We start from the raw sequence: 72089 nt of genomic DNA, 5'->3' as shown, positions 1-72089 counted from the left end.
GTTCCAGCCAAGCGGCGTCTGCCCCCAGTTCCAGCCGAGCGGTGTCAGCCCCTAGTTCTTGCCAAGTGGCATTGGCCCCCAGTTCCTGCTTGAGAGGTCTCGTCTGGTTCCAATCCTGTTCTGGTCCAGCCAGAGGTCTAGTGTGGTCCAGATCCTGTTCATCCATTTGGTGGCCGACTTGGTCGCCCTCCTGAGAGGCTCCATTCATCTTGTGGCCATCCTGGTTGCCCTCCTGAAAGGCTTCATCACTCTGGTGACCATCCTGGCTGCCCTCCTGAGAGGCTTCGTCGGTCTGGTGACCATCCTGTCTGCCCTCCTGAGCGTTCCTGCTGAGCGGCGTCGGCCCCCAGTTCCTGCTCGAGGGGTCTCGTCTGGTCCCAATCCTGTTCCGGCCCAGCCAGAGGTCTAGTCAGGTCCAGATCCTGTTCTGGCCCAGCCAGAGGTCTCATCGGGCCCAGATCCTGTTCAGGATCATCTGGAGGATTTCTCCCCTGCTTCTCTGTCAGCGTCCCGACCGACACCTCCTATGGCCCAACCTGTTTCCCATCGGCGATCCGGCTGACACCTGCTTCTGGTTCTCCGTCGGCGTTCTCGCTGACACCTGCTCCCATAGGTCTAGTTGGGTCCAGATCCAGTTCCGGCCCAGCCAGAGGTCTTGTCGGGTCCAGATCCTGTTCATCCATTTGGTAGCCAACCTGGTCGCCCTCCTGAGAGGCTTCGTCGGTCTGGTGACCATCCTGGCTGCCCTCCTGAGAGGCTCCGCCGGTCAGGTTGACCTCCTGCTTGTCCTGCAGAGGTTTTTTGCTCCGCCTCTGCCCCGCCTCCAGGCTGTCCACCTGAAGGCGTTTGATCAGTCTTTGCCTCGCCTCCAGGCTGTCTCCCTGAAGGTCCTGGGACTGTGTTCCAGCCGCAGGTCCTGCTAGTTCCAGTCAGCTTCCCTAATTGTTAAGCAAGAAGATTAAGCAATTATCAAACTAAATCAAATACTAAGAACCATTACAACTAAGGCATTTATCAAGGCAAATCAAATATTTATGTGGCAGGCAGAAGTGATAGGGATAGCAGAGCTCGGCAACGCCACCCAGGGGAATTTCACCCCCCGGAATATACTTGTTCTTCTTAACAGTTATTATGATCATTTTAAGGTACGCAGGTTCGATAAACACAGGGCTGGAGACGTGATTCCCATAAAACATATAAACACTTTATTTTCTATTTTAAAAGACAATTATCTCCTTTAAAAAAAGGGCTGGAACAGGCAATTCAAAATGTGCACAAGTGGGGGCAACAGAAATAAGTCAGGGCTGGCGCTTACCACGGCGGCAGGGCAACCAGGGAGAAAATATCCAAATCAAACACCACCCGTGAATCAAACAACCAAGTGATTTGTGAAAAACACCACCAGGGAAGGGGACTGTCGTTCGTGTCGGCCCACAGCACCTGCGAAACACAAAGGAAAGAAAGGTATGAGTTGTCTCCCTCCTTGTGCTAATGATAGAAATTAAACATGAAACACATCTAAATTATTAAAAGAAAAATAAACCAAATCCAAATATATGAATCAAATAAATGCTCAAAATTAATGCAGTAATGCTCAACTTAGAAAAGAACAAAACTCAAGCTTAAACAATACTCAAAAGTGTGTAATGTACCAAATAAAGAAAAGAAAATAATAAACATCTAACTAAAGTGAAACAATAAGGGTGTCTTTCCAGCTTAATAAAAGCAAGATGGGCAGGTGGGCGACCTGCCTTACCTGACCTCTAAAACCCCTTTCCTGGCCTGTCTAATGTAAATAATTCAACACAAAATAAAGACAAACAAAGAGAAAATAATAAATGTAACTGTCATATAACTAACAATTAAACAAAACGAACGAAGAACTGAGTTAAACTAAAGTATAACAAAAACCATATAACAGAACAAAAAGAAACAGCTGTGTCCTTCTATGAGCGGCCGATTAAAGCCGCCGTCCTCCCACAGCTGCTGCCAGGGAGAATAGTTGTATCGGGAGTAAGCTGCGATGCGTGATGCAGGATGGAAGCCCGTATCTGTACACCAGAGAAGAGTGTGTCACAACCTAACATCCATACATTTAACACAAGCCGGACAAGTGAGGCGGCTTACCCCAAAGTTGTGCTGCGTTGAGCACACACCCACGGCCAAGCAGAGCGCAAATCCTACCTGTGCCAGCACCACCCCGCGGGCCTGGCCAACCACACTGTTGAGGTTTGCTTGCCTCTTCCGCAGCACAGCAGTTTCCCCCTGCAGCCACACCAGCTGTAAGAGATCAAACAGCAACATGTAACGATTATGCCCCATAAGGTACGTCAAGCAGGTGAAAATGTACAGCTTACCTCTATTATCCTCAAGCACGCATTAAGGCAACGCCAAACTGCGCACAACTCTGTGTCTGCCCATGCCAAACAATTCACCTGTCTCCGTCACACACGGACGCTGACTGTCAGGGCCGTGAAAAAGGGGGCCGGGTTGGTGACGACACCTTTTTAAAGGCGCGCCTCGACCAACACCTTAAGTCCTGGGAGGACTGGCGCAGCGCCACACAGAGGCAAGGAGTGCCCCAAAGGGCACCCGGTCACATTAAGATTAATTACGCATAAATAAACTGCAAATAACTCAAACTCTTCTTTAACAGTCAATTTCTTCACATTTCTTAACATGCGGTCCTCTTATGGTCACATTGCTTCTTGCGACAAACAAAGTTTATTTATAGGTCTCTCAAGGATGCTGGTTTTGGTCTGCAGCTTCACTCTGCAAACTGTTCCACTGGAGTCAGGTATGGTTTGGATTATTCTTCCCATGATCCATGTGTTTCCTGGGGTTGAACTGTCGACTACTAGCACCACATCTCCATTCTCAAAGTTTCTTTTTAATCTTGACCACTTCTGGCGCTCCTTGAGGAGAGGCAAATACTCACAAGTCCATCTGATCCAGAATAAATCCGCAAGATATTGCACTTGTCTCCAATGTCTCCTTGAATACTGATCATCCTTGTCCCGGTATCATGTTGGGCTGCACTTTCATCAGCAGCAAATGGTTGGGTTTCAAAGGCTCTATATCCTGTGGATCATCTGATGTACTTGTTATCGGTCAGTCATTGATTATGCTCTCTACCTCACACATGAGAGTAAGAAGTCCGTCGTTCAGGGCACCAAGGATCCTGCGTACAGTATGGATTTGCAACTCCCAAACCCCTACTTGATTGGAGGCAGCTGGGCTGTTGGAAATCCTTTTAATGCCCTTTTGCATAGCCCTTTCAATTTGTGACTGATTCAGGATTTCAATCACCTTTCGCAACTCCTTTTCTGCCCAACAAAATTTGTGCCATTATCGGAGCGCATGATGGTGACCTGGCCTCTTCTGCTCATGAAACGACGCAGGGCGTTGATGCAGGAGCTGGTGTCGAGACTGTCTGCAACCTCTATATGCACTGCCCTGATGGTGAGGCAGATAAACAGTACACCATACCTTTTGACAGTGCCCCGGCCCTATTTTACATCAGATGGTCCGAAATAATCAATGTCAACATTGCTGAAAGGTGGCTTATCTGGTAAAAGGCGGTCTTCTGGCAAATTTGCCATTTTCTGCTCTGCAAATCGGCCCCGGAGTCTCTTGCAGACTGTGCATTCTGATATAAGCTTCCTGATGGCTGTGGTGGCTTGTGGAATCCAGATGTACATGAACATGTAGTTCCGCTTGCAGTGTCCAATTCTTTCATGAACATCGCACAAGATGAGAGTGGCAACTCTGGAGTCTTTTGACACAATCGCTGGGTGTTGCACTCTCTGGCATGGCGGATCTTTGCAGCCGTCCTCCAACCCTCAGGATGCCATGTTGTAAAGTAGGGTCAAGTGTGGAGAGCCTTCACTTCTTCAGTAAAGTATTGCTGTTGACTGTATTGAATGATTTCTATTTCTGCAGATATAAGGTGTTTCAAGTTAAGTGTTTTCTTTTCCATTGCAGATTTGTACATTTCCATATGCTGCTGCATGAGGACCCTCTGTCTCTTGGGATCTTTTTCAGACTCATTAATGGAGAGTTGTAGCTCTTTTCTTTTCTCTTTCAGGTGCAGCAATGTTTCCTTGGCTTTCAAATTCCATGCAACCGCTATCTTTACTCTTTCCCAACTTGAGAAGTACTGAAGCAGTTTGTTCACAGGGTCACACTTCTCTTCAGCTGTGATGTTCTTGATCTCTGGATCTTTTTGCAGAGTTTGAGCCTCGTTATCTGGTCTCTGTGGCCATTCATTTTCTGGCTGTAATAGAAACTGTGGTATGTTCTTCCACATTTCACCTTGTTTCCAACTTTTGACTTTCATGTCTCTTGTGGCTTGGTCAGCAGGATTGTGCGATGTTCTTACGTACCTCATCTGTGATGGTTTTGTAGCCTCTGGTATGAAAGTAACCCTGTTTGCCACAAAGGGTTTGAATCGAGCTGTCTCACTATCAATGCATTTGAGAACTGTGGTAATGTCGGTCCAAAAAATAGACTGTGGGACTTGCATTTCTTCTTGCAGCATCTTGTCCACTTTTACTGCAACAACTGCAGAAGTGAACTCGAGTCTTGGAATAGTGACCAGCTTAAGTGGGGCCACTCTAGACTTCCCCATCACGAAGGAACCATGGACTGTGCCTTGATCATTCACCAACACAAGATAAGATGCTGTGCCATAGGCGTTCTCACTTGCATCATAGAAATGATGCAACCATGCTTCAACTGCACGTCCAAATCTTGGCGACTTAACACATCTGTTTATACTGAAATCTGACAGGTGGGTGAGGTCTTCCAGCCACTTACATCATTGATCAGCTCACTGTCCAGTGATTTCTTCATCCCATCCATGGTTTTCTTTGCACATGTCCCTCAAAAGAAGCTTGGCAGGTAGTACAAGTGGAGCCAGGAAGCCGAGAGGGTCATAGATGGAATTAATGACAGAGAGAATGCCTCTTCTGGTCATTGGCTTATCCTGCAGCTTGATACAGAATGCAAATGTATCATCTTCTGTGCACCACTGTACACCAAGGTTCATTCAATGGGCAGAGCATCATTAGTTAGGTTAAAATCTTTAAACTCACTGGCTCGGTGATCTGCAGGGATAGATGTCAAGACCGTCCTGCTATTGCTCACCCATTTTGTGAGGTCCCATTAACATTACTAACCACATATCTTCCCGGGAGTTCTTGTGCTCCCTTGTCTTGAAGGTTCCTGGGGATCGTTGCTGCAGACCACCTGCTGCTGTGGACCTGCTCGACTGCAACAACTACTAACATCAGCCTTCCCCATAGTATCATTATTGTTGCTGCTAATGCTAATAGTAGACCTGTTGACTTCAACTGTTACAATTACGATTACCTCAGCCTTTATCATTACTCTGCTTCTCTCGCTAATTTATTTATTTATTTATTTATTTATTTAGCCAATCTTCACCCTAGTCTACCACTATTATTGGCATTGTAACCATAAGTATGTGTCTGTTGTTGTTCATGTAACAAGGACATATGTTGTTGTGGTAACAAGAACATATGTTGTTGTTGCTCTCTTTGCCTGTCTCTATCCTGCATCTCCTTCTATCCCATATTCGGCCCATCCAGTCGAGGCAGATGGCTGTTCAACATGAGTCTGGTTCTGCTCGAGGTTTCTGCCTGTTAAAAGGAAGTTTTTCCTTGCCAATGTGCCGAATATTGCTAAGTGCTACTCATGGTGGATTCATGTTGGGCCTCTCTTTAAATAACTTAACAAAGAGTCGGTCTAGACCTGCTCTTTCTGTAAAGTGTCTCGAGATAACCCTGGTTATGATTTGGCGCTATACAAATAAAATTTGATTGATTGATTGATTGAAAACCTCCCTCAGCACACAAATCTCATAGGTTTTGCACCAAGGCGACTGCCTATTTTTCTGTCGACACAGATTTTAAACAGTCATCTACGTAGAAGTTGCGCAGAATTGTTTCAACAGCCTTTGGTGCTGCAGTGTCCCTTCTATCCTCTGCCATTCTCTGTAAAGCATAAGAAGCAACACTAGGAGATGAAGTCGCTCCAAAAATGTGCACTGCCATTCGATGCTCTTTCAATCTCGTGCAATCAAAGACCACTCGAACTTTCTGTTTCTTTGGGTGGTATGTGGTGTGGGACGTACCATACCCTGTTGTCGTTTAAGCTGTTCTTGAGGAACTTCTACAGCCTAGCCTTTGTCAAGTATGCTTTTCATAAGGCCTTTGTAGTCCTCAAGAAACATTATCTTTATCGTTATCTTTTCTCAGTTTTCTTCTGAGACTAGCAGCTCGCTGTTCTGCCAAACAGCGGTTGTTTGGCATCTTAACTGCTTCAAATTTGAGAGGAAGCCCTATGCAGTAATGCCCTTCCACAAACCTTGTTGTCTTTTGCATTGACAGCATGAACTGTTTGTCTTCCTGAGACATCTCTTGCTTGTCATCGTAATGACGCTCTGGAAAGTCTGTGTTGTATTGCTGGAACAGAAGCTGTTCTATTTCCACAAGATTATAAGATTCTGTTGATGCTGTAATGATCTGCGTTATCCCTGAAGTTAATGTTGTCGTTCTTTACAGGTCCGCACACCATCCAGCCCAAGACAGTCTTCACTGCGTAGGGCCCGTCGTCTTGACAATTAATTATGTCCCATAGTTCCATTGCCTTTGGGTTGTTGGCTCCTATGAGAAGGCCAACCTCAGCGTCAATGTGTGGTAAAGTCACTTCACTCAGATATGGCCACTTTAGCAGATTGTGTTGACTGGGGATGTTGTCTCTTTGAACAGGGATGTTTCTGTGTGTGAAGACCTGTGGTAACTGAACATACTTTGTTTCTTCCAAACTACACACTTCCAGGCCAGAGAGCTTGTAACTGGTTATCAGTTTCCCTCCACCATGTTCATCTTGGCCCAGCGCTCTCAATAAAATCTGAGTTTGCCTTCCTTTCACATTCAGTTTCTTTCGGAGCTCCTACGTACAGAACGTGGCTGTGCTCTCAGGGTCCATAAAAGCATACATCTCTACAGACTTTCCACCCTTACCGGATCTCACTCTCACTGGAACAACCGCTAACATACACTCTGTCTCTCTGGGCCCAGTGTAGCCAACTATTTCCTGCTTTACAGGCTTCTGAGCTCTTGAGACCTCTTCTTTTAAAGTGCTGTCATCATTCGTTGGCTCAGATAATTTTACTTCTTTCTCAATATGAAGAATGTCTGGGTGTCTCTCTGCGCACTGTTTACATACCATTTTCCTCTTGCAGGTCTTGCTTAGATGACCTAGTCTTTAAGAAGTCAACACGGTCTTTGTATGGTAGCTCTCTTATCTTGATGCAAGACTTCAACGTGTGGTTCTTATGACAGAAATGACACGGTGTTTCGAAGGCATTTGCCGTTTTAAGTGGGCTAGCTAGTGGGCCTTTACTTCTCCACAAACACATTGGTTGCGAAGCTGCTTCTTTTGACTCCGCTTTTGAAAGGTTTCTCTTTGTCTTTCATTTTGAATGATGTAGTTCTTCGACTGTCTTGAAGGTCTCCATCGAGTGGATCCATAGCTACCTTTGCTTGACAATCAATGAAGTTAACAAGATCAGCAAATCTTGCTCTGTGTCCTCTCCTTTCCTTGATTTCAGATGGTGCATTGCGCCACTTTTCCCTCATTTTGTACGGCAATTTGGACACCACGATCCTCATATTTGTAGGGTTATCCATTTCCTCCATGAACTCCACATCTTCCATTGTGTTACGGCAGCCAGTCAAAAATACAGCATAAGCGTTAAGTGCTTTTCCATCTTCAGACTTGATTTGCTGCCACTGCAAAGCCTTAACAATGTAAGCACTGGCTATCATTAGCTCCTCTCCATAGTGCTTCTGAAGCAGTCGTTTTGCTTCCTTGAATCCTCTGTGCGGTGGGATGTGCGTGCAGCTACGCACGCAAGTTCGTAGTTTTTTTCTCCTGCAGTGTACTGCAGGAGAAAAAAACCTCTAAACCAACAGGTTAGGAATATCACATCTTTGAATTTGAATTTGATTTTGATCAAATTTGAAAGTGTGGCCCCCGGGCCAATGGCGGCCCGCAGAACCATTTCTGGCGGCCCGCAATGAATTACAGTTGTTAATTTTAATCCAACTGTACATTGCTTTGAAAGGATGAATCTCTTTAGCGGCATCTATAGGGATAAGCAGTAATCGCAGGTATGGTTTAGACCTCACTTGATCTCACTCCCAGAGGTCCACGGTGCAATGTTTTTTTTCACCACTGGGGTGCTGACGGTGTCTCCCGCATCACTCTGCCTCGGGGAAGAGACTGTGACCGCAGCTGTGAAAATGGAGTTGGAGCGGGAGCCGGAGCCGGGCCCCTCGAAAAAAAAATGTTGTGTCGGCATTGTGTCGCTGAGGAAAAAAGGCGTTTTTCAAGATAAGACAAAGGCTTACTTTGTCGTACCTCACGGGTCAGATAAAGTCATGTGCCTGATCTGCAAGCAGGTTAATGCAATGCTCAAGGACTTCAACAGAAAACGCCATTATGATACCAATCATAAAACCTACGACAAACTCACCGGCGAGGAGCGCACCAGTAAGCTTGAACAACTTAAAAGAGGCTACACTGCACAGCAGTCAGTTTTCACAAATCTGGCCAAATCCGGTGAAGCTGTGACACAGGCTAGCTACGTGGTAGCTCAAGAAATAGCCAGGCGGAGCAAGCCGTTCAGTGACGGAGAATTTGTGCGAGACTGCATTTTGAAAGTGGCCAACACTGTATGCCCGGAGCAGAAAACAAAGCTCTGTGACATAAATTTGTCAAATGACACAGTGACACTACAAATCGAAGATCTGGCCAACGATCTCAAAGAGCAACTGGGACAACGTGTGGAGGGCCTGGAAAAGGGAGCCTTATCTATCGCACTGGATGAAAGCATGGACATTTCCGATACAGCGCAATTGCTGATTTTCAACCGAACAGTCACGGAGAACTTTGAAATAGGCGAGGAGCTACTTAGCTCGGAGAGTATCAAAGACAGAGCCAGGGGAGTTGACATTTGTGATGCTGTGTGTCGCAGTCTCGATGCATACAATGTGAAGCTGCCGTCTATGGTCGGTGTCACGACAGATGGAGCACCGGCAATGATCGGGAGAAAGACAGGTGCCGTGTCGCTGCTCTCTGAGAAAGTGGCCAACAACGGAGGTGAGAAGCTAATCAAATATCACTGTATAATACACCAAGAAGCTCTCACTGCTCAAACGCTCGATATGAAACATGTCATGGACATTGTTGTGAAGACAGTTAATTCCAGTTAAAAGTCCAGAGGTCTGAATCACCGCCCATTCAAGACTTTTTTGGAGCAATCACAGGCAGATTTTGGTGACGTCATATACTTCACTGCCGTCAGGTGGCTGAGCAGAGGTGCCACAGTGAAACGTTTTTTTAACCTGAGAAAAGAAATAAGAGAGTTCATGGAGTCAAAAGGACAAGATGTGACACAGTTAAGTGACACTAAATGGCTCTCTGACCTAGCGCTCCTTGTTGACCTGAATACTTGTCTCAGCGATCTCAATGTGAAGCTGCAGGGCCATGGGAAGCTGATTTCCACACTATTTGACAATGTCAAAGCTTTCCAGTGAAAACTTGAACTGCTGCAGGGACAGCTCAAACAGGGAGATCTAACCCATTTTCCCGCCTGCAAGGCACTCGTAGATGACACAGACACAGATGGGCGCCACGTTTTAGGTCACCTGCGTTCAGACAAGAACCATAACCTCATAAAAAAACTCAGAGAGGAATTTGACCACCGCTTCTCCGACTTAAGGGACCATGAGAAGTCATTCAACCTCTTCCAAAATCCTTTCTCATGTGTCCCTGAGGAGGAGCCTGCAGAAATGCAGTTTGAGCTCAAGTACTTGCAGGAGAGCTCCGAGGCAAGAGCAGCATATCGTGACAAGAATCACAACGAGTTCTACAAAGGACTTTTTCCCATCTACATACCCTGCACTTCGCCAGCATGCTATCAGAATGGTCTCTTTATTCGGAAGCACATTCATTTGTGAGAAGACCTTCTCCACCATGGCCATCAACAAATCCAAGCTGAGATCCAGGCTGACAGATGGCCATCTACACGCTGTGTGTGTGTGTGTGTGTGTGTGTGTGTGTGTGTGTGTGTGTGTGTGTGTATGTATGTATGTATGTATGTATGTATGTATGTATGTATGTGTCTGTCTGTCTGTCTGTCTGTCTGTCTCTACAGGTTTTCCTGTGGTGCTTTGGTAGCTGGAATTGCTCCTGAATAAGGTCCATGCTGATAAGACAGGAAGCAAGGCACACTGAGACTGACTTTTTGTTCTGAATAAGTTTTTACATTCCTTTTTTTTTCTGTTTTTTCCATTTTTTTCCTTCGGCGGCCCTCAGTCCAATGATGGGTTCTTAAATTGGCCCTCAGCTATCAAAACTTTGAGAACCCCTAGTCTAGACTCTTACAATTTATATTAAAAAATAATTTTGATAATGCACTGCTTTTTCTTCGTCCAGTATTCATATTTTGCAGAAATTAGTGACATTTTCTCTAGTATTCTATGGTAGTTCCTGGCACTCTCCTGGAATTAAATGTTCCTGGTATTTTCTGTTCCTGGTATTTTCTGTTCTGGTACTGGTACTCTCCCAGTACTAAAAGTACCTGGTACTCTCATGAAAGTAAAAGTTCCTGGTACTTTTGGTTGAAAAGCACATTTCGATACATGAGTACTCTCCCACTAATCTCCTGGAACTAACAGTTCCTGGTACTCTCCTGGAACCAACAGTTCATGGTATTCTCCCGGAACTAAAAGTTCTGGGTATTTTTGTCTGATAAGCACCTTTTGATATAGAAGTACTCTCCCAGAACTAAAAGTTTCTGGCACTCTCCCAGAATTAAAAGTTCCTGGTAGCTTTGGTCAGAAAGTAGTACAAATGAATATTGGAAAGAATTTTTACTAGTTCAGGAACAACGCCACAAATTAACTTCTCATTCTTCCCTCTCCAAACCAGGCACAGGGCTGCTATACAAAGCAATGCAAAGCATTGTAACATTTCACAGCAGAATACTCAAGGAATAACCCTGTCTGCCCCCGCCCAAGGAGATTTCTGAACTAGAGAGACTTCAGAGCAGAGAGGAGGGGACTCCACCCTCCTCCAACACTTTCAACAACACCTGTGCCTCACCCCCTCAAACCCCAGCCAGGTCATCCTCTCCCTTAATCACTCTTTCTCCCTCCTCCCCCCCTTTTGGAGTTCACTGACCAGATGAAGGAGCTGGTCGATGCTAGAACTAGATGCACCCCCCGGCCCTCTCCCATTTTCTCTCCCATAAACCCTGCATGCCGCCCACCTCCACCTGTTCCTCAGCGGCATCATGCTCTGTCTGCCCAGCCTGATAAGGTTGATATGGGTGCTTGTGTTCAAAATGTACCAAGCTCAAACTGATATGTGGAGGGTCCAGGCTGTAATTATGATGGCAGTCATGACTCTTTCCAGGATAAGCCGGGGCCCTGTATGCCAATAGGTTCCACAATTTCTGTCCTGATAGGTAATAGAAAAAGAAAGGCGAAACAGGAAGCACTTATGTGATTCTGCAAATTTAGCATCCATTCCTTTTGAGCCAAAATCTGTCCCAATCATCTGGGCAGATAAGGCTCCTCATTAAAGCTGGCTTTATTAAACATCAGGGCCCATATTCATAAAGCTTCCTAGTACAAAGAGTTGCTCCTAGTGAAGAAATTCTAAGAAAATTCTTAGAATCATGACGTTCTCTAAGAATTTCCCCTTAAAGTTAAGACTAGATCCTGGTAAAGATAAAAGTTATTCAGAAAGCATCTCAGCCCTTAAGAGAGCTCCTAAGGTGAGAAACTGTTAGGAGTAGTGAGGAGGACTTTTAAGAGGCTTAAGAGTTTCTTAAGCAGAGAAGAAAATGGCGGAAAGATGGAGGATGGATGGATAGGAGAAAAGTTCTCAAAACACTGAATAACAGTGCCAATTAAACAATAGCCTACAGAGTGGATCGTGCAGGGATCATGTTTGTGGTAGATCTCATTAGAGATGCGATGCAACAACGAGATATTGGCAGAAATTAAAGTGATCACAACATTAAAATATTTGGCAACTGGAAAAATGCAAAGTGCAGCAGTGATGACTTGGGTCTGTCGCAACCGTCAATCAGCAGAGTGATCACAAATAAAGGGAATAGGGATGGGTATAGCGGGCTTGGGTATGGGAAGCACATCTGTATTATTGCACGGGCATATTTTAATTCTGCATTTAAGTTAACTTTGACAGCAGTTATAAGTAAGAGGTAAACTATCTCACCTGTGCTTGCAGACTGTTTGGGTGCTGCAGTCTCCCCTCTCACGTTAGACTTTAACACAGAGCCTACCACTACTTTGCGCACTCTTCACTAGAGCGCACAACAAGAGGGAAATATGCATTTATCTGCTGCGCTACATTTTCCCATGCCTGCCTCTTGGTTTGAGCTGTAAAACCGGGGCTGAATTTATGTCCTAAAATGTTTTCAACTACTTGAGATAAAAGTAAACACTGTCCCTCCATCCAGTTGGGTTTTCTGGTTCTTCTTGTTAAATGCAGCAAACGCAGCTTCTTATGAGCTTGATATAGGCTGGCCAGCATTCACAGCAATTGAGAAGATGAGCCATTTTCCCTCGTTAATATCAGTTAGATTAAGTACTTAAATTAGCAGCATGGTAAATAAAAGTGATCAAGTATATATAACTATCCCCATGTGAAGATGAGCATGTGTTTCAAACATTCTGTAGGCTTTATACTTTAAAGTGTGGCTTACAATTTATTCAACAGAGATGTTCAGTACATAAAATGGTGTTCATAATTACACAATGTCTGAGTAAATTCCATGATTAGGCCGATAGATTTCACTGTCCTTCTCTGCCCATCATCACTAAGAGAGCTTTTTTTCAACCAATCACAGCTTCTGAAAGAATGTATCATACCAAGCAACCACACCCCCTCACTAAGATAAAAGTTTTTGTCCCTTCCTTGCTCAGAGTTGCTCTGAGAGTGTTCCTAAATCACTCCTAGGCTAGCACTCCTTGCTAAAAGTTTTTAAGCAAAGTTAGGAGCTCTCTGAGAGTATTCTGAGAATGTTTGTGAATACGGGCCCAGATCTCTTGCAGGGAAAACATTTTAATCAATGATTTTATTACTTATTTTTATTTATTTTTAACTGAAACTTGGTTAGACCAAAATAACAGTGCAGCTGTTCTTATTGAGTCAACCCCTCCCAACTTTAGTTTTGTAAGCGAGGCTAGAGTGCATAAGAGAGGAGGTGGAGTTGCAATTTTGTTTAAAGAGTCCTTCCAATGCAAGCAGTTATCCTTTGGAATTGTTGCTTCTTTTGAATATGTGGCTCTTCAGCTGAAGTCCTCCCCTCGGGCCATGCTCCTGAATATTTACAGGCCACCTAAATACTGTGCAAACTATTTTGATGATTTTAATGAACTGCTGTCTTTGATCTGCATTGACTTTGACTGTGTTGTAATTGTTGGGGAAAGAACTGTGTTGCACTTGTGACAACTATGGGCAGACTCAGCATGTGACGGAACCCACACATAAGAAGGGGCACACTCTGGACTTAATTAACTCCAAGGGTCTAAACATTTCCAAGGTTGTGGTGACAGATGTTGCCCTCTCTGACCACTCCTGTGTTTTATTTGAGAGTCTTATCTTAGTGCAGACAATTACTCAAACAAAAGCAATTACAAAACATATCACTGAAAACACCAACAACATTTTTAACAAGGTTTTCTCTTCCACACGTGCCTTGTTTGCTACTGTCGACAAACCCTCCCATGTCAATAGCACCTGAACCTGATTTGCCTCCTTCTTTACAGAAAAAATTCTGAAAATCAGGCAAGCAGTAAGTAACTCAATATCAGGTTCAGGATATGTGCTGTGTTCAACTAAAACCAATTTAAGCACCATGACACAATTTGATCTGATCAACAATTTTAAGAAAGATAATCGAAAGGGCTGTCTTTCAACAGTTTTTGACTGTGAACAATTGCTTTGATGTCTTCCAGTCAGGCTTTCGACCACACCACAGCACTGAGACGGCTCTTGTCAAGGTGATCAATGACATCCGCTTAAACACAGACAGTGGCAGAATTTCAGTCCTAGTACTACTCGATCTTAGAGCTGCATTCAACACAGCTGACCATAAGATATTACTTGACCGTCTGGAAAACTGGGTTGGACTTTCCGGCACAGTACTAAACTGGTTTGGTTCTTATTTACCTTTCTGGCATTTTTACACTTTTCTTTTGTAATCATAAAATGCTCCTAATAAGCATATAGCACAATAAAATGTACAAGAAATCCACTAGGCGTTGAAACTCATCAATATTTAATTCTCATATATTTCTGATAAAAGTCTGACCAATCATTTTATTCGGTCCGAGTAAATTGATTTGCCGAGCTTCCTGTCCGTCATCCGTTGCCGCGTCCCTCCCAGTTGCACCGCTGTCACGGCTCGCAAGTCGCGCGCCTCTCTGGCGGAGCAGTAGAGCGGTGAGAGAGAGCAGGGAACGGAGAACTGACAATGACTGACCAAGGCGAGCCGCTACTTCTATCATCAGCTGCCCCCACAGAGAAAATTATCAGGACAAAGAAGACTATTTCACAAAAAGCTGCCATAAAGAAAGAGCTTGATGCGGCAAGAGGCAAGACTCGAGTCAACATCGGCTCTGCTTTCCAGCAATGGAGGAGGCTAATGCAGCTTCATCCAGAGCTAAAAAGAGATGAGATGGTCGCGGAGTTTCTGCTGGACAGGTACTTTTAATTTGCCTAATCCTAGAACACAGCATTACATGTGATAACATCAGTTACCAGTTACTATCGTTCTGTAATATTATGTTATTTGTGCAGGGAAATTTAGCCTAGCGTTAGCGTTAGCCTTAGCGGCGGTAGTGTAAACAAACTGCCTCCACAGCTTGGTTTGTTTAACGTTACACTACCGGTGACGTTAGCTTCAGCGTTAGCCTCAGTGTTTATTGTGAAGTTGTCATTAACCCAGTTCTAGTATTATAACTCCGGGGTTGCGTTTGACTTTGTTGGTTGTACAGTAACCAGAGCTAGTTCGGCACATTGCTAGAAGACTTCTCCGGCTAATAGATAATGCTGGCTAGCTGACATCTGTATAAATAAGACCGATCTGTCTATGTGACTTTTTCCATCCTTGGGAAGAAGTACTATTTACCAGTAGTGAATTTTAAATTGTAATAAGTTGATACATACACTTGCTCCACTTACTGCACATTGTGATAACATCACTCTGTGCCAAAGCAGCCTAAGATCTATGTAAAATTTTTTTACTCTTTGTCAAGGTACATCACTCCCACAGTAATGGAGGACATCCAGCACCAGCCAAGACTTGGTACCCTTGGAACTCATGAAGAGCTGAATGTTACATCTAAAAGATCTGTTTGCATTACTAAACAGTAATCTTGCAAGTGCCTTATGTTATTTATTTGCTTTTTTTATTGGGACCAAATAACTAATTTGTTATAGACGACAGCTGTAAAAAAAAAAAAAAAAAAAGATAAACTGTGTACAATAAATGTTTCTAAAAAATTGATTTTAGCAATTCACTGCAGTTCGTTCAGATAAAGTGGGTATATGAAAAAAGGGGCATAATGGAAGTAAAGCATAATAAACATTAACATTTTACAGAGTAAAAAGACAAAGGCAATTATATAATGCAAGGTTTTATTGAACAACGTGAATAAGAAAAAATACAAAACTATATGAAAATATAAAAACATAAAACCATATACAATTGTTTTCAAACACAAAATGGCTTAAAATTTACACAAACACACAAAAAGAACATTTCAAAAGCAGCAACAGACATGTAAACATTTACAAAACACTTTTTTGTGCAAAAAAAACTCATTCATGTCAATAGATGTTGTCAAGAGCAATAATGTCAACACAAATATAGAAAAGCTGCTGAACATCTCAGCCATAACAACAGCAGTACTGGTAACAACAATAAGAAGATGAATCATTACAATGATGACTATAATAATGCACTGCTTTACCCACTCGGCTGCTACCCTGTCCTGTTGAAACTGCTGGACTCGGATTAGATCGTCAGGACTGAGTACAGCAGGTCCACGTGCCCTCCGACCTCTGGCTCTTGTTGTGGATCTTGGGGCAGCTGGTCTGCTGGCTCCGGGCCTTTACTCAGCAGATTCCCCACTCTGCATCACCCCAAGGCCCCTGTTGCTCCTACCCTGGCAGCCCCTGGAAGGACCTGCCCTTCTCCGGGCTCTTACACCTCCTGTGCTGTTTCCTGCTGTAGGCTACTGCTGTCGGCCCCTGCCTCTGAAGATCCGGAACGTAGTCGGGATCTCCAACCACACTCTCCTCCAAGAAGCACCACAATTTAAAAAAAGAAAGAGCCTTTTACTTTGTGACTATATAACATAAAGTTAAAAGAAAAAAATGTTGAAGCTAAACGTCTGAACGAGGGCTAAAGTTAGCTACCGTTAGCTGACAAAACAGGTTCTCAACAAAGTTAACCTGTAAACAAAACTGCTTCAACTGCTCCTAATTTAATGACAAACGTTACCGGGACAATTCAGGCAAGGTAAGACGTTATGACAGCAAGAAAATATTAATTCTGCCGAAAAACGACGCATTTGACTGTAAACAAACAGGCGATAAAATGCTATAATTACGATAGTAACGTTAATGGTAGTTCGTCAGACTACAAAAGGTAACTAAACGTTACGAGGGAGGGTGTCAGGCCTGGACTAAAATGAGGACTCAGATGCAGAGGATATCACGTACAAGCACACTTTATTGATTTCAGATCCTCTTTGAAGAGTGACAAACAATTGGGCTATGAAAAACTCATTTAATAAACTAAGTCCTGGCAAGATAACTCGCGGAAGATAAACTTCCTAATAAGGAAAATCTCCAATAAAAAGGAGAGACAAAAAACACACTAGAACCAGGGAAGATCCTAAAACATAAATCGCTCCCGAAGGAGGAAAACAATAGCTAGACTAAAAATCAAAACTCTCCCGAAGGAGGAAAACCAAAACTAGACTAAAAATCAAAACGCTCCCAAAGGAGGAAAACCAAAACTACTGATCAACGGGACAAAAGAAAAGGCTCACCTAAACAGGAGGCTCTACAACTATCTAATACTTATTAAACACAAAATCGCTCCAAAAGGGAGGAAAGAAAACAGTTTACAAAATAACACAAAATCGACGCTAAACTAGAAAACTTTAACAAACGCAAAATCACTCTCAAAGGAGGAAACAGAAAACAACTTACGTGGCGTAGCAAAAAACTCTTGGCAAAATCGACAATGACTGTGGATAAGGGCTTGGGTGCACGGACAAGGACGAAACACTTTGGCAAAAGACAAAGGGGAGACGCAGACTATAAGCACATGAGGGTAATGGGGAACAGGTGGAAACAATCAGGGATCAGGGGAGACAATCAGACCGGTGACACATGAGGAAGGGCAAGTGACCTGAAACGAGAGGAGAGTTAGGTTTCAAAATAAAACAGGAAGTTACGAGACAAAAATCCAAGACAAGACAAACCTCACCGCGTTGTGACAGAGATGTGATCTCTCTTCCTAGTTCTTGTCAGCACACGTGCTGCAGCATTTTGTACCAGCTGCAGAGTTTTTAGTGACTTATTAGGGCAGCCTGATAGTAACGAGTTACAATAATCCAACCTGGAAGTAACGAATGCATGGACTAGTTTTTCTGCATCGTTTTGAGACAAGATGTGTCTGATTTTTGCTATGTTGCGGAGATGAAAGAAGGCTGTCCTTGATATTTGTTTTATGTGGGAGATGAAGGACATATCCTGATCAAATAGAACTCCCAGATTCCTAACAGTAGTGCTGGATGCCAGGCTGATGCCATCTAGGGCAGCTATATCATTAGAGAAAGAGTCTCTAAGGTGTTTTGGGCCGAGCACAATAACTTCAGTTTTGTCTGAATTAAGTAGCAGAAAGTTTCTAGTCATCCAGATCTTTATGTCCTTAAGGCATGCTTCTAGTTTGGATAGCTGATTGGCTAATTGAAAATTAATGGAGTGTTTCCTCATGATATTACCCAGAGGAAGCATATATAAGGTAAAAAGAATCGGTCCGAGCACAGAACCTTGTGGAACTCCATGACTAACTTTGGTTTGCATAGAGGACACATCATGAACATTAACAAACTGAGATCGATCTGATAGATAAGATTTAAACCAACTTAGTGCAGATCCTGTAATGCCAATTAAATGTTCTAATCTCTGTAACAGGATGTGATGGTCTATCGTGTCGAAAGCGGCACTAAGATCTAACAGGACGAGTACAGAGAGAAGTCCTCTGTCTGAAGCAGTAAGTAGATCATTTGAAACTCGCACAAGTGATGTCTCAGTGCTATGGTGGACTCTAAATCCTGACTGAAAGTCCTCAAATAAACTGTTGTTATGAAGAAAGTCACATAATTGATTAGCGACTGCTTTCTCAAGGATCTTTGAGATAAAAGGAAGGTTAGATATAGGTCTATAGTTAGCTAAGGTGCCTGAATCTAGGGTAGGCTTTTTAAGAAGTGGCTTAATTACAGCTAGTTTAAAAGACTGGGGTACATAGCCCGTCGATAAAGACATATTGATCATATCTAGTAAAGAAGTGCTAATTGAGGGAAAGACTTCCTTAAGCAGCTTGGTTGGAATCGGGTCTAAAAGACAGGTTGATGGTTTAGACGAAGATATCAGAGAATTTAGCTCAGGAATGTCAATTGGAGAAAAACAGTCAAGGTAAACATCAGGTTTTTGAGCGGTTTCCAAAGATACATCTGCACCAGTTAACGGCAGGAGGTTACAAATTTTGTCTCTTATCTTTAGGATTTTGTCATTAAAGAAGCTCATGAAATCATCACTGCTGAGGCCTATAGGAATACTTGGCTCAGTGGAGCTGTGACTCTCTGTCAGCCTGGCTACAGTGCTGAAAAGGTACCTGGGATTGTTTTTATGTTCTTCTATGAGGGAGGAGTAGTAGACACCTCGAGCATGCCGTAGGGCCTTCCTGTATTTATTAAGACTATTTTGCCAGAGTAAACGAGACTCTTCTGTTTTGGTGGATCGCCACATTCTTTCAAATTTACGCGACATTTGCTTCAAGTTACGAGTTTCTGAGTCATACCATGGAGCTAGCCTCTGTCGTTTAATAATCTTCTTTTTTAAGGGGGCAATCGAGTCGAGTACTTCTCAGCAAACCTGCAGTACTATCAACAAACTGATCAAGCTGAGAGGGACTAACATTAGCATAAGAGCTTTCTGTAGTAAACAGATGTGGTAAAGAATTAAAAGCAGCTGGAATTGTTTCCTTAAATTTAGCTACAGTCCTATCAGACAAACATCTTGTGAGTACATTTTTGTTAACTGGAGAGTAGTCGGTTAATAGGACATCGAATGTTACTAAATAGTGATCTGATAAAAGAGGATTTTGTGGGAAGACAATTAAGTTTTCGGTTTCAAGGCCATAAGCTAGAACAAGGTCGAGGGTGTGGTTAAAGCGGTGAGTAGGCTGGTTTACATTTTGAGTGAAACCAATAGAGTCCAAAAGGGACATAAATGCCATGCTAAGACTATCATTATCAACATCTACATGAATATTGAAGTCCCCTACAATAATTATTTTATCTGAACTCAGGACTAAATCTGATAAAAACTCTGAGAATTCAGTTAGAAAATCAGAGTATGCGCCAGGAGGGCGGTGTACTATCACAAATAAAACAGGCTGTAAAGTTTTACAGGCTGGGTGTGAAAAACTTTCAGGCTGGGTGTGAAAGGCTTTCAAAAGAGCAGAAACTAAGTTTTGGTCTAGGGTTGATTAGAAGACTAGAACTGAAGATAGCTGCCACGCCACCACCTCGACCAGTATCTCGAGGAATGTGAGTATTAAGATGACTGGGAGGAGTGGATTCATTTAAGCTGACATATTCTTCCTGACACAGCCAAGTCTCAGTTAAAGAGAGTAAATCAATATGATAATCTGATATCAGATCGTTCACTAATAGAGCTTTAGATGACAGGGATCTGATATTTAACAGACCACATTTAATTCTCATATTTTTTGGCATAACTTTGGTTGTTTTAATTTTTATTAAATTTTTTTGATTTACTCCTTTTTTATTTGAGTTTGAATTAACTGTAATAAAAGGCCACATTAACATTGTGGCTGGGAAACTGCTCAAAGGGAAGCTCAGAGGAGTGTGTAGGACTACAGCTCTGCCTCCTGGTCTCAACTCTGTTTTGTCAGGTTTTACGACTAACAAACTTAGCCATATTACGAGACAAAAGAGCTGCACCATCCAAAGTGGGATGAATGCCGTCTCTTCCGATAAGACCAGGCTTTCCCCAGAATGTCTGCCAGTTATCTATGAAGCCCACATCGTTTGCTGGGCACCACCTCGACAGCCAGCGGTTGAATGATGACATACTGCTGGTTTACAAAGCGCTGAATGGTCAAGGACCAAAATACATTTGTGATCTATTGACACAGTACAAACCATCCAGACCCCTCAGGTCGTTAGGGACAGGTCTGCTTTCTGTACTCAGAGTCAGAACCAAACATGGTGAAGCAGCATTCAGTTTTTATGCTCCGTATATCTGGAACAAACTCCCAGAAACATGCAGGTCTTCTGAAACACTTACTTCTTTTAAATCAAGCCTGAAGACTCACCTGTTCACAGATGCTTTTTATTCAACTATTTTAATACATATATTTTAATATTTTAACTATTCTAATTATTTATATCTACACTGTAGCTTTTACTCTAAATTTTGATATATTTATATTTTGGCTTCTGTTTTAGCTGTTTTTATTTCATCTTCACTTTGCTTTTTAATGTCTTGTTTTATGATGTGTTTCTTTGCTTTTGTTGTTCTGTGTAAAGCACTTTTATTGTCTTGTTGCTGAAATGTGCTATATAAATAAACTTGCCTTGCCTTGCCTTGCCTAAACAAGAATCTTACAGAGCCTCTCCATCAAAACTGAAAGTGATGAAGGAGATAGTAGAGGACATGCTGTCTGCAGACATAATCGAACCCTCAACTTCAGCATGGGCAACCCCTGTGGTCTTCATTCCTAAAAAAGGTATCCCAATGGTTTTGTGTTAGCTAGATAAAACTTAATGCAGTAACATACTGTATATAGATGTATACCCTTTGCCAACCATACAGTATATTCTGGACTCGCCTGCTGGCTCAGTTGTTTTCTCCACCATCGACCTTAAAAGCCTTTACTGGCAGTGTCTGATGGATGAGGACAGCAGGGACAAAATGGCCTTTACCTGCCCCTTTGGACTCTACACGTTCAAGGTCATGCCCTTTGGCCTCAAAAACACACCAGCAACCTTTGAAAGGCTGATGGAAATTACCCTGGGACAACTGAAAGGCAGTATCTGCTTTGTTTACTTGGATGACATCATAATTTACTCCCAGTCCTGGCAACGGACGGTCTTACAGAAACTCCGGGAGGCAAGGCTGACGGTCAACATGAAAGATGCAAGTTCTTCCAAACCTCTCTCAAATTCCTGGGTCATATTGTGTCTGCCACTGGTAGTCAAGTGGATCCAGAAAAAAACAAGCCCAAAACTTTAAAACTACCCAAACTTTAACCTCCCTTTTGTCACACACGCATGGGCCTAGGAGCCATGCTTAGAAAACAGTGCTTTGAGGTATATGTCTGGGCATGTGGCAGCAGAAGCCTGAACAAAGCAGATTGCAACTATTCAGCCACTGGGAACAAATGTTTGGCAGTCATCTGGGCATTGGAAAGATGGAGATGCTGGCTGCTTCCCAAGTCTCTTATTTGATATCTCCTCGCTCCTCGCTCGAACCGGAAGTAGTTACGGAGCTGCCATATTGAGCTAATGCAGCTCATTAAGCTCTTATCGCTCTGATCATCAATGAGGTCGGGTTTGATCAGCGTGACGTGATTTCTATTTACCCTGAAACTTTAAGCCTATTAAATAATTAATTCAGATCATATTATCAGTGATGTTTTGATATTTGTTCTGCTGCTCGTCTGCTGTCCTCACCTACGTCCGCAGCGAGCACCTGCTTTCAAACGCGTTGTCATCGGCCTCATAAGGACAGTCCTTGTAACACATTGCCCACAAAAGCGCACATTGACCTGATTCGGTCAGCCACATAATAGGTTGCCACTTCCTGTTATGCTGGTTTCACCTTTTTTTAATATATTGCTTGAACTGTGGTGTCTTGATTTTCCTTTTGTGTTTATTGTATGTGAAAAGTGTGGAGGTATTCTATTTCAAAAAGGGGTAGCTCATCTATAACAGAGCTGGTTACCCCTTTTGGTCACTTGACTCGTAAAAACTTCTAACTAAAATATTGCTGGTCGAAATGCCCGCTGGCACCCCTAAAACAAACTGCTAACACATTTACTGACCGGTAAAAATAGGTAAATTGTATGTGCAGTGCTCTTAGGGGCCGGTGCTTCTCACAACCTGCGGGTGCTATTTTCAGCCATTTTTCTGGGCACTTTATATGTCCTCATGTAAACTACATTACTCCAGGGTACATCATGATGTTCAAGACATCTGGCCTGTGCAGTGAACACTATTTGCACCAAAATTAATACAAAGCCCCTTACTGAGTAATAATAATTGCTTGATTTTTCCCCACATTCTGTCGGTGACAAACTTCAAGGAAAGATTAATCTGCAAGTGAGAGAGCTGAATATAACATGACTCTTTGATGGCAATAAGCTTTTAGAACAGTTACTACTGTTATAATATTAACAAATATTACAATGTGAATACCCGTAATACTGTACCATCATTCTCCAATTGTCTTGGTTGCACACTATAGAATTTTGAAATCCATTCTAACACAGTACTTAAACTCAAAAATGTCAATGAGGATAACAGCCACTTTACCTCCAAAATCTCATATTTTTTTCCATCTAGAGGATCCCACACAAAAAGTCCATGATGTCTTGGATCCATGTCACATGCTTAAGGGGTGGCTGTGGCTCAATGGTAGAGTCGGTCGTCCTTCAATCGGAAGGTCAGAGGTTTGATCCCCAGCTCCCTCAGGCTACATGTCAAAGTGTCCTTGGGCAAGACACTGAACCCCAAATTGCTCCCGGTGGCATAGACTTAGAGCTTTTATTCTCTACAATCAGGGTACATGGAGGTTTCAAAAACAACCCCAATATGAGGCAGTTCCAATTGACATACAAGCGCCTCCTTGTAAGGTATCAGGTGAAAACAGGCACAGGTAGCTGTCTTCTTTGTGAAAACACAATCATCCTTGAGTCTACATTTGCCACTGTGAACATCGCGCATAGGGTGGATGTGGAGCCAGTGGAAGTGCTTGCGGATGCCTGAGGATGACAACCTTTCTGACCTTCCAGATGTTGACAGTCGTACAAGGAGGCAAGGGACAATAATACAATACCTGCATGTCTTGTTTACGAGCACTGAACTCAAGATGAATCAATTAATAATTTCCTGACTTTAAAAGACAGAGGTGGTCTACAGAAACCATCATGGGGTATCACTGCAGTTTGCCAAGCTACAGAATGATGCTTTCAGCATCTTCAAAAAGTATTGTCTGCATGAATGGAGCCCAACGTTCCAGGAAATAATCTGGAAGGCTGCTGAGATGCTATTCCAAGACAAAATATGCCAGTAAAACACACTTAAATTGTACAGAGCCTTTACAAATGGAGCATGCTTCAAACCACACAAATATCACTGCTTTTCCGGTTCTGGACCCTTGTGACTGGCAGCCAGTTATGGCAGCTCCATCCCTCTTTCGGGGGTTTGTAGTTTTTTTTAGTACTTTTTTTCTGTTGTGTTACTTTTTACAACCATCTACTCCGTCAAAATACAAACATGGATGTACAACTTGTGAGAGGGCCTTTTCCTTACTTATACTACTACTACTACTACTAATTCACACTTCTTCCGGGGAACCATTCAGCCGTGGCTCCATTTTTTTCTCTCCCAGGAACAGCTGATAGTGCTGTGCCACCCCATTATGTCCCTTGTGGAGAAGACTGGACATCCCCGCAGAACTAAGGAGAAGGAGAAGGGGGTGCAGAGCCAGAGTAAAATGTCAGGAAAGAAAAAGATGTTAAGCCAAGTGTGAGAGAGAGTGGTAAGAGAAAGTGCAGAGGAATCATGATGTATGTGAATAAGAGATGGTGCAACCCTGGGCACCTCAGTGTTAAAGAGCAGCACAGCACTAACGATGTTGAAGTAAGTATTTGACAGATTTTTGTCCTCTTCTATGCAGCTGTCATTGCGATTACTGTGTATAACTGAGAAGTGCTGTGCAGCCCACACTAAGAGGATATTGACACTTTGGCCCACTGTATTACAGACTACATAAACTATTGTGTAGAGAACACTGTACCCACAGTGTTTCTTTAATAACAAATCCTGGGTGACCCCTGAACTAAGAGCCCTGCAGATTGAGAGGAAGAGGGTTTTTTAGATGTGGGGACAAAGAGGAGCTAAGGAGGGTACAGAAGGAGTTAAAAAAGAAAATCAGGCAATGCCAGCTACATGGCTGAGATGGAGGACCAGCTACAACAGAACAACAGAAGGGAGGTCTGGAGTGTGTGTCTCTCTCTCCCTCTGTCTCTCTGTCTGTCTCCCTCCCTCCCTCTTTTTTTCTCTCTCTCTCTCTCTCTTATATAAATGCAGCTCATTTACTCCAGATCTTCTGGTCCCATTAACATTACCAACCATATATTTTCCTGGGAGTTCTTGTACTCCCCTGTCTTGTAGGTTCCTTTCCTGGGGATCGTTGCTGCAGACCACCTGCTGCTATGGACCTGCTCAACTGCAACAACCTGTCTCTATCCTGCATCTCCTTCTATCCCATTTTGCGGCCCATCCAGTCGAGGCAGATGGCTGTTCAACATGGGTCTGGTTCTGCTCGAGGTTTCTGCCTAAAAAGGAAGTTTTTCCTTGCCAATGTGCCAAATCTTGGTAAGTGCTACTCATGGTGATTCATGTTGGGCCTCTCTTTAAATAACATAACAAAGAGTACGGTCTAGACCTGATCTTTTTGTTAAGTGTCTCGAGATAACTATGGTTATGATTTGGCGCTATACAAATTAAATTTGATAGATTGATTGATCTACAAGGCTGAGATGGAGGACCAGCTAAAACAGAACAACAGAAGGGAGGTCTGGAGAGGCCTGGAAAACATCTCAGGTCACAGCATAGGCAATGGGACAGTGTTAATTTTGGCAGCTATTTTAGATTTAGTCTTAAAATGGAAATGCTTATTAGTTTTAGTCACATATTAGTCATTTTTACACTTTAGATAGTTTTAGTCTAGTTTTAGTCACCGAAAACTCAAAGATCAAACTATTGTTGTCGAGCTGCCATTTTGGGACATCATCACCTGTATGGCTGGGTTGGATTCAAGGGGATCCGCACATGGCCCTCAACCAATTTAATCAGTTACAGGAATGCATTGCCTGTATTTTGAAAGACTGATTAGACGCACAGTGAGGAAAATATTGCTGATCATTGAAATCGACAGAGTTTTTATTACCAACAATCTATTTTAGCTTGTCAACGTCCTTGTAATGAGTTGTTCTGGTTTAGTTGTGTTTTTGATTTGTTTCGTTGTTTAGGTATTTCCTGTTTTACTTTGACACCTTGTGTCTTGTGATGATCCACTTCCTGCCTTTGTGTTTAAGGAAATTAACACTGCTGTGGGATGAGTCCTGAACTTGAAGACCAGGAGTGGGCAAAAGAACAAAATTAGTTTTTTAACCAATTTGACACTTCTTCCCCCACTCATCAGAGCACAGACCAGCCAGACTCCCACTCCATCTCTGCCCACTGCCAACCCACTCCCCCCCCCTCTTCTCCTCCTCCCCACCCCCAGCCTCTCCATAACAGCTGACCAGGTGAGAAACAAACTGACAAAGCTCAGGGCTACAATGGCCACAGATTTGGGTGGCATCAGCTCCAGACTCCTGAAGGACTATGCAGATCAGCTCTGTCGGGTAAGATCAGCCAGGTTCTCGTTTGTAGGGCTGGTTATCCTCCTTATGCGTTGTACGTTGTTATGTATGTACACATAAAATCTTCTAGTATTATTGTGAATGTAACCTAAGACCACTCTACTGTCAGAGTAGAATGTCACAGCATCGCATTCAGTGTCCATCTCATCCACAATTACATCTGCTATTTCCACAGCCAAAACAGGTGCGCATAGCTCAAGCCTTGAAACAGTCATCTCTGGACGTGGAGCCAGTTTTGCCTTGCCAAACACTAAGCCAACATCTGTATTACATCTTGCATTGGTTGTACGCAAATAGGCTACAGCGGCTATTGCAGTTGTGGACGTATCACAGAAAACACACAGTTCCTTACTTTCTGCTTGGCTGAGTGATGTGGAGGTGTACTGCCGGGAAATCTTGATCTGTTCAATGTTCTTCAGTGAGTCCCTCCACAGTTTCCATTCTTCGTACTTATCTTCTGTAAGAGGAGCATCCCAGTCACATGGTTCTGAGGTGAGTGCTCTGAGCAAAGACCTTCCTTGAATTCTTACAGGGGAAGCAAATCCCAGTGGGTCAAACACAAACAAAACTCGTACTTTGTGTGAGGCTTCTCTGTCACTGACACTTAGAAGGTGAAAGCATCCTCTGTAACGTCCCAACTCACTCCCAGACTTCTCTGCATGGAAGGTGGATCAACATTGAGATCCAGATCTTTCAGCCCCTTAGCAAAGTCATCATGAGGAAAGGCTCTCATCACACTCTCTGTTGGAAGATAATTTGTGAGGTTTGAGAGGGCTAACATGTCTTGGGCGTTCTGAAGAAGAGTGATCATTTCCTCCTCTGTGGTGAGGAACACCAGACCGTCATCAACGTTAAAGTTCCTCTCAATGAACTGCCTTGCCCCTGCTCCGTATTCTCGTTCTCCCTCTACAGCAGCCCTCCTGAGCCCATAGGTTGCCACTGATGATGATGGGCTTTTACCAAAGATATGAACTTGCATCCTGTACTCCACTACCTGATCGTTAAGGTCATTATTACGGTACCACAGGAAGCACAGAAAGTTCTGATGGTCTGGTCGTGCCACAAAACAGTAAAACATCTGCTCTACATCAATTGTCACTGCCACTGGCAACTTCCTGAATCGCAGCAATAACTCAAGCATGCTATTGTTCATGTTTGGACCAGTAAGGAGGACATCATTGAGGGATACACCATGGTGTTGGGCGCTAGAGTTGAATACTACCCTTATTTGTCTAGGTTTTTGATAAACTCGTTTAACTTGTTAAACTCTGAAATGAGGTAGGTACCAGCACTCTTCATCTGGCTGTAAGGGTGGAGCAACTTCTGCATGTCCATTCTTGAAGACCTTGCTCATGAATGCAATGTAATGTTCCTGTTCTCTGGGTGCTTCCTGAGTGTCCGGATCAGTGCACCGAGATGATTCCTTGCCTGTTCATAGTTATTAGGGAGATGTTGTCTTGGGCTACAGAAAGGGAGTGGAGCATCACAGCTGTTTGATGCATCCTTTTCCATAATCTTCAGGAAAGGAAGATCCTCCATAGAAGGGGCTGGTTTGTCATCATCCTTTGTGTAGCGGAAAACAGACTCTCCAATTAGACCTGTTTCGTTGATTGGCAGGGGGCACTGTTTGTAGTTTGGAGTACAAGACTTGTGAGACTGGTAGTCCTGGCTGAAGCTCTTCTTGACACAAATTTTAGGGGGGCAAGGACTTGTAAGGCGATGTTCCCCACCGAGACAGACCCCTCCTACAATCACCAAGCCAAGAGCCCCACCTCTGTGCAGGTTGAGGGGGTGACTGAAGAAGACAGAGCTTCCTTTTCCTCCCCGCCATGCTGTTGGGGGGGGGGGGGGGGGGGGGGGCGATAGCTTGTCTAGTTGACCAAGGTGCTGGGCCAGCACGAAGAGCTGCAATGTGTTTCTCACTGTTGCACTCAGAACACTGGATGACTGCCTTGCAGTCTTTTGCTTGGTGTAAAGTACATGAACAGAAACATAAACCATTTTCCCTAAGGAATATCATTCATTCCTCTTCCCTGATGCTTCTCTGAAAGTTCTACACCTTTGCAGGAGCTGGGGCTTTTTGTGAATGGGACACTGCTTCTTAGGGTTGTCCAATTCCTTTGCCTCTTCCTTCTGTTTAGTATTGTCAACCTCTGTTGTGTGCACTGCTATGGGTGTTTTTACTGTTGTCAGTGAGAATCTCTTCTTTCGGTGGTGGGGTGCTTGAAGTTGCGGAGATGAAACTTGGGTCATTTCTCATCCTTGCTTCCTCATGGATGAAACCAGAGAACACAGAGAAAGGTGGAAAGCTGACGTGGTTTTGCAGTTTGTATTTTGTCCCATGCACCATCCATCTATACTGGAGACTGAAAGATAGTTTCTTTAAGAGGGGATTAATGCCACGTGCCGTGTCCAGGTAAGACAGACCTGGTAATTAACCTTCTTGTTTTGCTGAATGCACTTCAAGGAGCAGGTCACCTAATTCTCTCAGGTGTTGAGGGTCTCTATTAGTAACCTTGGGAAAACGTTCAAGCTTGTTAAAGATAGTAGTCTCCATCGCCTCTGCAGATCCATAACACTCCTCTAACCTCTCCCAGACCATGCTGAGAGCATCAGCAGGGTATCTGATGTGAACTGATCTCACTCTTCTCACATGCTCAGCAGACTCCGGTCCTAGCCACTTAATTAGCAGGTCAAGTTCCTCACTGGGTTTCAAATCAAGGTCTTCTATGGCATTTAAGAATGTAGACTTCCATGCCTAGTAATTCTCCGGCCTATCATTGAATTCCATCAGTCCAGCTGTAAGTAGGTCACGGTGAGCTAAAAACTTTGCTAGATCCGAGACATTAGAATGTGACTCACAAGAGATGTTGTGTGCTCCTGCACGTGGCTGGTCAGTATTCTCTGTAGGCTGTGGCGTGTTCCCTTCACTTTCTCTTTTAGGTCTGAAACGGAACAACAGGTGTCTGATTGAAGGAGTCTCATCAACAGAAACTGGGGCGTTTGGAGACGAATGCTGCTTTTTAAACTGGCTATGAACAGGCTGGTAATGAAGGGGAGAACCACCACTTGGTTTACGGTTATCTGCTAAGCTAGCAAATCCAACCTCAGTTTTAGGCTGTGGATTATCCTCGCATGCTGATGACTGGTTGGTATTCATGTAAACATACTAGTCTTGAACATACCTTTCAGTCCTGTCGGCTGATTGATGAGGTAAGCTTTCTTCAATGTCACAGATTCAAGATAGCTCCTTAATGTCTGGCAAATCCACTGCTGCTTCGAGTATTGTAGCTTCAGCTAATGCGGCCTCCTCCTCCTGCTGGATGGCCTCCAGTGTTGTTTGAAGACATGTTTCCTCCACCTATTTGCTTCACAGATCCCTGACACACCGAGAGAACACTGGCAGCACTGTGGGGATCATGTTCTTTGACTCCAGTGCCTTCAAAACAATCCAGCATTCACTGCTCAGGGGAAAATAGAAGGAGTGGGAGTAGACTGTCACCTTGCTGCATAGATGATTTCCTACCTTACTAACAGACCACAGTAAGTGAACCTACAGTGGACGGTGTCCCCCCTTTCTCTTCACTCTGTATAGATTGGACTTCAGCTACAAGCTGCTGGGAGCTGTCACCTCCGGATATTCTCTGAAGATACTGCCATCCTTGGGTCTGTATCTGAGGTTAATGAACAGGAGTACAGGGAGGTCATTGCTGACTTTGTTGACTGGTGTCAGCTAAACCATCTTAAGTTTAGCTTTTTAAGTTATTGAAGCTATGCCAATACATGTATTAAGGATCCTAGGTTATGTTTCATTTAACGAATTAAACAAAAACGGGTTGAATCCAAATTTTAACCAAGTAGTTCCCGAGGTACGTTTTTTGGTCTGATAGTTGATTTTATTAGGGAGGGGCAAATGTTTCTGTTATACCATTTTTATTGTTAGAAAGTAGATGTATCTGTGATTTTTGATTTAGTAAAATGAGAGGCATTTTTCTTTACCAAATTGAAAAGGCTTTGCTACAGTTAAGTGATGATGTTTTGATGTAAACTCTGATGTATTGTATTTACCTGATTTGTTTTGTTTTGTTTTGGTTCATTTTGTCCCTATTGCCCAGCCTCAGGTTTCTACAGTAAAAGGGTTGAAATGAACTTAAAAGCAAATATGCTTTAAAGCTATCATAAATAGTATTCTTAAATTAATTTGAAAATATATTTGTGAATTATAATTCTTTACAAAATGTTATTTCAGTATATTAATATGTAAACACTCTTTTTAAATTAAGTGTTAAAATGAACCTGTTCTGTTTTGACCAGAACCAAAACTCTAGTTCATACGTTTTTGGAAAGATAACTTTTGAAACAAAATTGCTAAACAGTTCTCAGTTAATAACAATCAGCCGAGAAAAAGTAGGCTGCTCCACTTACCTGGAAGAGGTTTCATTCTTGCTATTTTTTTCATTTGAAACCAAAACCTAAATCTATGCTCAATCATACTCATAACTACAATAACACATTATTAGACACAATTTAATTGTGATCATATATTCCAATTTGACTTTTAAATAGAAACATTTTGTAAATACCCTGTAAAAGAACACACTTTATTTCCTGATTCCACAGGACCCTAAAGAATACATTTTAAAATGACAAAATCTCACCTGAAGTAAAAAAAAAAAGAGAAAAAAAGAATGGACCTATAAGGTGTGTAAATAGTGCATAAAGTAGCAAAGCCATTATAAGCCAGGCGTGATTCAGTCACCTATAAGGATGTGTGATACTCAAAATATCTATACATTTTGTAGAAACTTCAAAGTTATCTGGCTAACTGTATGCTTGCTTTGTTGAGCACCCCAAAACTAATGTTTGTCTTGGATAGCTAGCACTAGCCCCTTTTTCACTGCCAGTTCACAGCAGGATTATGCTTCTGTTACACATCGTGTTCTGTGTAAAATGCACAGAATGGTGGAAGTTGTTCTGTCTCTGGGCTGGCACCGAAGGTAGTAACGGGGGCAAAATGGCATCAGTGTAAAGGGTCGAGTCGGCCGGGCAGAACAGCACTGTTTGTACGTCAAGCATGCGCTGTTTGTTCGCACATTTTCAGCACTGGAACACTATATGACATCAAACGTAAAAACACACACTGGGGCGGCTTTACATGGGTGTTGCTCTGTCCAATGTAAAAATGGCAAAGGCGCCATAACAGAGCTTCATTACGGTACTGTGACAGAATTTTAATATAACAAGGGCTACTGTCTAAACATCCCCCATTTAGCAACAATGCTAATTATCAGATTTTTAATGCTGTCAAAGTTCATGTTTTAGTGCCTGGATTCGAGCTGTTTTGAATTGCAGTGATCCATTTGCTTTTCCTTTCTTTTCTTTTGCTTTCTGTAATCTGTAAAAAGATAGCTCCGGCTTCATGTTGAATCTTTTTTTACAGTCCATAACAAAGTAGCTCTTTCCCATTTTAGAAGTCTTTTTTGTGTTTTCTCAGCAGTCAGGCTGAATACAGGCAATGACACTCAGTACATGCTTTCTGCCACTCAGTGGGTGTACTCCCGCTTACCGTGACATTACGTGCATAACCTCTATAAAACAGTGCACAAGCAACTCATCAAAAGCCTAGGCAGTTGGGACAATGCATGAGTCATGGCCAAAGAGCAGGTGCAGCAACTAAGGCATTATAAACATTCTGAATAACATAACCACGAACCCCCTTCCCGGAAACTAAATCTCTGGCACCAACTTTCTGGACTCTTGCCCCAAATAATGCAGCCACTCACAGTGTATGAGCACCAAAAATTACTGTGGAGAATGGAACTCATGATTATATAATACTCAAAAAAAGGGCTTGATGATCACAATGTCTGAGTACATCTGCCTCTAATGCTTAGGGGTTTCACAAGTCTAATGTAGGAATGTAAGAAATCTGAAGTAAGACTCCAGATGATACTAAGTACTTAAGAGACTGGGTGGAAATAGACACTATCATACATACATTCTCAAACTTTAAGACATCATGGGGCCATTCCTGTGGGAGAAAGGCAGCTTTGGACTGGTAGCAAGGGAATCAACTTTGTTGTGTCTGCCACTAGATGGCATAATATACCTAAGAATGGCCTGTTTGTATACAGACAAGGAATTGATAGAAGAAGAGTGGTTGAGTTAAAAAAAAAGGGTAGAAGCTGTATTCAGCATGTGTTATTGCATGGCTAGCAATTATGTCGGTTAAAAGGATTACTCGCCTCACTGATTATTACTACTTGCTGCTACTAATACACATTACAGCTGGCGACGATGTCTGTACCCATCCCTGCACTGTTCGTACCCTGATGAGGGGAGCCATCTATTCCATTCATTACATGGCGAAAAATGTTCCAGAATTACTAGCCATACATGCTACTGGAAACTCCTGGCCAGAAACGTGTTCTGTTCGTTCATGCCCATGGTAAAGAATGACAACGTTTGTTCTACACCCTACTGGACACAGGAGATTCGTATGATGAAGCCATGGCGGCTTTGGAGGTACAATTTGTGCCGCAAGTGAATATTGTCGTGGCTCACCATCACTTCAGACAGAGAGCTCAACGTGCTGACGAGACTTTGCCTTGGTATTTGGCTGCACTGAGGGAATTAGCGGCTACATGTGCCTATGCTACTATTGAAAATGAGATGCTGAGGGATCAACTCATTGAAAAGGCTTATGCACAGGCAGTGCGAGAGAGACTTTTACTGGAACCATCCCATCCATTGAGACTCTACCATTACACTTGCATGTAAGGTGGAGCATGCCCTACAATCCTCCAGTATGCTGACTTGTGGTGCTCCTGTGCACGTGGTCACGCAGCAAAAGCTGAATCAGCGGAGGTAAAATAGACACCGCTCTGCCTCTGTATGAAATGGACCAACCCAGAGCATGCTGCAGACACTACAGACTCTTGCTTTTGATGGACTGTGGATGCGAAACGCATTTTTAGCGAACTGAAACGGTTGCTACTTGACAGTCCGGTGCTTGCACTATTTGACCCCTTACTCCCAACCTTCATGGTGACAGATGCTATGGTCTGGGTGGTGTGCTGACCCAAATACACCCAGATAAGACTGAACGTACTGTAGCATTCGCATCAAGGAGCCAACCGCCGCAGAAAGAAAATATTCAACAGTGGAAAAAGAGGCCCTAGTGTGTGTGTGGGCTGTGGAAAAGTGGACGTCAGATCTCTGGGGGCTACTCTTCACACTAAAAATGGACCATCAGGCACTGACCACAATGCTTGCCACCAAAGACATTGGCCAGGCAGGCATGAGAGTGTTGCGGTGGCCAGCCCAATTGCTCTGTTTCACTTATGACGTGGAGTACAGACCAGGGTCACAGAACCAAGATGGGATTGCCTGTCATGTCTACCGTTACTTGCCAATACAGCCGCAGTGGAGGAACCTGATAGGGTGGGGTCTGTACTATCAGCTCCATCCATGCATGACTTCACATCTTCCACTGTGCAATTCCCTGAACTTGACCTCTTGCGTGCCCAGATTGAAAAGGGATGGCCTAAACGCAAGAAGGACATGGAATGTTACTTCCTGATCCGACACAAGCTCTCTGCGTCTGACGCCCTAGTCATGAGAGGTGAACATCGCTATATTGTTCCTGTTTCCCTGGGAACTACAGTGGTTCACCTTGCGCATGACACAAACCAAGGTGTGTACTGGTGGTCTCAGATGGATAAGTTGGTGGACTCTGTTATTACCACATGCCTCACCTGCCAGCTCCCGTGACTCTTAGGAGGAGTGCTAGAGTTGCTAGGATGATGGATTTCCAGCCAGGTTAAGGACTGTCATGTCAAGTTCTGTAATTAACTTTATTAGACAGTACTACTGCAGTATACAGGGGTCCAAATAGCCACTTAAGGAAATTTGATATGTGGTATTTTCTGATTGTGATGGGTAAATGGTAAATGGTAAATGGACTGTACTTATATAGCGCTTTTCTAGTCTTTGCGACCACTCAAAGCTGCTTTTACACTACATATCACATTCACCCATTCACACACTGATGGCAGAGGCTGCTACGTAAAGTGCCCAACTGTCAATCAGATATCACATTCATACCCGTTGGCTATGCCACCGGGAGCAATTTGGGGTTCAGTGTCTTGCCCAAGGACACTTCGACATGTAGCCTGACGGAGCTGGGGATCGAACCTCCGACCTTCCGATTGAAAGACGACCGACTCTACCACTGGGCCACAGCCGCCCGGGTTGGGTTGGTAATGTTTTGGTTGTCGCCCTAAGGGAAAACAGTATAGCAGCTAAGGTCATGCTCAGAGTGTTGCTTACTAACCTAAGTTGTCACAAATGCCTCATATGTTTTTACTTTTCTATTTTGAAATGCCCTTTCATATTCTTTTAAGTAAGGGGGGAATGCTGGGTCTGCCACAAGATGGCATAGTATACTTTAGAGTGGCCTGTTTGTATACAGACAGGGAGACTGTAGAAGAAGAGTTAGAGAAAAGAGTAGAAGCTGTATGCAGCTTGTGTTATTGCATGGCTAGTAATCTCTATTTACAGATTCTACATAGTAGAATATTCTACATATAGAATCTGTAGGCAGGGACATGGATTTCCGGAAAGGCAAGTGTTAGGATTTCCGTTTGAATTACGCTTGTAGTCAGAGTAATATTGACCAATCACGTATCAGCAGGCTGAGGCATATGCAAGAAAAAAAGTCTGTGAGGAGAGCAAAAGCAGGCAGAACGTAATCCACCGTAATGCCATCCCGGCTCCCATCAGTGTGATCTGACAACGATTTACCCTCTTATTAATTTCTATAAACAGACATCTGCATGTTAGTTCAGCTAACAATCCGTTCTAGATCTAAAATGTAACTTCAGATGAATTCCCTTGATGCTGTGTCACGAAAGCCAGGACTTCCTCAAATGCATCAGATCGATTCGACCTCGGTTCAAATTATCTTCTCCTCTTGACGACGGACCTGGTAAAGCTTGAATTTTTACTTCTTACAAATCTGCATCATGATGTTGGAATTTTGGCAAAGGTAAGACCCATCAATAACAAGTAAATCACAAGAAAACGGTTTCTCTTTCTGTAACAATGCAGCACACAGAAAAGGAAGTCTTGATAGGAAGTCGATTATTGCTTACCGCCCGGCACGTTCACCGGTGTCCCCAGAGGCTATATCGTCTCAGACTATAGCCGATGGGATCTGAGATTGCATGGCTAGCAATAAAGTCAGCTAAAAGGAGTACTTGCCTTGCTGATTATTACTACTTGCTGCTACTACTACAAATAACAAACTTGGCGCAAAGACACTGGTAGAGCAAAGGTGATCTGAGGTCTGGGAGGCGGCTCAACAAACGAAGAGGAGAGGAAATTTGTATTCTGGGAGTTGTGCCAAAAGGAGGAGACAGCAAGAGATGTAAAGACAGTTTCTCTTGCAAAAAGGGGCAACTGTGGTGGGAAGGCATGCCGAGGAGAAAGACAAGCTGGGAGGACCTTTGGAGATGGAAGCACATCAGATGTAGAACTGATGAGGAAGCTAATCTTGCTTCATTCCACTTCCAAAAGAATTTACAATGTTAAAATGTTACAATTTCATTGAGCAGACGCTTTTGTCCAAAGTGACGTGCATCTGAGAGTCAATACAACAAAAGCAACGATCAAGACAGGAGGGAACGAAGTCAGTAAGTGCCAACAAACAGCTTCAAGTGTGATTGGACAATGGTGCCGACAGGCAGTGCACAGGGCGTTTTTTTTTTTTTAATAATGATCATCATCAGCAACATCAATAAGGTCGATATAAAACGTCATCATCATCATCATCATCATCATGAGAATCCTAATCAACATAAACCACATCCTCAATGTCGTCATCATCAATGGCATCAATATCATTAAGTGCAGAGGTGTTCATGAAAGAGCTGGGTGTTTAGCTTTTCCTTAAAGGTGGAAAAGGGACTCTGAGGATGGATTGGAATTTGGTAACTCATTCCACCACCTTGGGACTACTGAGGAGAAGAGTCTAGCTAGCGACTTAGGGCCCTGTTGTGATGGGAGTACCAGGCGCCTTTCATTGGCGGAGCGTAGAGGGCAAGGCGGAGTGTAGACCTGGATAAGGGTGTTCAGATAGGCAGGAGCCTTTTTTGCCTGTTTTGTAAGCGAGCACCAGGGTTTTGAATTTGATGTGAGCGGCAACTGGGAGCCAGTGGAGGGATATGAACAAGGGAGTGAAGTGCCGTTTTGGGTTGATTGTAGATGTCAGTCGTGCTGCTGCATTCTGGATCAACTGCAGAGGTTTGATTGTGCATGCAAGAAGGCCTGCCAGTAGGGAGTTGCAGTAGCCAATGCGTGATATCACGAGAGCCTGTACCAGCAGTTGTGTTGCATGCTCTGATCTGATCTTCCTGATGTTGTACAGGGCAAATCAACATGACCGAGCAATCGAGGCCACATGAACCTTAAAGGTTAGCTTGTTGTCAGTTATGACACCCAGGTTCCAGGCAGACTTTGTGGGTATGAGTTCAGTTTGTCCAAGGGACTGACTGGGATGACAAGGAGCTCAGTCTTGGTTAGGTTGAGCTGAAGGTGGCTTTCTTTCATCCATTTCGAGATATTGGCAAGGCATGGCGAGATCCTCCATCATGGAGGAGGGGGAAGGATTTCTGGGTCAGCCGAGGAGAGAGAATGCGCAAATTAATGTAATGAAAAACACTTAAGGTCTTCAAAACGTAACAGAACACAGCACCAAGCCAGCCATTTTTGGTTTATAGCAATGTTGTCTTTTATTCTAATTTCCAATAAACAGAGAATATATCAGTCCCTTATTTATACAAAAATACCTGAACAGGATCCGTACAGACAGAATGAAGCAAAGCACAATGGGGTTATCTGAAAAAATGATTACGGTTCATTTGCTCTTTATTACTTTCCCTGAAAAGTTTTTTAACTTCAGCTTATGATGACTTCAACCAAAAAATAAAATCCAACAACACTGAACACCTGTACCTACACTGAGTCATCAGTGTCGATGGGTACTGAATGTTGACCTGATATTAGGATTTAGTTCCAGTAGGATTATGTTTCACAGTTACATCTAACTGTAAATGAATGCAGTGAGTGGACGGATGGCAACTAAGGACATGATACTATTCACGAGAGGCACCTGCTGCAAGAATAGGCTTAGGTAAGAAAAAGAATTTAAAAACTTTGTTATGCACCTTAACATCAGAGTAATGAAGAAATGCACAACCCTCTTGAGCTACAGCATATAATTGCACTACTTGCGGTGGAAGGTGCACAAAAGCTGCAAAGAATATCCCCAAGAGTTGAGCGTTCTGTGTGCGTGTGTGCTCTTAATGAAAAACCACTGGCGTGTGTGTCAGGATAGTATTCAAACAATTGCTTGAGTGGAATCAGATGTGTCAGGCAGATAGGCAGAGAAGGGATATTCAAAAGATGCTGCTTTAAAATAAAAAAGCATCAGAATTGGACACTGGCAGAGTTCAAGACTGTCAGCCTGTCAGCTTATACACACAACTGATGTTCAGAAATTTGACACACGTCAAAAATCCAGTTTTTCTTAAAATAAAAAACAGCTTAATTTAATACTGTATATAATGTGGTATATTCTTTTATGTATATAAATATATATAATTATAAAATATATATATATATATATATAATTATAAAAAATATATATATATATGTATATATATACGAACTACTGTGTGTGTATATATATATACATATATATATATATACATATACATATATATACATATACATATATATGTATATATATATATATACACATATATACGTATATATATATACACATATATGTATATATATATACCTATACATATATACATATATACATATACCTATATATATATATATACATATATCATATATATATATATATATATATATATATATATATATATATATATATATATATATATATATAAGGTCTTTTTGTGGCAAACCAAAGAAAATACACAATAATGTCAATATACACACAATCAAATAATGGAATAAAGGAAAAAATAAGTCATTCTTCATTTTACACGGAGTTATGAGCAAAAGCATAACGCCCCATACATAGTGATCTGTGACCTAGGTACAGTGTTAGATCTACATCTTCTCCATAGCTTCACATACTTATAAAACAAATTATACTGTATACTGGTATATTCATATACTTGGGCTTGTGTATAGGATTGCATTGTTACACAGTGATTAAAAATGGAGGGAGAAAGAGAGGACGATGGTTTGTCTCTGGTGACACATAACAATGTGGTTTTGCGTCCCGTTCTGATAGACAGGAAAGCACCTCAACAGAGTGATGGGAATGCTGGGATACCGCCAGCCAAAAGTCCCATCCGCTCAAAAATCCACAGCTTACTATGACATTACCCATCCGACCTCTTACTGTCTCTAGAAGGCAAGTTATGATAACCAGCAGACTTAGCAATCCTGGATTTAACAGTCTGGCCATTCACACACACAAATTCACCACAGGGTTATAGCTTACAGGCTGGACACAGGTGGGAAAGGGGGGCAGGGGTTCAAGAATTATCCAATCCCTGGAGCGAGTCTGCCCTTACTGACTAGTAACTCCTGATTGGTGTTAGTGATATGTGATTTGGTCTACTGATGGTAGTAGAGGCTTGAAGGTCAATGACAGTACTTAGAGAGCATTTAGTCAGCCTGGCAGGCAGTCTGATGGCCTCCTGCTAACCCTGTTCACTGTGAAGTTGGCACAGGATAAATGGGAAGTGCAGGTCAGGGAGGGTGGTGGTTCGGGTGGGAGCGGGTTAAGAGTCACAAACTTTTGGTACAGACTTTGTTTGCTGGTCACATGACAGCAGGAGATAGTATAAATATATTGATACAAATATGGTCCTTGCACTTATGCTTTTGGGATTTTATTTAATCCATGCTATCAATAGGGGGCACCAAAGTCCTAATTTTTCAACTCCTACACATGGTGTCACAGTCCACATCTTAATGGACAAACCATATCTGCTTTCAGTTTCATTTCCTAAAATAGATTTAAATAACCATCAAACAACACATGTCCATGTTTTTTCAAATAAAATAATGAACATTTGTATTGTTTATGCAACGATTTTGTTTGGTATTTAAAAAATGCAATTCAATAGATTTTCTGTCCAAACAGTCAAAACCCAAAACATATTCACTTCTCTATGACGTTAGACGAGGGAAAGCAGAAAATACGGACGTGAGAAGCTGAAGCCATGGCATTTTTGGTTGAAAATGATTATTAATTATCCCAATAGTTACCATTTGGTTTTCTGTTGACTAATCAATTAAAACCTTATGGCTGCAAGGCATTCTGGTCTACTGAGGCTGCTGTTGGTGTGGACATTGTTTCCTCTACCTCTATCATTGTGAATCTCTCCGAGTGTGATTGTTAAAAAATGGCTTTTAAAGAAATAAGTCCTTAACACTGTGATTGACGGTGGATTTTTACTTTTAGGAAACAGACTGACATGTTGGGAAATAAACTTATTAGCTGTCTTGCCAACAGTCGATGAGAAGACTGATACTACTGTTATGTTTTTAGTTTATTCAACTCAGTAAGAGAGATCTCTTAAAAGTGTGAAGGAAAACACTATAAAGTCCAACACCTATTGTACAGCCAGCAGCTATTTAGCTTATCTTGCAAAGTTGCTGCACATGTCTGAAAAAGTTGAGCAGATAACCCCTGTTAAAACCACAAATTGTCATTTTCAACAACATAGAATGTGGTTAGTGATCAGCTTTAGAGGTGCTGGTATATAAATTTTGTTTATACAGAGCCAACTAGCTGTTTTCCCCTGTTTTTCAGTCTTTACGCTCTGCTAAGCATGCAACTATGTTAATAAGAGCGTTTCCAAAAATGTTAAATGATTAATTTAACATAACATTAAACACTTATTCAACCCTCCTGATATCTGAAATGTTACTGTATGTGCATTTAAAGAAGCTTCGATTTCATACACAAGGCTCCCAATTTTTACTTAAGGCGAGTGAATCTCTTTCCACTGTACATGGATGCACAGTCAACTGAGTTCACATTTCAAGTTCTTTGTTCATTAACATTATAAAACAAAATAAAACATTATAGGAGTGCTTTTGTTGATTTGTCTTTTCTGATGTGTGGGACAAGTGGTCAGAATCCGAACATGACAGCTCCAACCCATCAATATCAAATCAAGATCAATAAAATGTGCAAGCAGTGAGCTTAAAACAGACTTTGGAAAAGAAAATGACATTCAAAGACATATTCACCAACACATTTACATTTCAGTTTAAAAAAAAGACTGTAATAGCAGAAGTCATGGGGTGGATAATCTTTAAAGAAGTCTATTTAACAGTCATCCTCCTCCTCCTCCTCCTCCTCCTCATGGTCTACACACGCTGCAGGCAGTTCACGAGCACATTCATTTTACCAAAAGCATGGTCATGTTGGTTCAAGCCACACGGAGGTCCAAGATGTTACAAAACCTATCTGAAAGGCACTGCATAATCAGCCGTGGCTCTCTTTGCTCCCACGCCACTGTAATCCAATCAGAACTGAAGGAAATTCACATGCATGCTTTTCAGAAGGGGAGGGGTCAGTGGGGGGGCTGGAGAAGGATGAACTGAGAGCAGGCAGCTTCATTTAGCTAGAGAGAACAGCTGTCGTCTGTCCGCCCAGGAGTGCAAAGCTAGTTCTGCATTGAATCAACAGTAATAAAACAGCATTAAAATGACATCAAGTAATCAACTCTACAAGAGAGGCTTGTTACAGCCTTCCTGATAAACATTCCTCTGTCCTTTCAGCAAACTCTCGCCGCTGCTCTGCTTATCTTGCCTTAAGCTACAACTCTTTCTCTCCCAACTTTTCTCTGAGCTTCTGTGGAGGAGGAGAGGCGGGATCAAGGTGTCACCAGGGGGATTGTGGGAAAGGACACAGCAGAGTGGCAGCATCAAGTCCATTTGGGGGTTGCGGGGTGGGTTATCAGCTTATCCAGACTGGACTGCACAGGTTGAGAATAGCTCTGGATCAGCTTTGTTAGACCCAGAGAAGTTCTCGTCCATCCCTGATGATCGATGAGGAAGTCAGAGGGTGGCGCTCCCCGCCCATCTCAGCCACAGAGTGGAATGGGTTGGGCGGGTACCACAGCTTATCAGGCCTGGAGGATGAGGGCGGTTAAGGGGTTGAAGGGAGACGGACTCTGAGAAAGAGAGACCCGCAGCACTCCTGCTGAACAGATTTAGGCTGTCTTGCCTTTTACAACATATGGTCTCATTTTAGGGTCAAAACGGCAATGACAAAACCAAGTCTCCATGACAACACAGGAGTAAGGTGATTTCTAGGTTCACAATCTGCAATGCTTCAGCCATCCAGATGCTTCCCATTCTAATATCTCAACAGCGATAAGGCGGAGAAAAGCATGGGCACATTGGGAAAATCAAACATCCAATGCTGGCTCCTGCTGAGTTGTTCACAAAACCCAAAGTTGACTTAACTTTTCTCTATCTTCTCATCCTCATTGTGTTGGTGAGGGAGGGGCAGATGGGAGTTGGGATCTCAGGGTGAGAGGTGTGCAAAAAGAGGGTGAAGGTGTCAGGTTTGAGCAGTATCACAAGGCCACAGCGGTGCAGGGGTGTTTGAGCTTGCAAGGCAGCACTCCTCTGTTAAGCTGGTAAAACTCCACCAAGTGGATCAGGTCTGTGAACTTTGTGGCGCCATCGTCAAGGCTGAAGAACACCTGGCCATCTTCCTCACACTTCGGGCCAGAGCAAGAGGTGGGGGAGAAGACAGTTAGTCATGACATAAAAGACAACTGAAAAAAATCTGTGACATGTTGGGACAAAGCAAAACAAACATATAAAACAAATGTCTCAATAAATTTATGTACAGATATTCATGGTCCCCAAAGGATGAATCGTAACTCTTTGACGATCCCCTTACTTTTCATCTACTGCCACCAAAAGATATTTGAATTCTTTGGTTTATGACCAATTACCTAACCAATGCCAAAAGCATCAGCCTCAGCTTTTCTTCTTACATACTGTACTTATTAAAACACACTAAACTAAGATGTTGAACATTATACCTAAACATCAGTGTGTTATCATTTGCATGTCAGCCTCATAATGTTAGCTGATTTAAGTCCCACGATGAAGACGTAGTATGAGAGTTCCATTAGATGCTTGAAATTAATATTAATAAATATCCTTGTTTCCAAAGTTTGCCAGAGCTGCTCCACCGATAAGTATGTCTTTACACTTTTAGCAATCTCATTTAATCTAGGCCACTTTTCTCAACACCTCAGCAAATATAACCAGTACTTTCTGCATGGCTAGATATCACCAGTACTACATGAAAAAGTATGTGTCTGTTGCTATTTATGTGAACTTGCCCTTTGAGATATTTTAAGTTAATCTCTGCATTGTATCAAAATAAACCCAAACAGATGTCTGCCTGGGAGGAAGGAAAAACTTATTCTGAAATCTCAAAAAAAACTTGGTATGCTTAGGAAAATGGTCGGTAGTGACGTGAGTGTAGCAGGCTTGCAGAACATTTAACATTTGAAAAAAGGTGGACCAGCTAGAAACTTCCAGGGCCAGATAAAGACTGAAGTTATTGGGCTTTTGCTTGAAATGTAACAACAGGTAATTTCACCATATCATATCATAAAAATATTATGTACCAGGACAATTTTTGGTTATGTAGTTTTCTGAGAAGTCAGAGCAGAGATCTGCCTCACTGTGCTGTGTTTGCCAGGATTTTACAAGTGAGCATGGCTTATTTCCTGCAGTGTACTGTGACTTCATTGTGTAACGTGACTGACCGGTAGGATCTGGAAGTGCTTGATCTTCTGGTGGTGGCACAAGGTGAGCACAAACGCCTTTGGATTACTCTGACTGTCCCGCAACAGGAATAACCTGACACAAAGAACATAGCGGTATGTGAGAAATGATTAATGCTTCATGAAAAGGATGAAATAGAAATATCACAACTGTAACTCCATTTCAGTGATTTTTACACAAGTAAATTTCAAATGACTCTTTGAAAACCTTTATCTTTATCCACTGGGTGAAGGCTATGTATATTGCCTGGTCAAGCCAAAAGACCATTTTAGACAGTGACATTTAGAGATATATGTTATTATTAGCAGCAGTGATGTCTGTAGTTTTTAAAAAAATTCTAATTCATGATTTTTTTAGTCTAACAGATAATCTTATCTTGACTCACTTTTTCCTGAAGCCTTTTAATGCATATCACACAAGACCAATTTAGCATAAACTGACAACATGTAAAACAAAATTGAAAAAAGGGGCCTCTCAACACACTCAGCAAATTGTTGTTCTTACCCGTCTACTTGCCCTTGTTGAATGATCATTTTGTGAGCTTCCTCCCTCATGATGCGGCCATGAAACCATACCTGTGTCCTGTGAATGACTGAGAGACACACATTTGACTCAGTAGCTGTGGTTACATGAACACTTTTTAACATCAGTTAATGTACTGTAAGCAACTGCTTACAACAATGTTTCACATCCCCAAACGTTCACGTTGAGATGGAGGGTATGTATAGAACGACAACAGCCAAAAAGTGTTCAGGTGAAAATGTTTACATGGTACTTTTCTCTTTTGATTGATTTGTGAAATTGTTTAGTTTCATCCTTTGCCACCAATAGAAATTGGTGCCCATTTATTGTTATTGAGCTGTTAATATGGAGCCTTTTTATTCTGTTTTTCTGAACAGATAACAATCAAAGTATTATGGCCCATCTAAATGTAAAAAGTGGTTATGTATAGTGGTAAGTAATATAGTCTTAGTAAATTCTGCCATCAACAAGACATACAGTCTAGTTAGCCTCATCTTGTCAAATGTTGTGTTTGTCCGTGCTTTGCAGTGACAGTACCTGTGCTCAGAGAGGAAGGGTGCAGCGGGCTGGGACTGCCCAGGACATTCATACGCTGGCTCCGTTTCTGTGTGGAAGGAAGGGCACATGTGCAACAATTACAACAAATTAAACAATATTCCTTTTAAATCAGCCATCCAGCCTCAAGCCTTTGCCTGTGATACATTGAACTGTACAGTATCTCGGGCCAAAACAGCAGATCTCTCTAGGAGATGTGTTCAAGTGTTGCTGCTGCATACTTGAATTAACTAAGAAAAGTGAGCCAGGGAAAAGATTAATTAGTTCAAAAATGTAAAAAGGTTTTCTTGTTGTTTCAATGTACAAAAGTTACAAATGTGGAAAAGATATTTGTTGAGAATAATTTTGAAAGTAAAAGCTGTGATCACAAATGATTTGTGGCAGAAAAACCAGGGGAAGTTAACGATTGTGGATCATTTTAAAGGAATGTATCACGTAACAACTGGGGCTTAAATGTGTTCATATTTGGATTCCAATTTATTTTACTTCCTGAAGACCTAGCCATTGCATTCCACTTTCTTACCCTCCAGGTCTGCCCCTCCTCAACGGCAGCACTCTGGGCCTCAACAGGGTTGTCGATGACACGACCGGTCCTTCCGGAGAAGTCCATGGCGACCAGGGAGTTCTCAGATACACTCCTCTGTTGAGACGTGGCAAGGCGGGATGATAGATGGAGGGTGGTAGTGGGTTGAGAGTAGGGGGAGGGGGTACACAAGGATGGGGGAGGGGGGTAGACGCGGGTGAGAGGTCAAACAAGCCAGACACACTCACTGGGGCATGACAAATCCTGTCTGCACACAGACCCACTTCAGTCAATCCACAAATGTCCCTGTGAGGAAAAGCATAAGTCTCCCCTGGCTCTCCTCGCCTCAAATTATTCTGGTTACTTTGGTCTGTTTTATCTGAAAATAGTCAATTAAGGGAGTGTGTTTTTTTAAATCATTATCATAAAGTACAGGATATACAGTATATTGGTATGTGATAACAGGGATCTTTTATTTGGGTGGGATGAAATCAATATTACTTCTTCTTACAAGTATTGACTTTAAATTTAAGGCTGTATACCTTGTGGGTTAAAAAACATGAGGGGCAGGTGAGATCATCTTAGGCTTTTTCTCACATGTTTGCATTGGCACAATAAAGCAAACTTCTATCATTTGATTATTGAGGTTGCTATATTCTCACTTTTAACCAATACTGTTTATTTTGCTTTTAAAAACCTTAACTGTCTGTGCACCTTTGTAGCGAACAGATACTGTGATGGAGACTGTATTTTTTGCATGAGCCCAAGTTTAAGTATAGAATAAAGACACCCTAGATTTAATTGCTAAACTGAACTGGCAATTATCACTAATAAAATTATGTCAAATTATAGATTGAACTACCACACATATCTAAAGCAAGCAACTTTATATTAGACACACTTCAGATCGGCGTCTATGGGGTTTTCTGCAAAATCATAAAAAGAAGGAATAACAGACATTTATTATCATACTACTTTTGCAATTTACCACAACACCTTCTACATTAAACTTTGTAACGGACCACTGAACAGAAAATATGAATTAAATTTCTTTATTATGAAAAGCAAAGTTACTGACATGCACCGTTTAATAAAACTGAGAAACACACATCCTACTGACTAAAAAATGTTGTGTGGTTAATTAAAAGTTCAACATTCAAACTTGATGATTTGCGAATGTACACCATAATGCTCTATAGTAAGGTAAATTGTTTGATCATAAGTCCCAATATAAAACTCGCTCCACCAGTCCATAATGTTTAAAAAGTGCAAACTTTCCCAGATTGTACACCCTGTACGTGTGTCTGGGCCTTATGTAAACGTTCTCTCTTTTAAATAACTCTGGGATAACATGTTATGTGTCGGATGTACTTTTGTCAAAGACTGCTGTTTGTTTGAAAAGCAGTCTGACCTGAATCTGGAACGTAAGCCTTAAACTACACAGCTTTTACCTCATATACAAAAGTCAAAGGCAACAATGACTGTTTAGGTAGAATAATTTCAGCAAATCCTTCTTATGCAAATGGAAATAGTAATCTAGCCGATGGTTGCGTGTTTCCTCTTAAGAAGGCACAAGGTGGCCACAAAGTGAACTGGTTTCTAATTAACTATCAACTAATTAATGGATCAATCTGGATTGGGTTTGGATGAGTGGGGGCATTAGAGCAGGGTTGTAAGAAGGTGATGTCAGAAAGCAGATCCTCACCACAGGTGTCGAGAAAGGCGGGAGGTTAGACTTTCTTTGCTGGGGAACGTTGTAGCTCTGGTACAGTACTATCCCATACTGTGTGGAAACATGAAGAGAGAGACAGCATCGTCATTAATGCGTCAAAGACAGTGCTGACAAATTAAGAAATGTTAACAACCTATGAAATCAAAGGAAGTACTTTGAGCAGTCTGAAGGCAGTCATCCAGCAGGTCCTGCTCTGTTCGTCCTCCGAACACAGCATCTTCAGCTCCTTACAGTCACTCGTCACTTTACTGGGCTGTCAACCAAAGAGAAGACACAGAGGAACATTAAATTAATGAGATCCACATCCTGAACCTGAACATGAAAAGCCTCATCTGGGACATGGCGTTGCAGGGCAACAGTATTAAGTCACACTTACGATCACTGTTAAGACAAGATGATGTAATGTTTTCTAACACTGGCCACTGTGGCCTTAAAAAGTCATTAGGGAATGCAGTGGGAGATTAAAAAGTAGTCGTGTATAACATTAACACATCAAGAATAATGTTAGCAATCTCACTAAAAGTCAGTTAAACAGCCATATCTGTTTAAAGTTTTCTATAATTAGCCTCCATAAACCACTAGTCATACCAGACCAAGTAAGGCTGTAGCTGCCTAGTATTAGTAAGTATTAGAATTCAATTAAATTGAATGGGCAAGTGTTTTATTAGTAACAAACTCATAATGCATTTCATTTGTAAAAGGAAGACAGTTATTTCTACTTTAAATGTTGCATAGCCTTGCTCTAAAAGGGCAAATGGCAAGCTGACAGTGAACACTTTAACATGATTACACCCAGTTAACCAATCCCTCTTCCAGTCAGTGACGCTCACCAAAGTGTCCAAACAATGAAGCCACCTCACTGTTTAGTCCAATAGGCAACACAGTGTTTATAGTGCCGAATCTATAAGTGTACTATTTTCCTCATTTACTTTTCATCTGGTAAAAAATGTTTTCTATTTTTTTTGGGCTTTATTATTCAATATTTAAACATGTGTTTTGTAATAGGTTTATGCGCGAATAATGGAGTAAGAAAATTTAAAATAAGAATATACTGTCCAGATGAGTCCTCATTGTGCCCAGTGATACATATATTAAAGTTCTAGTTGTAAGAGCTTTATCAGCACCACAGCACAGTTTTTCTCCTTTTCCCTCCATCAGTAACAAGGACAAACAGCTCCTTAAATGTAACCCTACTGTTAAATTAATTCACATCACCATAGCAACAATCCAGCCACCCCCATCCGCCAAGTAAAATCCCTTACCAAATCCTGCACTGTCACCCCCGCTGACAGCATCTGACACGCTAGTTGTCTAATGTGTGTCTGTGCGTGCTGTGTGTGTGTGTGTGTGTGTGTGTGTGTGTGTGTGTGTGTGTGTGTGTGTTTAAGAGAGAGGTGAGGGGGTTAGGCGGGCCAGATTCCCTGTACCATCCCGGCTTATCCCACTGGGCTTATCCCAGATCAGCAGGTGACCCACCACAGATAACTCCTGGAGTGGGACACAGTATGCTGAGTATGTGTATGAAACCCTGCTGCGCTGTTTTAACCCTTGTGTCTGACGCACGCACGCGCACGCGCACGCGCACACGCACACGCACACGCACGCACGCACGCACGCACGCACGCACACACACACACACATATGTAAAGAGACAGCAGATGCCTGTTACAGCCACGTCTGATAAGTTTCACTTCATTCATGGGGTTTGCTGAAGTAAAATTAAAATTAACAATGTAAAAATACTAAACTAAGCAGATTACAGCTGTCAGATTTAATTATCTTATCTAAATGAATTTAATATTCAGCAATGACTTACTTGAGTGGCACAGGTTACAGTGTTTTGGTGTTACCTTGATGCAGAACTGGTACTCTGTGGGAGCATTGTGGAGTTTTCTGCCAGTCATGATGGTGAAGATGTTACTGTCCTCCAGATCTGACAGGAGCTGCAGGTGTCGGGGCTCCTGTGAGGTTGTAATGGAGAGAGAGTGAGAGGCACATCAGCCACCAAGTTTTGGCGGGTTTTGTTTTAATAGATATTTATTTTATTAAAGAAATAAGGAATTTGAGGATATCTTCGATGTAAAAAAAACACAAACTTGATACTTAAAAGAAAAATAGGCTTAGCAAATAACATATTTTACACAAAAGTTTGTCAATCATGAAATTAGTAAAAATCACCTTGGATGTTCCTTTAGTAGAGAAGTACAGCCCGGAGCGACGCAGGAACATGTAGAGTTTCTTCCAGGACTTGCGTCCAGGCTCTTTCAAGTACAGATAGCCCTGAATCTCTGGACAGCTGCTTGAGTTCAAAAAGTTCTGCAAAAACACATACAGTCTCTATCAGGAACAGTGCTGTAGAGGAACGGAGTTTCTGCCTCTAACATCCTGGAAACTTTGTGTTCATTAAGTCTTTTTCTGTACTCATAGAGAACTGGTGGTAACAACACTCGGGGGATATAATAAGCAGAATGTGTGGATGCATATTTTTGGACTTTCCTCACAAAGATATACATTCTTCTAGTGGAAAAATGTCCTGCTTTTACATCTTTTAGATTAGTTTTAAGATTTAGTGGTGTTAAAGTAACCTTCAAGTTACTTCAGCTCACCTGTAAGAGCTGTGACGGAGGGATTGAGCCATCAGACTCCTGACACCAAGCCACCATCTGCTCTGGAAAGAAGTTCTAGATGGAAAAACACACGGACACTGACAATGACTGAGAGACAAAGAAAGAGAGAGAGAGGCAGTCGAAGCCACTTAGTGCATATGCAAGCTCAGAGTGGGGTAGTGTTTCTCTATGCAGAATACGTCTCACTGTCTGCACGTGCGTGTGTGTATGTGTGTGTCTGATGGGCACAAGGACTCTGAGGCAAAGTGGTGAGGGCGAGGGAGGTAGATAAAGAGTGAGAGAGAGAGAGGGCACTCCAGCCTGGAAGTAGATGCAGTATGATCTCACCCACTGATGTAATCCCCTTTAGCCAGCAGCGCTACTCTTAGGGTGATTGACAGGCCGTGGCCAGCACTCTGGTGTTTTACTGTGCTCATTACCATAGAGCTGAGGTCACCTGCTGGCTCTGACACACACCTAAATCACCTCTGCAATAATGTCATCGTATACTCGTCCAGCACGTAACAGAAGAGCCCCCTGCTGAGTGCACATCAGCAAAAGATTCCACGCAAACAAGCTAAGCTGACTTGCTGGTTGTCAGGTGCAGGTTTGTGTCTTAAAATTATGAGCGCCTTACATATGATATTCAAGCTCACTCTTTTACTCAAAACGACTTTTGGGTGCAAAACGTTAGCTTAGGTTTCCAAACCATCAGCAAAAAGAAAGAAATGAGCAAGCCTGTCAAACATGTCTGAAACGACACAAAAAGGGCATCGAGTAGCCCATAAAGTAAGACCTTCTATGTAATAGAACATTTGTCATTCTTGCTAATGGCAATCAAGTACAATTGAACAATATACCACGAAACATAACTATAAAACTTGATTTGACAGGACACGTGAATAACATATGACCACCACTCTGGTGTGACCAGACTAAAAAACTAGAAAACAATTATTTTTTTACCTAGCCTGTTGTCAGATCCAATTTTTTGTATCCAATAATTGTGTTTTAACCAATACCTGCAAAATGATGATCATTCCTAAAGTGCTTAAGCTGTACTCAGGGTTTGCGCTAATTAGCAAATGTTAACATGTTAACAACAACAAAGTGAATGTGAAAAAAGTAAACATTATACCTGCTTAACATCAGCATGTTAACATTGTTACTGTGAGCATGTTAGCAGGCATTAAGCTCAAAGCTCTGCTGTGACTTAGTACAGCTTGACAGAGTCTCCAGCATAGCTGTAGATGATAACCATAAACACGCACTGAAAGCAGTGAAACGCAATTTCATTCATTTTCATTCATTTTCTATGGGACCTGAATGAATTGTTATGCAAGGCATTGGGAACTGACCAGTGTTTGCAAAAAAGGGTTTGAAATGTTAAAATGTTAGACTCAAATAGGAAAACATTTACTCAACTACAGTATCTTGTCAAACACCAAAAAAAAATTGTATTTTTGTCTGTGGAGGAGAAGATTTATTGTTGTACTTTCTCAGATTTAATCTTTTCTATGTCCCAGCATTACAGATACAAACAATACAAAGTGCTGCTTAACACAATGTTCCTAAACATTGTGGTAGCTACTCACTAGCTTGCAGGCGCTAACACACCTGCCATGATGAGTTACAATGCTTTTGTCCTCAGTTCCCATTATATACAGTACCTGGCAAAAAAATATGAAGGAAAAGCTGATAAAAACAAATTATTGTTTTTTCATTTTTATTTTGCCCCTAAAAAAATACTCTAATGGCTATGCTGAAGCAGTTTCATATCTAACTCATTAGTTGAAGGCCAACTACTAGATGTTCATGGTCACTCCAGTTATACAAGTACAATCGTGTGAAATAGTTATGCTGGGACACTCTGATTAGAAAGGGTAAAAATAAAGACATAAAATAGAATAAAAAAATTATAATAAAATAAGGAAGCAGTAACGAACAGTAACATAAAATAAAAGTAATAATAATAATAATAATAAATATATTTGAGAAATATTTACATTTTTCTAGTATTTACATTATAAGGCAACATTATGTATATGTAAGGCAGAGGACTATATACAATATACTTAGCTGATTTTTAATGCGTTAGCATGTCAAACGTGCTAATAAACAAATGTAAACATGCTAACAAATTAACTAACTCGGTGAAGACAGTAAAAATTATACCAGATAAACATCCGTTTGTGAGCAGTGTCATTTCTTGTTACTGATGAGCAAGCTAGCATGATGTCATAAGCATTAAGCTCATATGACCACTGTGCTGAAGAGAGCCTAACTGAGCTGCTAACATGACTGTAAACCTTTGTGTGCTGTGAATATCAATGTGATTAACAACGGAGATTTTGAGGGAAACATATTTTCAATCCTACAGAGAGTTTGCCACCACACCTTTAAAAAATATACTCCGGTGGAAACACTGAGTGCCTGGTATATTTTGCTAAAAACAAACATATGTCAGAATGAAATTTGAGCTACCAGCTACTCTATTCCAAAAATATCAAGGCTGGAAAATCGCCTGAACCCCAGTGTGTGTGTGTGAACAGCAATGTGTGCATTGGTGTGTGGGGCTGCGTGCTAAACCGAATAAGACACATAAATTCATTTTTAGTGATGCAAAGACTTACCAGGGGGTTCCTGAAGAATTCATATTTGGCATAGTTCTTCCTGAAGAGGAATTTACTGTCGCTGCTCATGGAGGCTTGAACCTGAACCACCAGCTCGTGGTCCTCCAGACATCTCTCTGTATGAGGACACAAAAAGACAGTTACCTTAACTGTGATTGGATTGTCCTAAGGAATGTGACTGGGGGTAAGCATTAATCAGTGTGCACTGCTCTGGGGCTTATGTTAAAAATCTAAATACATTTGAATTCTATTATTGATTGCAAATCAAGCCTTTTAATCTGCTACAGTTTCACTGTACATTGTTTATTTTTAAGGGCTGTTCTGCTGCAAAATAAGCAGGTCTTTAGCATGCAATACTATCGCCCTGTACCGTTTTTTATCCTATGTCCTCGTTAATAAAGGGCCTTGTCAACTGTAAGCTGTTTGACAGTGTCCTCTAGCACCAGGAAACACAACAACTTTTTGATGTGCCATAAAATATTCAATTAAACATCAGCTTATAATTATCTAGTTCTTTGCAATTTCCATTGAAAATTAGTGTAGATTGAAAATAATTCAACTTTCGCACATATAAAATAGGTTTCCATCTTTTCTCTGTCTCATAAATGTTTATAATGTAAACTTCTTATAAAAAATTCTATACAGCATGTTGTATGACAATTGAAATTCAGAGCTCGTCTTACTGAGGGCACATACTTGAGTCCAGATTATCCCTTTTCTTTATTATAAATGATCACAAACTGGAGGTCGTAGTTAACCCACGTTTTCCATTTACCGCTACGTAGCATAGGTATTCTATTGTACACAATGACACAGCAAGAATAAATCGCCCATTACTAAGAGACAAGCAAAGGAGATAGAGGTTAAATGAGGAGGGGCTGTGGAAAGAAGAAGCACAGTGAGGCAGCGAGAGAGGAGGTGAAGGTGGAGATAAGAGGCATGGGATGGAGTGGGGGAGAGGAGGAAGAAGAGGAAGAGGTGGTGTGGGTGTGGGGGGCATTGCAGGCAGATGATGTCATGTATTTAGGCTGATTGCTGAGCGTGGCGGAGCCCTAAATAAAGTACAAGCCACTGACAAACACACAACCACACATTAAGAGCTCACACAGGTCTAACCTGGTCACTGTGCATCACCTGTATATAGCTTTATGTGTACATATGTATGAAGTTGAAGTTGAGGCCATATGATCTCAGAGTGAGGCCGATTAGAAATTGATAGTGACAGGATGTTCCAAATCAGCATTGATAGATACACACACACGCCCACACACACTCACACCCACACACACACACACACACGAAATGATAGCAGCCAGGATTAAGGACTAATTCTCTCTTTCAGATTAACTCACAAAGTCATGTTTGATTAAAACTACACACACACACACACACACATTTTGGTGACATAATGGGTGGAAATGTCCAAGTTCTTTTTGAGTGTGAGCTATGCGTGTGAGTGTGTGTGTATGTGTATTTGAGTGTGTGCACGCTGGCTGCAAGCTGGGGAATTTCCTGTGGAGGGTTAAGTAAAGATTGATTGGCTAGGAAGGCTAGGGGCTCGTCCAGCGGAGAACTGCGATTGGTTCCTTGCATCTCTGGTATGACGCTTTAGTCCAGGCCTCTCCACCCTTCCCCCCTTCAATCTTTCCCTCTCTCCCTCTCTCCCTCTCTCTGTCTCTGTTTCTTCATCTCTTGCTCTCTTTCTCTCCTTTTCCTCTCCTCACCTCACATTCCATCTCTCCAGTGCACTTTTTTTTTCCAGAATCGCAGATCAAGCAGCAAAGCACAAAGCGATCCTTTGACTCTAAAAATAAGACTCAGGAGTAGGAAAGCCTCGCAGAGGACAAAGACGGACACAGAGATTGAAAAATAAATATATAAATAAATAAAGCTTCAAACTGAAAAATGTGAAGGACCAAAGCATGAGTCTTGTGTTTCTTTTTTTCCACTTTTTCCCTCTTGAGCGAATTATTGGATGGGAACAGGCATGTGAGCAGAACATGGAAAATGCTTAATCCTACGACCACCACACCTCCCTCCCTGAGCTGTATAGAAGGCATACAAGCACTTGTGCCATGCCCAAGTGAACATATACAGAAGGCACACACAAGGGAGCATCCACACCCATGCAAAGACACACAAAAGAGGTAGAGACAGACACACAGACACAAGACAGAAACACACCTGCAGGAAAGACATATACCCCTAAAAACACACTTTAGAGAGACATCGAGGGATGTAGTTGAAGGTAATAACTCATTTTAACCTTTTTTTAAACTCTCAGAATGCCCTTTTCACACTTTAAGTAACTTCTAAAGCTACAGGTATATATCAAAGTCTGCTCTGTTCATGATCAATCATGATTGCAAAAGAAAGACTAAATGCTCTTTTAGAAAGCTTAACTGATAATCCAGCAGATTTGGGCTGTTATTGGTGATGGTTGGTCTAACTACAAGTCATATTGCTGTCTAACCACCACCCTTTTCTTTAACCGCTACGTCATTGCATAAAACCAATGCACATTAAGAGATGCACAATGTAGAATAATTTCCATTCCTGCCAAGAATAACATGAATATAGACAAGAAAACGTGCCAAACCCATGCCTGGGTACACACACACACACTTACCAAGGCCTAGGACGGGGTGGTGCTCCACCAGCGCCCAGGCGTTGTCGTCCAGACAGTGGCTCTTGTAGACCAGGAGCTGACAGACGTCTCTAGCTGTCATGTCAGCTGGGATCTCCACCACTTTACCAGCCCCATCCTCGCTCCACACCTTCACTATCTGAAGACACATGGGGAAATTATGAGAATGGTTTCATTAAAGCAATGTAGGTCATGTTTTCATATGCTGAAACACGTTTAAAAGTAGACAGAACGCGTAACGCGTCACAAACTACTTTCGGCGATTTGAATCTGCAGAGAAAAGCGATGTGGTAAAAAAAAATCAGAGGCTACATTTACCTCCATAACCAAGTGTGTTGTCAAGTCCAGTCATAAAACGTCCTGTTTATTATATTCTATAAGTCGAACATGAGAATCGCTTTAAAAAAAGAAGAAGAATGACGTCCAGGAAAGGTCGGCCGGCCCCTGGGCTCTCAGCTCAACCCTTTTGTCCACAGCTCAACCAAACTTGCTCACATGCACATCCGCCAATATGCATGTAAACCTGCGTGCGCAGACACCACTATGACAAAGTTCCTGTCACATGTAAATATGTCTACATTGGGAGAGTAACACATATTCACTCTTGGACAGTGGTGCATTTGCACGTGTTGCATTTTGTCCTTAAAAATGTCACAACTTGGAGCAGCATGGTGTACAGTTAAAAGCCGGAGTACCTCCCATTGTTTCGCCATTTTGAACCATTTTAGCCAAGTGCCCAAAGCTACATTTAAACCGGGTGTAATTCTGTCTTCCGTTGTTAAACAGATAGCTATAGACCAGCTACTTCACACCACTGTATGGGTAGATTCACACACAACATGGAGAGCTTACTTCCACATGCAGCGCAACACACAAACACAGATATTGGCAAACAAACAACGGAAAGTGTCTCAAAACCACAGAGATGACTACGATTATCTTCAGTATTTTAGAGAAACATCATTTGTGCGTCTATGTTTGTGTGTATCCTCAAAACACCCCTGTGAGGGATTCTTCTGTCCTGCACGTATCACAAAACACCGGGGAACAACTGTTGAAAATTACATTAAACGAGACACAAAGGTAGTGATGGTCGAAGGGCCGGATGTGTGCGGAAAATTAAGTCGAACATACAAAATAACAAAAAAAGGGCAACAACAGTGGCCTGGAAATGACACCAAACACCAGAAGCACCAGTACAGCAACGCGAGGAGAGACTCCAAATGCATCCACGAACAACGTCACAGCGCTCCCTGCCTCTGCAAAGCCAGAAGACTCCCTCCTCTCTTCCCACACGCCCATGTAAAAAAAAGTAATTTCATGACGCATCAGTTTTGTTTGAAAAAGTTTCCGAAACATCTAGGGAAAAAATGAAAAGGTCCTCTTTGCTGCAAACTGATAACCGTTCACACACTCTCAAAACACACACAGCTCACGACGAACATCCAGGAAAGAAAGAAACACACGCACACACCCGCACACAAGTCTCTTACCTCCACAGCCTGAAAGAGGCAACAGTCTGGAGAGCAGGATGGCATTTTCACACTGAGACGCTCTCCAGTGACACAGAGAGACAGGGAGAGAGAGAGAGAGAGGGGGAGAGAGAGAGAGAGGGAGGGGAGGAGGAGGACAGGAGAGGGAGGGAAGGAAGGAAGTCAAGAAGAGAGAGGGAGGGACAGATTGGCAAGGAGAATGCAAGAGAGGTAAGAGGGAAGAGGGGGGAGGAGGGAGGGAGTGACAGAGGAAGGACGAGAGTGAGAGAGAGACAGAGCGAGAGAGAGACAGCCTGCCCCTTCTTCTCGTGCTGGGCAGCATAAAGGCTGAGCTGCGAGGAGTGGTATGAGCCGCCGCTCCGCTCCTGCCCTCCCTCCTCCTCCTCCTCCCCCTCCTTCTCCACACTGGATTAACCCAGTGTGGGATTTTTAAACGGTGAGCTGCTACCTGTCACGTACTCTACGCTCTTATCTTCAGTGCTGCGTTATAATCCCCCCTCCCCAAAAAAAAAATCACGTCAGCTCCTTTTGCTGATGGCGCCGCATCAAAAGTAACAGTCTTTCGTCCTAAAACACACCCACAATCAGGACCCCCCCACCCCTACCCACTCATGGATAGAGAGAACAAACAACAATCACTGAAAACACACACACACACACACACACACACACACACACACACCCTTATTCTTATGCATCCACTGACATTTTCTTTGAGCTGCCTGCCTGTTTTAATTTCCACCCCCTCCCTCTTATCCCCCTTATCTTCCTCTTCCTCCTCCTTCTCCTCCTCAGCTGTATGTGAAATACTATGCGAGAGTGTTAGGACCAGAGCAACATGTGTAACACACAGTGACGGTTGAGGTTTGCAAAGAGGGCAGTTGAATGAAAACGGTGGGGTGATTCGATCTGAAGCTGTACGGATCACGTGTCGGGCGTTTGGGCTTTGCTGAGGGGGTCAAGGGAGGGGTAGCAAGGGAGGGAGCGATAGGGGGGAGGTGGTTGCTCAGCAAATCTGCTGAGCCTCTGGAGAGGGAAAGAAAGAAAAAGAGAGAGGGAGAGAGAAAGAGAGAGAGCAGAGAGAGGGGGATAAAGAAAAAGAGGGGAGAGTTAGAAGAGGAATAAAAGAGAGAAAAAGAGAGAGAGAGCGAGAGAGATGGAGGAATGTCAGTAATGCAATACTGAGTCATAATCAGGCTCATGTGTAGAGCTAGGCCAACCCAGCTGGCCCCTAATACAGTGTGCATGAGAACTATGAGCCGCACACACACACACACACACACAGCAAAAAAAGACTAAATGTAAACTATGACAACCAGCTCCAGCAGTTTTTTAACTTTACTGCTCAACTTTTTCCTCCAGTGTCACGCGGATGCTTTGCAGGCATGGGAGGAGCAGTGTAACACTGGGCTCTTTCTGAGCGCATGTACATATGTGTGTGAGGACAACGCATGTTCATGTATGTGATGAGCACGTGTGAAAAAAAGAGTGCACTTTGTGTGTTGAATTGTCCTCCATTTTTTCGTACTTTTTTCTATAATTTCTCCTATTAACATTTCCATTTGTTTGTGAGCTTGTTCTTTTACTTTCAAACTCTTTCTACCTTTAAAAACCTCAGTCATGTATTCTTTTGCGAGGTTTTATCTTTACATGATGAAATTCAACACACCTTGGCTCGTTCCTCCCCCCCTCTATTTCCCCTCCCCCACTTCCTTCTTTTTCTCTCCACCAGAGGAGGGTGAGGGGTGGAAATGTACAGGGTTATTGGTCTCCTATGCTGCTTATAGCAACAGACACACACACACACACACACACACACACACACACACACACACACTAGAGTAAAGAGGGCTTGGAGCCGCAGCATATTGGATTGAAGGGTCATGGACAGACACCTGCATGCCTATAAACAAAGACACACATACACACAAGCACAGTATGTACGGGGTCAGAGGTCAAACACAATAATCTGCGCCAGGGTCAGACCCACTTGACCAAGAGGTTTATGGGCCCCTAAACCTATCAGGCAACACACACACACACACACACACACACAACAAATGCTCACACTCCTATATACACAAGCTCACGCACACACAGAGACGCACACAAGTGATCTGATTGTTCTAAGCCAGGAGGAGATCTATTCCACAGTAACACGACCCTCTGAATGTAAAAGCAATCTTGATCCATCAGAGAGGAGTGGAGGGGGCAGGAGGAGTGACGGCAACAGCCTTTCAGTACTTTATAAAATATAAGTCTAAACAGTTCAACTGTTCAATTCCATTGTGACACACTAATATAAAACTTTTATTTTTTGCTTGTACCTTTATTAAAGATAGCTAAATAGAGACAGGAAATGTGGGGAGTAGGAAGTGAGGGAGGACATGCACCAAATGATCGGCAGACCGGGAGTTGTGCCTCCGATCAGTGCGTCGAGGACTGTGGCCTCTGTACATGGGGTGCCTGCTCTACCAACTGAGCTAAACCAGCACCTCCCTAATATAAAACTTTATAAAAAAATATGATATAAACAAAGATGTACAAAAATGTATAATGTGGATGTTATTGTTCCCTTCTTTAAAAGGCATGTTGGCATGTGTGACATAGCTGCCTACTGCTGCTGGAAATCACGCTAAACAGAGAGCAATGAAGCTGAAACCAAACAAATAGCTGCAGGCCACAAAAACAAAAGCATTGAGCTGACATACAAAACAAACTACACTGTACTGCAGAGTCCAGTGTAAACACATCAGGTGTATAACTTTTTTTTACTGAAGTTAGGTGGGATAATAAGTGCAGATGCTTCTATTGTAAATGGTGAAGCTTTTTCATCTAATGTTCCCAATATCATGTCTTGTGCTGATAATATGTTGTTTCTTGCCAAACAATTACCAAAATAAGTCTTATGTATATTTTCTTAACCATATTTTAGTTCACCACAGTGTTTGTGTATGAATGTTCTCACATTCAGCACTTTTGGCTACTGCAAACACGAATCAATATAATTGAAAAGGCCCTCCCAAGTTTCTTGCTTTTAGACTAAACATGTGAATATTGGGAATCAAAAAGCAATCTGCAAGCAGTTTCATGGGAACTTTAACATCAAATGTGTTTAATGATAAATAGACATTAAAATCCACAGCTAATCCTTCCATTATCATGCAATACCAAAGTTCTGATACCAGTTGATACGAACTCTTTGAAATGATACCACATCTGGCTGTCTGTTGGAGGCTTCCCTGGTAGATGAACACACCCATCACTAATGTCAGCATTAGAAAGCTGGTTGGGAATGACTTCCCACCCTGGCCTATTACAGCATAAATCGTCTTTCATGTCTATGAGTGGTCCGGTTTCAAGCCAGACAGAGCTGATTAGCTCTGCAGACGGGCCAAACTCAATTTCACCTCACTGGAGCGCCACCACAAAGCCTCACTGAGTGGCTCACCTCCCCACCTCCCAACCCTGACACTCCGTAACACAAACACGCATCTCATGCACGCCGATAGACGTCTACCAGTCAGTTTTAGGAGTCAGTATGAGGGTACGTATCACCTGAAAGTTTTACTAAATAAAGTCATGTGGGTGTTGGTGAGATCAATCCATTAAAACTGAAAATAAACTAAACTTTAACTCGGCAGATATTAATATTAAACAAAAACAAACTTGAGGAGATTTGGAAGAAATGTTTACACAGTGATTTATTTTTCCGTGCAAGGATCCCATCCACCCATTATCTTTCATCTGATATGTTGGTGCAGAAACCACTGAGCTCTCCAACCTCAAATCCACAGCAAAATGAATGCCTGCTGCATATTTGGTTATGTAGAGGATATCATTGATTTTAATTGATAAACTCCCAGAAGACAAATGGTGTTCATAAACTCTCCTCAAGAATTGAAATTTAATCTCATGTCCATTTCAAAAGCTTCATTTCCAAAAGGGTTTCATCAGTGTTGCAACTCGAAGTTGATTATTAGAATTTCTGGCTTCCAAACTAAGTAAATAATCTCAAACTAGAGTTCATGTGGATACTGTACACCGGCAACAAGAGAAGGCCTTTAAATGATCTGGTTTCATTTTAATGGTTTCCATTGGTAAATCTAGTATCTAGTTCTGGTTTGACAATAATGACAAATGTAAATCTGGAAACACGCATGTGTGTGTCAAAGAAGTGCAAGTTGCCTGATAAATCATTAAGTTACGTCATCACATCACCACGACATGCTCAAAACTCAAAAGTCCTGTAAAGCTTTGTTAAGCACACACACACACACACACACACACACACACACATACACATCAAGACTTTTACTCAGGTGACTACCTTCAAGTAAACGAAGTATTTTCATTTATACTGAGAACTACAGTAACCTGCTGTCTATCCGTGTCAATCCGGCTTTATATCCATGTCATTATAATCTTACTCTGTTGAACAGACTCTCCTTGTCATCTTCTCACGCACACGCGCACACACACACACACACACACACACACACACACACACACACACACACGCACACACGCACACACGCACACCAACACGCACACACGCACACACACACACACACACACACACACACACACCTGATCTGATTGCAGTGGGTCAGCAGACCATTGCGTGCAGAAGTACATCAGCTGACCACGAACACACGGGGAGGTAGGACTCCCAAACAGAGAGTGTGTGTGACTCAGAGCTTGAGTCTTCCCTTTATTTTTATGACACTGCTACAGTTTATATTGCCATAAATCTTACTAAAACTAATATATAAATCTTCAGTACGTAAAACTTTTTCGCAGGAATATTTCACACAAAAAATACCATCACAACATTAGCTCCAGAATTGTAAAAGACTTCAAAGAAACCTAAAACAAGAATTCTTCTGTGACACTGTACTTAATAATCACAGTGATTTCAGCTAAATGCTAACATTAGGATGCTAACATGCTCACAAGTCATATGTAACTATGCTCCTGTTTAGCAGCTACAATCTTAACTATGTTAATTTGGTGTGTTAGCTAGTTAGCTAGTGTTGCCCAAAAGATAAATACAGATGACTGCAATAGAAATGGCATTCGTTTGCAGGTATTTGGTCATAAACAAAAGTATCTGACATACTTTTGATCTCATGATGATATTACATAAACTGTCAAGGGATTGCCAAAGTTGTCACAAGTCATCCTCTGGTCATCATTAAGAACTACCCAATTTTGTGCACGCCAATTATCTGCTTTAACTTTTTGTAAAATTTTGCAGGCATCAAATATTTTTATCAATCAGAACACACACTGCGTAAGCAACTCGACAACCTTTTTTGGCGGGAGGTCAGACGTGAGGGTCATTTAAAGAGCAGTAAACCTTGTGCTCAAAGATACTTCAGCAGGTTGAGCAATGCCAACACAGGTGGCTTTAACCAGAGTCCTTTACTTCATTTTGGATGGTCTCTTTAAACAATATGGCTTCCTGCTGTCTCTGATGTTAGTAATTCTGCATCTCTGGCCACAAATAAAATAAGGAGTCGCGTTCCCGCTGCTGTCATGATGCCAAAGCCCAGTGAGGACAGACAGGACCTGATCAATCCCATGTGAAAGCTGGGGTAACATAAACAGTAATTCAGCATTCATCAAAGTTAGACAAACAGTATTAGCTTTAGCACTTGCAGCTACTGGACCCTACCAAAGACTATACAGTCATTGGACCCTACATACAGTAAATTGTTAAACGTGATTTACAGTGAGATGGGTATTCCCCGACACTTGTTTCTAAAATCTGACAGAAGTGTAGTGCCATAACTATTAATGGTAGCCTGTTCATGATACCCCGAGGACAAATCCATTTATGTCATTAAAGGCAACCCAGGCCACAAACCTGTCATGTCACGCACATACACAGTTCTACTCGCTCATAATATAAGCTATGTATCCCTTCGAGAAAGACTGAAGCTTAGTGAAGAATGTTCAGATTCCAACTGTGCAGCTGGAGGGAGAGAGATCCTATGATAAAACCATGCCAATGCAAATACAATGCAACTATCTCTGCAGACCAACGCACGGCACGTCTGAGAGCCTCGTCTGCATTGTTGTGTAAGCAGTTCTCAATGCTCTTCAGAAAACATGGTAAAACTGACCTGCACAGATGCATGCATGTGTATACTTTAAAACCTTTACTGGCTTATAGCCTTTGTGTTAGCTTACATATGCTATTACACAACATTGCATGCCAAGAGAAGAACTGGAGCTAAAGGCAAAGCCGTGGCCAGTCTGCTCCTTGTCCTGCTGAACTTAACTTATCTGATCAGTGAAGGTTTCATTTAATCAGCTGAAGACTAGTCATGGCTCATTTTAAGCCTTACAGCTGATTGAAGTACACCATACTTCATCACGCATACACGGAAGGAAGCCAGTTAAAGCTCCTGTTCTGCTGGTTATGAAACAGATTGAAATGAATTCAAATTACTCTATATGATTTACAAAAGCAAACCAGACCATCAGACACAAGATTGATTATTTCTATGCAGTATTTTTTAATGCCTGAAACCAGGAAGCAGGTGTCAGGCGAAGCGATTAACTGCGCACTGCCTTCGTTTACATTTTCCAGGGTAAAAATGTACAGTGAGTCTCATATGCAGGATGAGACTGTTTGTCAAAAATCACCCATTGCATGTACAGGACAAAATCACCAAAGAGAGAAGCTTTGTCCACAGGGGGCGCCAAAATCAACACAAACCCAAAGTTCCTCACAGGAGCTTTAATATTAGAGCTGGTTTGGAAGATGTTACGCACTACAATTTAACATTGTTAATGATCAGTACATACATGATGATTCTTAGCAGGTAAAGTTAACTAAGTAAAAGTAAATGAATGTTTTATGCTATAAAGTATGCGCTACACTGATTATCAAGAATACACAGTACGGCTTAGTCAGATGGAACATCATTGGTTTTGCAGTTTTTTGGTCATAAACCATAAAACACACTGCAAGATGAATCCTAAGATGACATGAATATCTGTAAAGCCTAGTAATCAAATAAAATAGTTGTTAAATCAAATCCACAAATGAAAGCTTTATACTGTTGCTAAAGGAAAGTCAGTTATCAGAAAACAGTAGATACATTGTTTATGAACCTTAAAAGTCTTCAGAAAATATCAAGGCATTTTTAGTCAGGGCTGACATTGCCTCAAACCATGCTGCAAAAGTTATTCTATGTAGCAGTTATTGCTATCATTATTACATTCATTAATTATTGTGAGGTTTCTGTGTACTGGTAGTTTTGATGAAACATGATGGAATGTTGGATGTGAATTTTCCATTTACTGTCCTTCCAACACAAACTTTATTGGTATTTGTGCTGGCTGAATACTACCATCTTCCTGTTTTTGTGCCGTTAAGCATTCTTGAAGAATTTCCTGTCAACTTCAACCTAGAGAGACCTGCCATGATAAGAGCAGTAAAGAGTATGAAGAATACTGCCCCACCTCTGAGCCATAATCAGTTTTTAAAACTAAAGCAAGAATGAGTAATCGATGTCAGATACAAAGCATGCGTACAGAAGCTTTAAGAATATCTCACACAAAACTTTTAAGTGCAGTTAAATGTTCTAAAAACACTAGATACTACAAAATAAATATGCATTTCCTCTCTATAACAAAAACTGAGTGGTTATTTGCCTCCTTAGATACACAAGACACTAATTGAATGAACTAAACTGGACAGAATGAAGATTTTTAGGGACATGATGCAACATCCAGTCTAGTCTCAGAGACTCACACACACAAAAGATCCTTTGTTCAAACTGCAAACTTGCTCTCTGACTCCAGACCTTGTGAGATGATGTCAACACAACGGGAAAATATTGCAATGCTTTATCACATGCTTACATGTGCGTTTGAAGTAAATAAAGTCGCCAAGGCAAGAAAGACTGAGCTTCTAAAATAACTTTTATTGTTCAGGGTGGGCATCCTGAAAACATCTTTGAGAGGGATGGAACATTCCTGGGACAGGAGGTTTACCGGGAAAGGAAGGGCAAGGCAATGACACACACACACACACACACATTGATGTAAGAGCCAGGGTGGAAGCGTGTGAACCGGAAATGGGCGCATGTCTTGCTGGGGCCGGCAGACGGATTCAGAAGGTTCAGAGAGATCCGACCTGCAGACGTTCCCAGCCATATTCCCAGCTCCGCTGCGGAAGTCTGCACTCTGTCTGCAGCATCCGGGAGACATTGCTCACCTCCTTCCATGGCAAAACATTTCTGTCACTCTGTATGTGTGCGTGTGTGTACATGTGATAATGATGCCTTCACAGTAACACACACATATACAGCCAGATAACCCAGGGTGAGCGGTTGTGTAATGGAAGGAAAGGCTGTCTGGAGCCAAAATCAACACATGCTGCTGTGACCTGAACATAACAGGCCAGTCAGCGAGATTTAAAACAACAACACACACACAAACACACGCACACACACACACTTACACCCTCTCGTGACAGTGGTCAAGTAAAGTAAAAAAAAAAACATGTTTTTTTTATTTAAAGTTTATTTTCTCCCTGTATGCTGCAACCTTCAATGTCACGACCATGTGAACTTTTATTTTCATACAAACTTAAAACCTTACAACCTTTCAAAACGTGAGCATGTGTGCCTCCTTTAGTCAGTTATATAAAGTGAATGTGTATTAGTGCAGGGCAGGTGGTATGGGGGTACTTACGTAGTTGTCGGAGGTCTGTATGGGGCTGAGGATGGGGGAGCCTGCTGGACTGCAGAGCTCAGGGAAAGGGTTGGGGATGGCCGGCAGGGATGCTGGACGCAGATGCTGCTCTTCCTGCAGGCACCTGCAGAGGGAGACACACACGCACACACACACACACACTCATGTTACAGTCTTGGCTGACCATTAATTCATCATTTCTTTGGTTATTGAAAGAAACATCATATATTGGACTGAAAAGTTTGTTTAACATTTGATGAAGCCAATAGTTAACTTGTTTAATATTTAAATCTTCAACCAATTAAAACACACACACAATACGGTCTAGTTTTATATGCATTTTTTCATTTTTGGAAACAATTCTTCCAGCTATGTGTATTTTAACATAAACAGTGAAATACACGCAGGGAGCAGGTTATGCGCATCTACCTGACGGTCTGAATGTGCATAGGCTGGGAGTGGCGCAGTCTCTCCCTGGAGGGGGATGAAGGGGGCAGTGGCGGGGTGTGACGACGCTGGGCCTGGCCGTGTCCCGGGTAGGCAGGGTGCATGTGATGGTGGTGGTGATGTTGGGCGTGCACATGGCCATTGTTCAGGAGCAGGGCCGTGTCTGCCTGTGTGGAGTATACACTCTCCATGGAGGAGTTCATGTCGTTCACCAGCCACTCCAGGTCCACATCATCATCTGTGGAAGAGGTGGAGAGCGGTGGTCACCACAAAGTGAATGACAGTGACAGTAAAAGTTGCAGGGCGAGAGATATCCACTAGGTGTCGCCTCAGTGGCTGATAGTGTTTAAACCCATCCACCAGCAGCTGATAGTCATTAAAAATCATCCTCCATAGACTGTGGTAACTTTCTCTGCAAATAAGATTAGACTTAAGAGAATCTGTCTCCTGTAACAGTTACAAAACAGATCTGCAGAAAATTCATGTTTTGCAATTGATATGAAAGGCTTAATGAAGTTACAACAAGACTATGAAGTCTGGTTTTCGATTTCTAGTATTTCCATTTCTGCATTTAAAAGACAGAAAGTGAATACTTATGAAATCAAATGTTACAAGTAAAGGGCTTGCTTTATAGTGCATAAAGGGTGATATCATGCTTTTCTTTGAACACACTGCTTAGCATATTGGCCTTAGTCCCCTTCCTACTGTACATACTGTGACAATACCTCAGCAATCTGACTAGCACTTTAATTAAGCTGTGATTTTACACGGTCAGCAGTGAAATATACATAAATATCTAACAGAGAGAGAACATACAGGCTTGTTAAAAGTTTTGGTCCACCTCGTGCTGGATTTTACTGCCTTGAATTTCCTTCAATGACTGTGTATTCCACTAACTTATCCTGTCATTCAAAGCAGTAAAGGTGGAACTAACAGTCACCCACAGACTGATCAACCAGCCATACCTAACCAGGGTTAAAGGTTCTTTTGAGCTGCTGGACAGTCATTAAGGCATTGCCAGTCAGTGCTGGTCTTTAAAGTTGACAAATTATTAATTAACTGAAGTCAGTCCATGATTTAAAAAGGCCCAGTTGGGCGTCGGTTTAGCTCAGCGGTTTAATCGGTGGCCATGTGCAGAGGCTATGGTCCTTGATGCGACAGCCCTGGGCTCAACTCCCGCCCTCGGCCCTCGGCCCTTTGCCCCGTGTCATCCCCACTCTCTTCTCCTGTTTCCAACACTATCCACTGTCCTCTTTAAATAAAAGGCATGAAAGGCCAAAAAAATATTTAAAAAAAGGCCCAGTTGGAGCTCCACTAACTGCTTTAATGACCTGCTTTTCATTCACAACTCCCCCCTCCTCCCCAATGTTGAATCAGAGGAAAGTGTACTAGCAGGGTAGATATAATCTCTCTTTATAAAGCTTGTATTAAGTTGAGTGCAAAATAAGAGTAAGACTTATGAGGAGGTTTAACAGACCTATTTACTAAGTGCAGTATGCGTTGCTCTGTTTCTGTATGTGTGTTAATATGTGTGTGTCCAGCCCTTTGGTCCTATGTGTGTCCCAACCCAACACCACACACAGAATTCCTGACATTCCTCTAGGAAGAAATTACAGCACTCTGGGAACGTTCACCAGCCTGTTCATGGCATATGGTGGCTAAATGATCAGGACAAAGTAGGAGACCAAAACACGAACGCATGCACACAGACAGGAGAGCCTGGGACACCATGTACGCTATGCAGTGCTGATGAGCATGTGTATTTAATTATACAGGAGAACTGAAATAAAAAGGACATTGCACTGCATGTACTCTCACACACACCAGTAAAGGAACCAAACAGCAGGAGTCGGCCTGCCTGATCTCAAATCACAAAGAGGAATGCAAGACACACAGACATATGCACACGTAAAGGACAGTCTGGGACATAAGGTCATGTGATGCCAGGGTTCATGAGTGGGGCATGGGTTGGGGTGACACAGAGGGGGAGCGCACACAGTTGGAAGCAACCAAGAGTGCACATGGGGACAGTCAGAGAAGGTTCTTATGTAAGCTGCAATATACACTAGGCCTTTTTCACTGCACACTTTTGACTTGTCCTAGTAGGAAAAGTACAGGTGGAACTAAAAACATTAACAATGGCTCTCTGTTCCATTACAGTATCTCAGTGCGACGATAAGTCAGCAATACAAGGAAATTCAGACCATTTTTTGTATTATTTACACCTTTGGGTTTTCCTCCTGCAGCGCGTCAAAACATCTTACTCAGTTACATGCACCATGTCAGCCATGAACACGAAAAGTGATGTCTGGATGTACTTTCTTTTGTTGAAATGTGGCAACAACTATTTGAGAGGTTGTCAGGTAATTTACCTTTCCAGGATTAATTAAAATAACTTAGTGATTCCTGAACTGTTCATCTGGCATCATTAGGTCAAAATTTCCATTTGCCCACTATTATCACTATTGATACTACTGCCACTATTATTACTATCTTCAGTAAATGGTAGATGAGATGCCAGACAAGTGAATTTCCCTTTGGAGATCAATAAAGTTATTGTTATAGTTATATTGCTTTGTTTCCAAATTCCTTCAAAGTGATCATCCACCAGCTTCAGCTGTACATTGTATTTACTGCTAATAACCAAATGTTAGCATTCTAACGCACAAACTAATATGACCTCCTGAACAACATCATGTTAAGACTGTCTCTGGGAACATGCTCACATATACTGTATATCATTGTGCCTACATACAGCCTCACAGAGGTACTAGTATGGCTGTAGAGTCTTTATCACAATTACATCTGCACACTATTGAAGGTCATTTCCTCTCCCAAAAATACAGAAAGAGCTGTATTTCCATTGGATACTGCTCTTAAGCTTGAGATGGCAATGCGTCTAGTTAGAGATTGCTTTGTTTGGTGTTCTTCAGAAAAATGTAAATAGGCTCTGGGAGCTTGTCACCTTCAATGCAGAGACAAAATTTCCTTTAAGTTGTGTCACTTAAAACAAGTATTTTATCAAGGCCAAAAATATCCTCCATCCTCTTAACTTTGCAACTAGGAAGGATTTTCTCTGCAGCCCCTCTCCCTTGCAGCACCACTTCTTTATTAAGGCTGATAAGCCAAATGGCATTTTACATAAAAATGTAATCTAGAGCAGCTTTAAGAGGATAATGATGGTATCATTGGCATTCCTCTCCCTCCTCCTGTGACTGGCTTAGCCTACGTTGCACTGTTGGCATCAGTCTGGAAAGCCATAGGACATGTAGCATGTTAATGTTCTCCTGCTCTCTTCTCCTAACAGCAACGTGGAGGTCACAGAGAAGAGCTGGAGGTTCAAATGTTCAAGTTTAAAGTTTCTTTATGCAATAAAATATTATTATAATAACATAGTAATTCACTTTGGTACATTTTGCACATGTCCTTGATCTTTTTGCAATAGTATTATAGCATATTTTCCACTGTAGGAAGTTTTAAAGTGTTTTAAAATTAAGGTTGAACTAGATAGGTGTTGGATTTCAATCACCAATCGTGATGTGTCAACAGTAAAGGGGCGGCTGTGGCTCAGTGGTAGAGTCGGTCGTCTTTCAATCGGAAGGTCAGAGGTTTGATCCCCAGCTCCCTCAGGCTACATGTCCTTGGGCAAGACACTGAACCCCAAATTGCTCCTGGTGGCGTAGCCAACGGGTATGAATGTATTAACTGATTGACAGTTGGGCACTTTACGTAGCAGCCTCTGCCATTAATGTGTGAATGTGTGTGTGAATAGGTGAATGTGACATGTAGTGTAAAAGCACCTTTGAGTGGTCGCAAAGACTAGAAAAGTGCTACATAAGTACAGTCCATTTACCATTTACCATTTAAACGAGCTATGCTTTCCCCTCTTAACAAACATTACTGAGGTACAAGTCATTTTAAGCAGCTTAGCGAATTAACTCCATTGGCATGAGCAACCCTGGAGGACATCAAACACAATATCAAAGGCTTCACAGTAAAGATTCTAAACAACATATTACATCTCCTACTGTATATTGGCTGGTTAACATGCCGTCATCACTGTGCTATGTATCAAGACACGTGTCATCACATCATCAGAAAGACAGGGCTGGCATAAATGAAGGACACGTAACCAGAGACAGGCATGATCTAAATATATGCCTGTCCGTCAGTGAGGTTAATGAGATGTTTCTCTGTTGTGCAAAGTCAGAAGGAAACATCAGCTGAGTCTTTGACTTTTGCTTTTTCACTGAAGTCATCAATTGGACATCACACTCCTTTTTATAGATACAGTAATCTTATTTGCTACACTGATCCATTTCCTCCGCACTGGAAAATACACAACTTGATTTTATATCATCTAAGCTTTGATCAATGTTTATCAGAGGAAGAAAACTAGGTTTTACAGGACCGGCTGTAAAGGGCCCTGAAATGTTAGATAGAAGAAGATAATCTATTTGTACTAAAAAGATAGATAACTTAGATAACTTCCTTTAATCACCCTGAGATTTTCTGATGTGTCGTTGCCTGCATTCTCAGTACAAACATTCATACCTTTAACTCCTCACCCCTGCCCCACAGGTCTGTGGCCTACTTTCTATAAACTCCCCTCTGCCCAGCACTGGCTGTCCTACAGGCCTATATAAAACTCCCCAACCACTCACCCCATTCACGTGAAGCCATATTTAATTCTCTCACACAAGCATGACCACCACACATCATCAGAGCAGACAACTTAACCACCAACCAAAGGAGGAAAAAAATAGGCCAGGAAGGGAGAATTTACAACCTCTCCTCTCCTCAAGTTGGCCACTTTCCAAAAGGATTCCCATGATTTTCCATAAAGGCTGAAGGGATTTCTGGGAATATATTGAAAGCAGGTTAACGCATGTGTGTGTGTATTGGAAAGGGGAGTTGTTGAAAAGTGCTGAGCAGTACAAAAAAAGAGGGGGAGTTACACTTCGTGCCGAGCCTGCAGTGATGAAGGGAGAAAATGTCCTAGATGGAGATGAAGATAGGAATGGAGAGGGGGGGATTTCTAGGAAGACAGGACGAGCATTCAGTGCGCCAGCAAATAGGGTTTGGCTGTGGAGAGATCCCATAAAAAGTGGTATGAAAAAGGGAATGTGTGAAATATGGATAGAACTGTCTCATCCATCTTTTACAACATAGAAAAATAAAAAGACATTGGGCAATTATGACGACAACTTATATTTTGTGATTGAAATCTGTCAATAGTTTTGACATAATTGGGATGAGGAGAGGAAAGTTACCATGTTGATGTGGCAAATTTTGATTGGCCGAGCGCTGAAAGCCTGGAACGATCAGCTCGTCAGGCCTGCGTGAAGTGCGGTCCATGCTTTCCTGTCAGAAAAGGCAGAAAAAAAGAAAGTTGTTTTTAAAAGGCAGAGACCATGCACTGAAAACCATGCAGTGGGTTTAAGATGTTAGTAAGTGTGAGATGTATGTTCAAAGGGGCAGACAAAGAGTGCCTCTGCTCTCGAGGAACATCAAGCCTCAAGTTCAGAGGCCAGTGACACTTTGACCCCGTGGCATGGTGACTTTATGACCCCCTGCCCCCTTTCCCCCTCTCCTATTCTCTCTCTCTCTCATGCCTGAACTCATTCTTGTAACAGTTAGATGTAAAATTTGCAACAGGTACTGCTTTAAAAGAAAACAAAAAACAGATCAATCATTCCAGCTCAGGCACACTTATACAATCTCACACGTCTGGAGATGCACGCACAAACTGCCAAGTTTCTCACACATTGTCTAATTTGAAGCAGCCTCAAGGCAAAAACGCTGCAGAGGAGAAAGGGAGGGGAAAAGGCCAAACAAATTTTCAATCTTCCCTTTTCTAGGAAAAAGAAGAACGCGGAAGCATTGCTTCCAGGAACTGCTCTTGGCCAGGGGTCCTGTTGTGCATGTATGCACATACGCACACACGCACACACTCACACACTCACAGCTTCCCTTGGTGCTACGAAAACATCCATAAATGCCCGGAGAGAGATTTATAGCTCTGAGAAGCAACAGCCAAACGCTTTCCAAGGAAGGCAATTTGGCTGCAGGGCCTGAAGGCTGACAAAGAAAGTCTGCAGGCTTCATCTAGAGCTGACTAGCTAGAACAACCTGTCCAGTAATCCCTCTTTAATATAAAGTATATCTTAATCATCATGTCAAAGAGAGACAAGCCAACATGCACAAAGAAAATACCTATGACATAGCTGAAAAGTTGACTTCTCCTCAAACTGACAAGATAACCTTGCATTAAACTCTGAAGCTTTGTACCAAAACAAACTGATGGTGTATGCACATATTGTTGCAGGTAGAGAGATTTTACAGTTGCACAGAGCCAGGCTAGCTGTTTAACAGGTTGTTGGTTCAGGTCTAATTAAACAGATATGCAAGTGGTCCTTGTTATCTTTGAATGTTTCTCAAGAAAGCAGTATGCGTCCTTGTTTTCATAAACTCAAACAAAAAGCTCTCACACTCTTGATTTTGTCCTTCACATTACTGCCTGTGTTTCTGTCATTCTTCTTTCAGCACCATCAGCACTGGTTTGGGATTGCCTTTGCCTGAATACAAGAGTGTAATTGTGTACACTGTGAGGAGTTGGATGCAGTACAGTGTCCTACTTCTAGTAATATATATCAGTAGAAGCAGTGTTAATATGTAGCAACGAGTAAGGGAAAATTCCCTCCCCTCAGCAGCACGCGTACCTTTTAAGAGTTTACATTCCCCATAAAAATCAAAGTGGGAAATACCATTAATGCTTTTTCTGTGACTCTACAGTGTAAAATAACTGCACACTGATGCTACCTCAATGGTCAACTAATCAACTGATAAATCTGAAGACATACCCAACTTAAAAGTAGCCATTGGTTTTTAAGTAAAAGTATTTCCCAGATGTGAAATGTTTTTCAGAACGAGCCAATAGTAACTGTAGAAACAACCCCTTGATGTTAGCAGTCTTAAGGATACAAGTGGAACAGTACATGAAGGGTGGCTTTGTTGTTGAATTTTTTTTTGGCTTGTGAGTCATTCCTTGAGTCTTGTGTTTTAAGTTTCACAACAGCATCATTCAACCAATCTTGTGGCCAGAAAGGTCACCACTGGGTCATTATGTAACTAATCTCCATTTACAGGGGCGTGGATTTTAGGGATGGCAAATGTTCTGGTTTCCGTTTGTACTATGCTTGTAGTTCAAGAAATATTGACCAGT

At 42.1% G+C, this 72089-nt stretch overlaps 1 protein-coding gene across 1 annotated transcript; it reads right to left on the bottom strand.

Annotated features, from left to right (window-relative positions):
• Window positions 1-38100: 38100 nt before the first annotated feature.
• Window positions 38101-70222, bottom strand: LOC138609435 (growth factor receptor-bound protein 10-like). Its single transcript, XM_069682079.1, has 15 exons — window positions 70138-70222; window positions 64847-65102; window positions 64418-64541; window positions 54192-54348; window positions 51563-51678; window positions 48930-49004; window positions 48502-48639; window positions 48174-48284; window positions 46478-46576; window positions 46297-46374; window positions 44592-44708; window positions 44051-44117; window positions 43496-43583; window positions 42973-43066; window positions 38101-41904 (listed from the first exon to the last, which is right to left on the bottom strand). Exons 1-15 carry the CDS (start codon window positions 70220-70222, stop codon window positions 41758-41760), a joined length of 1752 nt encoding a protein of 583 aa, XP_069538180.1. The 3' UTR covers window positions 38101-41757.
• Window positions 70223-72089: the final 1867 nt, after the last annotated feature.

Source organism: Semicossyphus pulcher, unplaced genomic scaffold (genome assembly GCF_022749685.1).
Source record: "Semicossyphus pulcher isolate SPU_LCO1_2020_fin unplaced genomic scaffold, fSemPul1.0.p SCAF_5, whole genome shotgun sequence".
NCBI lineage: Eukaryota > Metazoa > Chordata > Actinopteri > Labriformes > Labridae > Semicossyphus > Semicossyphus pulcher.
Note: the sequence above shows the minus strand (reverse complement) of the source record. Positions and strands in the feature narration are given on the sequence as shown.

Coding starts and splice junctions, on each gene's coding strand:
- LOC138609435 (XM_069682079.1), bottom strand. CDS start 70,222: ATGGACCGCACTTCACGCAGGCCTGACGAGCTGATCGTTCCAGGCTTT. Junction 48,640..48,929: donor CTCCGTCACAGCTCTTACAG/GTGAGCTGAAGT, acceptor GTGTTTTTGCAG/AACTTTTTGAACTCAAGCAG. Junction 44,118..44,591: donor AGGAGGGGCAGACCTGGAGG/GTAAGAAAGTGG, acceptor CCTTCCACACAG/AAACGGAGCCAGCGTATGAA.